Consider the following 61367-nt stretch of genomic DNA (forward strand, 5'->3'; position numbering starts at 1 on the left):
CTCTGTAAATCTTCACCCAAATCCTAATAAAAAAAAAAAAAAAAAGCACTTTAGGGACAGTACCTAGAGCATACTAAGTGCTCATCTGTAGAGCTTTTTATTGTCATTAGCTATTCTCATGGTATTTCAAAATATTCAAGTTCAATAATGAAGCTCATACTTCTGGTCTGAGACTTCAGAATCACCTCAAGTTAAAAACCTGTGAGGAAATTTCTATTTAGATTTTTGCCTTTGATCTTTCTCCAAGTTCTACAGAAAGGCTGAAAACCAAAATCAGAAAGCAGCATAATTTGCTGGCTACCTTCTCCAATTAAAAAGGTAATCAACAGCCTACCAGGTGAACAATTATACCAGGGAGGTACACTCCTTTGATCAACCAGTTAAGATCAAAAGGCAGCATTTACACAGGGAGAAAGCCCAGAGGGTAGGAATGCAAAGAAAAGAAGGACACAGGGAAAAGGGAACCACAGGAAGTGGGAAGAGTGCTGTTAAATTGTGGGGATCATGATCAACATCACAAAACAAAACGTGTATGAACAGCTGAACAGAAAGTGAATTTGCTCTGTAAACTTTCACCCAATAAAAAGAAAAGAGAAAAAGGTAGCCAACAACCAGTTTATGAAATAGCTGCAAGCTTTTCTTGAATATCAAATAACAAAGTGCTTAGCACAGTGCAGGTCATATAGTACACATTCGGTAAATATCATTTGTTACTATCACTCTAACAAATATTATTTCCTTCTCCTCCCCTACCTTAATATTTCTTTCATGTTCATATAATTGATTCTAAAACAAATGTCTCCAGTATTACTAACTGCTTAACCTTTGAACAAGACAGTACTATTTTAAAAGAACCAAATCTCTTTTTAGAACTTATAGCTCTAACTTCTAAAACAGACCAACCCAATTTCCTAAGTCAAGTTTCATATAACTTCCTAATTCAAAAATGACAAGTGGATCACCTATTCAGGAAGAACTACAATCTCTAAGGATATTTCTGTCTAAATTTGCACTTTGAAATATTAAAATGAATCAATTTTGGACAACAGGATTCATTTGCCTTTGTAAAACTATAAGGTGGCAAACTGAAAAGAAGGAAACTACTACTAAGGGAGATGCAGGGAAGAAATCTCGTTCATTTGTAGAGGTAAAAATTCAAGTAAGTCTGGTAGGTCTCATATCTCCCAGGAGGCTAAAAACAGGAAATGAACTGAGACATAAACAACATATACAGGACCACATAAAAGACTTAATTACCTTGACTAGTGAAATCTGAAGGTTAATCGTCTTTCCATTCTTGAGGAGATTCTGCAATTTTCTGCTATGTAGAATGTTATCTATATAGATCCACAGCCTTTCAACTATGTCTTCCCTCAGTTCAAGTTTTCTCTTATAAAATGCAACCAATGACTGTCTTGCCCAATCAAGCAATACCTGAATTTGAAGGAAATATACTCTGGAAATAAAGGAACTTCTTTGGTGAAAGACATTTACACATTCTTAATGACACTCAAGCCATAATCAAATTCAATTGCCAGAAAAAAAAATTCTCCTTGAAAACTTACCTGTAGTAGTATTATATTACATAATATTTTGATATATTAAAATGTGTATTATCAAAGGATCAATATAAAGTGGAGAAAAAGCTTTAATTTTGTCTTTATCTGGGGCCAAGAAACAAATTTCAGCTGAAACTCTAGCACATCTCACTCCTATCTCTCAAGTTATATTACGTTTCAAAAGTCAGAAGCACAACAGCAGTTACTCAGAATGGCCACAGAATGAACCACAGACACAAATTAAAAACAAAACAGTTGCCATTGAGTTGATTCCAACTCATGGCAACCTCCTGTGTGTCAGAGTAGAACGATGCTCCACAGTTTTCAATGGCTAATTTTTAGGAAATAGATCACCAGGCCTTTCTTCCAAGATACTTATGCATGGACTTGAATTTCCAAATTTTCAGTTAACAGCCAAGCTTGCTGAATGATAGCAATAGCCAGGGACAAAAGAGTAAGCCCCCAAAAGCCTAGGACATGTGTCCTGGCTTTTCCACAAAAGAGGTAATTGACATGAAATGATGTACTTTACAAAAAGCAGTGTTGTCTATATATAGTTTGCATTATTGTTTGACAAATTTGTTTATTCATAAAACACTGGGGAAGCCTATATGACTATGAGACCAGAACTAGATGGTGCCCAGTTACCACTGTCAACCACTTGGAGGGGGATCTATGTAGGAGATCCTGGATAGAGTGGCAGAACAATGTGGAACAAAACTCAAAATCATTAAAAAAAAAAAGGACCAGGTTTGCTGGTCTGATAGAGTCTGGTGAAATCCCTGAGACTATGGTCCCTAGCTGCCCTTCAAGTCTGGAACTGAACCCACTCCTGTGGCTTCCAGCCTAACAAAAGACAGGCATATGAGCTGAACATTTACATTAGGCAGATACACTTCTTGGAGAGCTTAATCACAGGAGAATAGAAGGGCTGTGTATGCACGGGCAGATAGCTTGGGGAGCAGGAGTGCATAGCAAGGAAGGACACAGAGAGGAGGTAACTATGGGGAAGAAGTGGGAAGAAAACTATTGCATTGTGGAGAACTGCGGTCGATGTCATGAGACAAAGTATATATATGTGAACTGCTGTATGGCAAATGAATTTGCTCTGTAAACTTTCACCCAAATCACAATAAAAATTAAAAAAAAAAAAAAAAAACACTGGGGAAAAGTGGTGAGGCCTCAACTCACACAATCAGAACTGTAGTAATAGTAGAAATCAGATCCTAGAAAGAAAAACAATAAAACTTTCAGGATAAGCATAGTGGAAGCCTTGATCAAATGGCCTGTCACTAACTTCCTCTTCTGTCTTACTCTTATGAAACACTTACAAGGTGATCGTTACACTGCCAGGATGATTCTCATGTATGCAGCAGGGTTTAGAAAACACTAGATAGGACAGTTGACCATGCTGTACTTCATCATCATTTAACATATACAATCCATCTTTGACACCTGATACATTTTGTGCTGGCTTCTTTTAACATAAGTATGTAGGTATATGTTAATCCAACTTCATGAACTTATTGACCTAGTATCTCTATTGTAATAAGAGTGATCTTTGGCCAAATAAACTTGAGAAATGTTAACTAAGAGCAAGTTATTTCTGGTAGCTTCTCTACTTCCAAACTTTCAACTTACCACATTCCAATGATTTTTAACAAACCACCAATAAACAATCACTTACAGAGCATCACTTTGGATTTATAAACAAATAGAACTACTTACAGATTTTCAGAACTGAACCTCTATAGCCTAATTCATATTCTTCACTAATACATATATTTAATTTGTAATATAAGTAATATTTTCCAACATGAAAGAAATGCCAAATAAGGTTTTATAACAGAAAAACTTTGTTAAAGAAATAGCTGACTCATTGTTTATTTCCACTGACATTATTTTTAACTTCCATAGACGTTTCCTCTCCCAACCTTTTCTTTAATCTTTTTCTTTTTTTCATTAAATGTCAATACAGATTTATACATATAGTAACTCTTTTGGGTTTTAAAAATGTTTAAAAAAGATAAATACATAAGTTTCACTTAAAACTTACTTGTTCTTTATTTGGAAGAAAGCACTGGTGGGAAATCCAAGCAAAGTGAGCTAGTTTTAGTTTATCTTCCCAGGAAGTTGTCTTGCTTTTAAGCTTAAGGGAAATGCCAGAATAAACAGCAGCCATTGCTACACTATACCTATAATTAAAAACAATGGGACCACAGTTACTAGAAGAAAGGAAATAATAAATATCAGAGCAAATATAAATGAAATAGAAAACAGAAAATCAATAGAAAGAATCAACTGGAATCAACTGGAAGTTGGTTCTTTGAGAGGATCAATAAAATTAACAAACCATTGGACAAAACTGACAAAGGAAAACAATGAGAAGATGCAAGTAACCAAAATAAGAAACAAGATGGGTGACATCCCAACAAAACCAACTAAGATAAGAAGAATCATAACAGAATATTATGAAAAACTGTAGTCTAACAGTTTTTCAAACCTGTAATTTCTAGAAACAAGCTACCTGCCAAAACTAATACAAAAAAAGGTGAAAAATCTTAGCAGGACCATAGCAAAAGAAGAAATGGAAGTTGTCATTTAAAAAAAAAAAAAAAAAAAAAGCAATTACCCAGACAGCTTCAATGGAGAATTCTATCAAACAATCAGAGAAAAGCTGGTACCAATTCTACTCAAACTACTGCAGAACATAGAAAAGGAAGGAATACTTCCTAATTCATTTTATGAAGCTAGCATATCCTTGATACCAAAGCCAGGCAAAGACATCACAAAAAAAAAAAGAAAATTACAGACTAACATCCCTTATGAACGGAGACATAAAAATTCCCAACAAAATTCTAGCCAAGAAACATCAACAGCTTATCAAAAAAACAATACTTCATGATCACATGGCACAACAACTATGGAAAATGGTATGACATTTCTTCAAAAAGCTGCAAATAAAAATACTTTATGATCCAGTAATCCTACTCCTAAGTATAGATCCAAGAAATAAAAGAGCAGTCATATGAATAAAACATATGCATATCTATGTTCATTGTACCATTATTCACAACTCAAAAAGATGGAAACAACCTAAGCGCTCATCAGCGGAAGAACAGATAAACAAATTATGTTATATACATACAGTGGAAAACTATTTAACTATAAAAAATAATGAAGAGTCCATGAAACAACGTGGATGAATCTGGAGGACATTATGCTGAGTGAAATAACCAAAACCAAAACCAAACCCACTGCCACCAAGTCAATTCCAACTCATAGCAACCTCCATTGGGTTTCCAAGGTTGTAAATCTTTATGGAAGTAGATTTCCTCATCTTCCTCCCAGAGAGCAGCTGGTGGATTCAAGCCACCTATCTTTTGGTTAGCAGCTCAATGCTATAACTGCAGTGCCAGCAGAGCTTCTTTCAATCACAAAAGGACCAATATTATATGGTCCCACTATTATAAAAAGTGAAGAACAGATATACACAGAGAAAGCAACATTCTTTGATAGCTACCAAGAATGGAAGGGAAAGGAGGAGGAATTACTTTCTAGTGTTGTTGTTGTTGTTGTTATGTGTCATTGAGTCAGATCCGACTCATAACGACCCCTCCTTGGGTTTCCGAGGCAGTAATACGACAGAAGTACATTGTCCAACCTTCCTTCCGAGAAGTGGCTGGTGGGTTTGAACCGCCAGCCTTCTGGTTAGCAGTCAAGTGCCTTAGGCACTACTCCACCAGAGCTCCTAGATAGTAGACACTATTTTTGTGATGGGAAAGGCAATACCAAATGTGAGTGAAGTCAGCACAACTTGACCAAGGTAAATAAAGATACTAAGAAGTGCAAAAGAAAAAGGGCCAATTTTGGTAAATGCTGTAACATATACAATTTTGCAACAATAATAACAACCACCAAAAATATGTGTAATTAAACAGGTAGATACATATGTATATATGTATAAAGGTTTATGTTAGTAAATGCACACACAGGTATAGATGTATCTACAGACATATGTATACACACGCTTACGTGTGCTGCACACATTTCCATTTTTATAACAAAGCACATAGGGGCACGTTACAGAGGCTTCCTAGACACATCCAAACAACTTGAAGGATTGGTTTACTGGGTTAAAGCGCATAGAAACACAGCCTCCGAAGACAACTCAGTCAACTAGCATAACGTAATTCATAAAGATAATATTCTACATCCTAATTTGGTGAGCAGCATCTGGTTTCTTAAAAGCTTACAAGCAGCCACCTAGGACACAACTGCAGTTCTGTACTTGTACAGAGCAATAGAGAAGGAAGAAAATCAAAGCCTCAAAGAAACTAGCTTACAAGGCTAACCAAACCAAACCAAACTCACTGCTGTTAAGTTGAATCCGACTCATAACAACCCCTCCTTGGGTTTCTGAGGAGGTATCACTACAGAAATAGAGTCTAATCTAAGATCAAAAGAACTAGATAGCACTCACCACAGACACTTCAGACCAGGATACAATTGAAAGTCCTGGATAGAATGGAAGGAAAAAATTATTCACATTCCTCTGGTGGCAGAGTGCCTAAGTCATATGACTGCTAACCAGAAGGCTGGCGGTTCAAACGCACCAGCCACTCCTCAGAAGGAAGATTGGGCAATCTACTTCCGTAGTGATACTGCCCCGGAAACCCAAGAAAGGGTGACTATGAGTCAGATCTGACTCGATGGCAGTGAGTTTTGAGTTGAGTTAAAAATTCCAGACCTACTGAGCCAATAGATACTACAGGAATCCCCAGAGTAATGCCTAAGATCCCTTTGAACTTAGAACTGAAGCTATTTCTGGAGGTCACCTTTCAGCCAAATAAGAGACTGGCTTATAAAAGAAACAATATTACCCATCAGTAACATGTTCCCTTGAACAATCAACTATATGATACCAAACAGTCAATATTTACCCAAAAGCAAAGATGAGAAGGCCAAGAGGTGAAGGGAAGCTAGACCATTGGAAACAGAACAAACAGAATGAAAATAATGAGAATGCTGACACATTGTAAAAATTGTAACCAATGTCATAGAGCAATTTGTATAAAAATTGTTAAATGGGAATCTAAACTTTTACCTAAAACACAATTTTTTTAAAAAATGGAAAAAGTGGTATATATGGTCAAACTCAACAGGCATCAGAAAACAAACACTGTGTATCCTACTGTTTACACCATATATATATTAATGAATTAAAGCATATCAACAAAATCGTTGAGCATAAACCTATGCATAAGATACCTGAACCCATAAATTTTCTTGGAAATTTAACTAAAGCAGGCAAAAATAGATTACATACACATGTGTAAGTATTCCTGCTGTCATTAAACTCAAGTTTCCCAAGAGATGAGTATTCAACAATTCAGCTGTGCAAAAATCAGAGTTCCAATTACCTGTGGAAAGAAATCTGTCAATTACAGTTTTACGTTTAAAACAAACATTGTTTCTACACAAATCTTCTAAAATACATTATGTATTAGGAGCTCTGGTAGCACAGCACCTAAGGCATCTGACTGCTAACCATGTGGGTGGTTCAAACCCACCAGACACTCTGCTGAAGCAAGACTTTTACTTCCGTAAAGATTTACCACCTCAGAAACCCAATAGGGGTCACTGTGAGTCAGAATCGACTTGCCATCAGTGTGTTTGGTTGGGTTGGTTTTATTACGTATTAGCACCAAACCAAACACCAAACCCACTGCCACCAAGTAAAAATCTGACTCAAAGTGACCCCATTGGGTTTCCAAGGCTGCAAATCTTCACAGAAGCAGATTGCCTCATCCTTCTCTCATGGAGCAGCTGGGGGGTTTGAACCACCAACTTTCTGATGAGCAGTCAAATGCCTGACCCACCAAGCCACCAGAGTGCCTCGTACATTTCCACTTTTAACTACAAGGAACTTAAAGGAGCTCCAGTGGCAGTGCCTAAGGCATCTGACTGCTAACCAGAAGGTTGGCAGTTCAAACTCCCCCACCACTCTGCAGAAGGAAGATCGGGCAACCTATTTCCATAAAGATTTACTGCCTCAGAAACCCAGAAGGGGTCACTGTGAGTTGGAATCGACTCGATGGCAGTGAGTTTGGTTTGGTTTCAGGGAATTCAAAGCAAAATATGCCTCAGTTTTATGACTGCAGGTAGTTGGTATGTTTGCTTTTATGTTTTATTCATGATTTTGTTGCATTCTATTTTGTCTCCCAATTATTGGTTATTTATCTCCAATCTGAAATAGTTCTCCAGGTGAAAAAGAAATAATATTAACCTAATCCCAATAGAATTTTTTTTTTCAGTTGCAACAGTAACTTTCCAGTATAAACTTATTAATTATGTATACACTTAAAAGCACACACACACACAACATGCACTACTTCCTAAATGACTCGCAAAGATATTTACATTATTAAAAACTGTAAAAAGTATAACGCAACAAAATCATGAATAAAAAGTAAAAGCAAAGATACCAAGCACCTGCACTCAAACCAAACTTTGCTTTGAGTTCCCTGAAAATCGTAGTTAAAATGGAAACATATCAGGTGAAACAATGTTCATTACATAACAGTAAACAAGCCCGTTTAAGAGAGAAAATTTTTCGTGATACCTAATAAAATTATCATAAATAAAAACAAAGTAGGGGGCATCACAAATACCAAAAAAATAGTACAGTCCTATGATCCTAATCTAAGTTATGTCAAACCAAAAGAATTTGGCTGGATCTAGCTAGCATTTTTTTAAAACAACGGGTCCTGAAATCTTAAAGACCTACCTTCAGAACGTATTCTCAGTAAGTAACTATGTAATGAATCAGTGAACACTGGATTGACACTTAGGTTCTACACAGTATATGCTTCACTTACAGAGAACACAAGCAACCCAATCCTGTCAATTTCCCTACTCTGTCAAAATGATCAACACCAATTCAAGAGCTATTTACCTAACCTTTAAGAGCAATACATTAGACTGATACTGCAACGGCTACAAAGTGCCTAATGAATGTTTGCTTCACTGGCTACAAAGATTCCCGAGCTGCACTCCAGGACTCTGAACACTTGGTCAGTTCTGGTGGTAGATCTTTACAAGGTTACGGAGAGAAGACCAGCTCCGACAGCGACCCCTGTTAGCATCCTTGCAAAGGCCGGCAAGACAGAGCCCCAGCGAGCACCCTACGGGACACAATGAAGCGAAACAGCAATACCAGAGGGAATCACCATAAACAGGAGAAAAGTGAGGTGCAGCGAATCTCGCCTGCCCCCCCCCCTCAGCGCTGCGGGATACCGTGTATCAGCACTCACCTGGACGCCGACCCCCCTACCCCCGACTCCCCGGCTCCACCAGCAGCACCACGTGAGGACCCGGCTCCGCGCTTCTTCCGCCCGGACGCCTGCTGGGGCGGCGCGGGGGCGGGACGTCGGGCACGCCAGGCATTGCCAGCCGAGCGCCGAGGTACCTCGCCCATTGGCGGAGATGGTTGCGCGTTGAGGGCCGAGTGGCCCAGCCCTGCTGGCCCGCTCGGTGTCAGTCAGTCATGGAGCGACCGCTCGCAGCCGCCGCGCTGACGGCGCGGAGCGGGGCGCGGGGGCCAGGCTGAGCCAGCGGTCAGAGCGAGGACTTGTCGCAGAGACAACGGAGGCGGAAGCAGCACGATCCCGGAGGCGGCGGCGGCTGGAGGAGCCGAAGCCACCTGGGATGTTCAGTGAGTGCGGGGTGCGCGGGCGGGCGGTGTCCCGGGCCGGAGCCGTGAGGCCTACGCGGGGCGCGCCGCCTGCCGCCCGCCCCGTGGGGGTGGGGAGGCGCGGCCCGGCCGTTCCGCTCGACAACCGGGAGTCTGCACCCTGCCCGCCGCTTTCTGGCCCGGCCGCAGCCGCCTGCATTCTGCTGGAGGTGCTTGGTGTTTTTGCACCAGGGTGGCTCCTGCGGGTTGGCTCTGGGGACCCAGGGGGAGGTGATGGACGCTGGACCGGGTCCCGGCGCTGCGACAGCCTAGCATGCAGCATCGCACATGGGAGTCTAGATTTCTTTTTCTTTTCGGGGAAAACGAAATGTCTTTTGAACAAACTCAAGATGAAACTTAGCACATGGTAATTGCGCGAGATGGATGCGAAACCCACCTCCCGCGTGTGACATGTAGATCTCGAGTTAGACTAGTTTTTGTTAGAGAATACTGACCTGCAGGGCTACCTTTTAGGTTATTTAACGCATGACAGTTAGATAAACTTTGTGCATTTAGAAGAAAATCTTACTTTACCACCCTCTACTCACCAATCTCCAAGACTTTTTAAAATACATTACATAAAACAGTCTGAAATGAGTTGATGGTTAGAAATAGTGGTGACATTTTAGAGTTAGCGGAAGTGGAGTACAGACAAGCTTTATGCAATTCTCCTATCAGTTGTGAAAGTGTAGTTATAATATTGCACAGCTTGCATTGTTCAGAGAGATCAAAAAGTAAATCTGCCAATCTCGTTTAGCGTTTGTTTTAAATTACCTAAGCTCTGACCTTGCAAATTGAAATCTCTGAATGATGTCTCCCGCTAGCAAGCAGTTAGGCGCTGTGTTGAGAGAAACAGGGTGGAGTTTGTTTCCTGTTAGGTGATAAAGTTTGTACCTGAGGGAGGATAGGGGCAGTACACGGTGGCTCGACAGCCTTGGTCACAGATTTGCTTGAAACTGGAGTAGGAAACTGGAGTAGGAAGTTTATGTTTATAGTTAAGTGTATCCGGCCAATCTTTAAATGTGAGAAGGTTGGTGCAGTGAATGCAGCTTGGTTACCAGACTTAGGAGTTGAAACTATGTAGCTATCCTTGTGACCTCTCTGGGTCTTAGTTTGTTGTTGTTAGGTACCTTCAGTAGATTCTACTCACAAGTAGCTCATGTTACAGAATAGAACTGCCTCATAGGGTTTTCTAGACTGTAATCTTTATGGGGGTAGATTGCAGGATGTTTTTTCCCACGGAGCCCCCTGGGGGTTTGAACCACCAACCTTTAAATTAGCAGTTGAATACTTAACCATTGTGCCATGAGGGCTCCTTAAGAGCCTTAGTTTACTCACCTGCAAAATGGATGAATGCCTGATATCTTAAAAGTGGACTTTTTCAAAGGTACCAAAATATATATGTGTGTGTGTGTGTGTGAGTGAGAGAGAGAGAGAGAGAGAGAGAGAGAGAGAGAGAAAGAGAGAGAGAGAAAATGCCTAACATATAAGATACTGTACATGTTTGTTGTTAGGTGCCATCAAGTCAATTCTGACTCATAGCAATCCCATGCACAACAGAACAAAATACTGCCCATGTGTGCTATCCTCACAATTGTAGCTATGTTTGAGCTCACTGTTGCAGCTACTGTGCCAATATATCTCATTGAAAGTCTTCCTCTTTTTCATCAACCCTGTACTTCACCAAACATGAGGGCCTTCTCCAGGGACTGGGCCCTCCTGATAACATGTCCAAAGTATATGAGATAAAGTCTTAACCATCCTCGCTTCTAAGCAGCATTCTTCCAAGACAGATTTGTTCCTTCTTTTGGCAGTCTGTGGTATAGTCAATATTCTTTGCCAACACCATAACTCAAAGGCATCAGTTTTCTTCGGTCTTCCTTATTCATTGTCCAGCTTTCACATGCATATGAGGCAATGGAAAATACCCTGGCTTGAGTCCAGTGCACCTTAGTCCTCAAAGTGACATCTTTGCTTTTTAACATTTTATAGAAGTCTTTTGCATCAGATTTGCTCAGTGCCATACATCTTTGCGTTCTTCACTGCTGCTTTAGTGGGCATTGATTGTGAATCCAAATAAGATCAAATCCTTCACAACTTCAGTATTTTCTCCATTTATCATGATGTTGCTTATTGGTCCAGCTGTGAGGATTTTTGTTTTCTTTATGTTGAGGTGTAATGCATACTGGAGGCTGTAGTCTGATTTTCATCAATAAGTGCTTCAGTTCCTCTTTGCTGTCAGGAAGGAAGATTGTGTCATCTGCATATCGCGGGTTGTTAATGAGTCTTCCTCCAATCCTGATGCCATGTTCTTCATATACTCCAGCTTCTCAGATTACTTGTTGGGCAAAATACCTTCTAGATTTCTTTGTAGACATAAGTTTTTTGTGTTAAATGTGATGCATACTGACTTTGATTTTCTTTATGATTATATATCCTTCCTATTTTGAAAATCAGTGTTAACTAGAAAAAAAGGTGAGTTTGCCTTGAGTGTTCTTCGTTTTCATAACAAATAAATCAGATTAGTGTCTCTGAATACTCTGGTAGCATAGTGGCTAAGGCACTTGACTGCTAACCAGAAGGCTGGTGGTTCAAACCCACCAGCCACTCCTCGGAAGGAAGGTTGGGCAATCCTACTTCCGTAGTGATACTGCCTCGGAAACCCAAGGAGGGGTAGCTATGAGTCGGGGCCGACTCGACGGCACATAACAACAACAACAACAACACCTCTAAATGTAGGGTTTATGTATGTTTCTGTGACTATGAAACTAGGTAAAGGACTCACTTCACTACTCATTAACTTTTTTTTCCTTTTCTCTCTCTCTCTCTCTTTTTTTTTTTTTTTTTTCTTTTTGCAAACAGTATGTTAGCACCTTTAGAGGACATCTCTAGGGACAAGGAGACGTTTGGGGTTGTTAATTTGTTTTAGTTGGAAGGGGATTCGGGGAATCATCTGCATAACCAGTAGTACTTAGTGGACAATACTAGAAATGAAGCGCCCAGCCTCTCTTCCACATACTAGACAGTTTCTCAGATAGTAACTGTTCCAATCATTCTCTCAACAAGCATCTGTTAAACATCTATTGTTGTGCTCTTCCAAGAAGCCCTTGGTCTACAGTAGGATCCTTTGAGCAACAGGATTCTGTGAAGAGTACAAGCTCAAACACTGAAGCCAAATTGCCTGAGTTCCAAAACTGTATAACCTTAGACAAATTTTCTCACTTCTTTAGGCCTCAGCCTTCTCATCTGAATAACAGTATGGACCTCATAGGCTGTTATGAGGATTAAAGGAGATAATCTGTGTAAAGCATTTAAAATGATGTCTTATTCATGGTGTATAAGTAAATATGGGTAGTAGTTGTAGTAGTATAAGAAACAGCAGTATAATGAGCTCTGTGTGAGAGGTTTGTTCCTGGATGCAGTGGGGGATGGGGCCATGATCCAAGAAGGCTTTTGGAAAGGAGAGAGGGCTGAGCTGTGAAGTGTGAGTAGAATTTAACAAAAACAGGTTCAGGTGCCAGTGTGGGTGTTCCTCTACTTAATGGAGGGGCATTAGGGCATTACCAAAGCCCCCAAGGTGAGAAGGTAGCTTGGGACCAACTAGTACAGGGAGGAGAACAAAAAGTTTGGTATTGATAGGTAAGCAAAGGCTGCATTAGAGTAACTCCAAAATGATGCAATGGCGATTGAATTTTGTTCATACTTAATACTAATGGAGGCAATAGAAAGTTTTTGAGCTGAGCACAGAGGATATCAGGTGAGTTTTTTGAACAAGTGCATTTACAGTAGTATGGAGACTGGATTGAAAGTAGGCAAGGCCCATGTACTTGTAATTATGACTTCATGTCTGCCTTGTAACTCCAAAAGGAGAATGATTTCTTATCAGAAACAAGCATTTCAGTCCAAATCTTGGTTAGAGTGGACTTACAGAGGCATGAAGAAATCTTAGATCATTCCAGGTAACCTCTCGTAAAAATTCTCTTCGAGTATATGCTGTATAGGCATGACTACATGGCAAGATTTCTCCCCAAAAGTATCCCTCTGGAAAGAAGGTATCACCTCATATTCAAGTCTCTCATATTGCAGGGCACTCTCTCAACTACTTTATTTTGAGAAAAACATAGTAGGCTGAAACCACCTCAGTCAGAGCTAGTTGAGATAGCTATACAGTCTTACCAAATCAGCTAAATAAACAAGCAAGCAAACAACAGAAAAGATTTGGTAGCTATTCCTCCCCTATGTCTCACAAAGTACAGGTTTTATCTATAATTGTAAACAGCTTTTACACATCACCAATATATATATACAGTAAATGATGAGAGAATTTACTTCTACTTACCTAAATGGGGGTGCTTATGGCACAGGTTGAGATTTTGAATGATACCATCACCTGTGCATCCCAAAAGTATTCTATTTTGGGCTGTTTGGTAGATGTGAAGGTGATGTACTCTAGAAAATGCCACTTGATGATACATAGTGGCTTCAGTGACTACAAAGACACTGAAATATCAGACAGAGGTGTGTGGACTTGAATAATATAGACATAATGGAACAAAAATTGGATTTTGTGGTCCTTGGTTTTTTGTTCCTGATCCAGCATCACTTGTGCTCAAGGCCCCCAGTGCAGGGGCATGGCTGATGAAACCAGCTGGAAGAGGGCCAGAGGTGAAGTGTGTTTGGGTAAGGGGACTGGTGAGTTATTTGGAATAAGTGACATCTGAAGCTATAGGGAAAGTAGTTGATGAGACTATCCCTGAGGTCCCAGACAATTTTGAAGAAAGTAAATTTCCAATGGCATCTGGCTGGCTGGTTGTGTGACTACTACTCCCCCTAAAATTCCAGGTTCTACAATGAATCCTGAGGCCAAGCTATGTGCCTTACACATGTGCTGTTTAGTTCTTAGGACAACATGGGGGAAAGTACAACTTCTAATTCAAATAAATGTATTAGTGTCAATCTGTGCCTGAGTAAAGATTGAATATGAAAGGCCTTATTATTTTAAATTTGTGTGACTGAAACTATGTCACAGTAGTATAGCTCATTTATAGTTTAGCTATGGTTTCTATTTTTTCAAAGCTAATTCAGTACACTTTATTGTGATGATTATGGCAAAAGCTAGATTTCTAGGTCCTACTTTGAATGACCTTTTAATAAATATTGCAACCATTTAGACTACTGCAAGTAAAGAGAATAATAATTGAGTAGGCACTTTGTATAAAATCTCATTTAACAAAAAATACAGAATAATTTTTTCATCTGTTCTTAAGCATAAGTTGACAATTGGAAAAAATACATTTACTTTAAAAAAAAAAAAAAAAAGGCCAACTATCAGTAGTTCCATTGAGTACTTCCATTGAGGAGCTGATTTGAGAGTAACAGGGGTGAGTTTGCCTAGATATATTTTAAACTCCCTCATACTCAAACCTGCCACCTATTCCTATAGTACTATTCATACTCTACTGACATTTTGTGGAATTGGGTAGTACACAAACTGAGATGTGATTTTGTGGAGGTGCCTCCTCAAATGCCCCTCTAACCAGCCATATACATTTGAATATAACGGGGTGAGGTTGGGATGCAGTCGTAACCACTGAACAGATATAGTTGGCTATAATCCAGTATTATCCTGTTCATCTTAAGACTGTACCTGGATTCTCTGTACCTTTGCATCCCCATATTTTTATAGTTAAACATTAAGAGTATGGCTGAGACTTTTTTGGCACAGTTGTTACTTTGAGACACCAAGATGGTCATGTTCTGATTTTATATAGCAATTTCATTGGCATAGTAGTTGAACAGTAGGCAACTATTGATTTATGAGAAATAGATGTCCATTGTGTCTCAATCTTCATTTTAATTTCTAGAAATGATAATTATGTGCTGTAAGGAGAAGGGTCTATATGCTCACTTGTTTTTAAGATTTAAAGTATCTTACATAATTTGAAAAGTATGTGAAATGTCATCATGGAGAATAACTATATCACATATCACATATTAAAGATTATATAATTATATCCAAGCCTAATTTAAATGTAAAAGATTTTATAATTATGGGAAAAGCTAAGCTGATAACTTTAAATTGCAATGTTAGTCTCATGGCTTAGCGTTAGAAGACTGAGGTCTATTTTAAGGAGTGTGTGTGTGTGTGTGAACCATTTATGGCTATTGGTACCACAGAGCAAAACTGATTTCTCTGGAGAACTTTCATTAATTATTAATTTCCCTTGAAATATGTGTACATTGGAATAAACTCAAGTTAAGTTGATTGGATCATGGCTTTGGTATGTCGGTTCAGAGTAGTTAGAAAAGGGTTCCTGCCCTTAAGATCCTTGACCCTACAACTTGATAACTCTGTAACCTCAGAGAAGGTCTGTTATCATAAAATGGTAGTTTTGATCTAGAGAAATTTATTTGGGGCAGCTAATTTAGGCAAATTCATTGAAATCGGTATTTATAAATTAGTTTTTGGCAATCCTAAGTATGGCCAGACTTTACTATGCTGTTCGTTCTCACTCCTTTCTGCTTACTCCTCTGTATCTCCCCTACACACAGACACATGCATGTATACTATTGCACCTTGGGGACACCATCATTACAGAATATCTTCTCCTTGTAACGTATTTCCCTGTCAGGCACTCATGTATCTTTTGCATACAGAGTATTTTCCTGTCAGAGAGATTATCTCTTACTCTTATCTAATTTTGAATGCTAATTAATTCATATTGATACATGCATGTATTTCCATGTCAAGCAAGAAATTGGAGGTAGGAAATCTGGAAGAGGTTTAGCCTCAGCTATAATTTGAGGAATTGTAGACTGGTTTGGAAGAGCTTTGGGACAAGGAGCCCTTGAAATTAGATTAAAAGCAGCTTTAGCAAACTGGGGGATGGGGGTGGGATATTGTGGTACAGATAGTTGGATTGACCAATCTTAACTTTGGGCCAAACTGGGAAAAGGCAGTACTGTCACAGCTTCTGTGTGCATTTAAATTTTTTTTCTCTAAGTATGATGGTGAATCAATCTCCAAGGCTGAAATTATTTATACACAGACATGTATACTCCAATATTTGTGGACAGATTGGAGTACCATAGAGAACCACTGATCCAGTCAAACTGATAGAGTAATACTAGTAGCTACAAAAAAAGACTTATTTGTCCTTATTGATAGACAGATGAATGCAGGATTCCCTACTCTCAAAGTATGAAAATCCTATAATGGCTATTTAAAAGTAAATAAATAAATAAGTCATCTGAGGAGCCCTGGTTATGCAGTGGTAAAGTGCTTGGCTGCTAACCCAAAGGTCAGCAGTTCAAACCTACGAGCTGCTCTATAGGAAAAAGATGTGGCGGTCTGCTTCTGTAAAGATTTACAGCCCTAGAAACCCTATGAGGTTGACACATTGGGAGAATAATACAGGCATTCACCAGGTTACGAATAGCTGACTTAGGTACAATGAACTAATCCCTGTAAAGCCTATTATATTAAAAACCCAGAATACACACAGTGGTTCATAGTAACAACCAGGAGCTCTTTTGTGAGATGCATTACAATGTCATTATTATTATTGTATTACTATGTTAAAAATGTTTTACTATATCTGGAAGGGTTTCTTTAATATTCTTTGTGCCTAGAAAGGAACACTATATATTAAGACAAATGTTTGACTGACATTAGATACAAACCTTACCTACCTATTCCAACTTATGTACAAATTCGACTGAAAGGCAGATAGGAATGGAGTTCATTCGTGTCCAGGGACTGCCTATACACTATAATGAGTGAGGCAAATTACAAAGCAAAAAGATGGAAAATTTATTATGTTTCATTATGTCACTGAATCGCAACTGTATCAGACCCAGTACCCCTCTTTTTTTTAACAAATGGTTTACTCTTTGCTAATCTAGAAATTGAATCCATAGATAATATAATCTTTCTGTACACATAGATTAAAATAACATATATACATTTAAAATATATATATTGTCCTAACACTTTGTATCATATATATATAAATATGTATATTTGTGTATGTATGTGTGCATCTCCTTCACTATTTGTTCTGTTGTATGATTTTTAGAGAATTGAATTGAAAAGTATGTCTTCCAAGTATATTTTAAAGAGGGTACCACAGATCAGTTCAAAAGGAAAGGATTATTTACAAATTATTTTGGGACATTTTGTTTGTTACTGTATCTGAGATCAAACATACATTTAGTTATGCACCACACGTCATACTCTAACAGAAATTGCAGATGCATAAATATTAGATATATATAAACATTCAACAATATTTAAAGAAAAAAGTCATTACCAGATTTCTGGAAAAGGGCAACTTTAAATCTTAAAAAAGAAAAGAAAGAAATCACAATTAGGGTTTAATAATGGTTACCAGAGGTGGGAGGCAAAGGGTAAGGGGGGAATCATTGTTTAGGTGGCATAGAGTTTTTGTTTATGGAAAATTGGGCAATGAATGCTGGTGATGGTTGTACAACATGATTGATGTAATTGGTTCTATTGAATCGAACCACTTATAAAATGTTGAATTGGCAAATGTGTTCTCTGTATTTTTACAATTTAAAATAGAAAAGGAAACATAGCTATACCATACAAAACAACTGGGAATCCTTGATTTAGACGTTTAGAGAACATTATTTTGATGAGGGCAATCACATGTACATGGGTAACATTGCATACATTCCAAACTGGACACTGTATTTTAATCTTGAAGGGGAAAATATTTTTTACATGACAGAACCTAGAAAATTAATCCAACTATCATTGCTTCATCTGGAGTGCAGGCAAAATGGTGTTTTCAGCTCATGCCAATACTAGAGATTCCTATCATTCTTAATAATAAGTTTAGTTTTCAAGGAAAATAATCCTTTCTTTTGTGAACCCTCAAATTCACTTGAATTTTCAAAAGTAATTTACCACAGTTTAACTCACTTCCTACTGTTTTCCTTTTTTTCTTACAAGAAGTTACCAGACATATTCCAACACATATCCTCTTACTCTTTTGATCTTTTTCTACACCTGCAGTTACAAATAAAAAGTGGAAGAAGTAAATACGATGATGAAAATGAAAACACATTACTCAAATCTTTGACTTAGTCCTGGTAACATTTTCCTATTAAAGAAGAAAAACTACAATATTCCCCTTTCCTATTACTGATTTCTCATCTTCTCAATCTCTAATTATGAAGTTTCTGAATTGTTTAGATCTTTGATTTTGTACTGCCTCCTGCCTTCTTTTTTGGCTTTTTCACTGCTAATTAACACCTTTCTCACCAAGCAAAGCAAGGGAAATTAAAGGCCCCAAAATTCAAACTGCTCATGTTTATTTGTTGTTAGCCTCTGTATGAAAAATTTCACAGAGCTAATAGAAGTTGTGGTATTAAATGTTTGGTGTTTGAGGTTCTGTGGCATTTTGTTATCCATGCTATTCCTATTTTCCATATTGGACTTGGCTGTGTTACTGGAAATGTTGATAAAATGGAAGTGAATCCTAGGTTAGTAGTTAGGGAACTTAGTTTTGTTCCTTAACTAGACCACTGAACTAGCCATGTAACTAATCTTTCTCTACTACTTGTTTTACCCTTCTGTGATATTATGGGTAGGTTTTAATGATCTTTAAAACCTCTTGTGTGTGTTGTTGTTCTTTCTCTATAGTATTTGTCTCTCTCTTTGGAGGTCATGAAACGAGTACGTACAGAGCAGATTCAGATGGCAGTGTCCTGCTACCTCAAACGCCGACAATACGTGGATTCAGAAGGTCCCCTAAAACAAGGATTGCGACTGTCACAGACTGCTGAAGAGATGGCAGCTAATCTCACAGGTAATGGGGGCTCTCCTCCTGTGGTATGAGAAGAACCCAAGTAATGTCTCTGCAGGACAACTGCTTTTCTTCTTGAGATAGCACTGAAAAAGCAGAATACCCAAATCTGAATGAACAGCGTCCAGTGCATGCTGCCGGCTCAGAGAAGAGAGCTGTCCTTCAAACCCATGTTCAAATGCCACTTCTAAAAACCTGTTTTCATTCTACTGGCTAACAGTGAAATTTCCTGATGTTATGTGCAACTTTTTCCTTCTGTAAACTATTATCCTGTAAAACCCTTGGGGACAAGGTCTCACCAAGATCTCATCTCTTGTGCAACCTCACCATGGAAATCAGTTGTTAGGTGAATGAGTATTTGGGGACCAATAGTTGGAAATAGATATCTTAGATAATGTTCCTGAGGTTCTTAACATTTACCATTTTTGTATGCTTTGAAGTTGGATTTTCTTTTAGAAAAACTTGTTTTGAATCCATCTGGAATAACAATTCTCAATTACTTTTTGAATTCAGGCTTTTATTTGATATCATTTTCTTTTATTGAATTCATGTGCTGGAGATTTTGAACTAAAATTGCTGCAGTGCTTTAGGGTGATTGTGAACAACTTGAATGGCTATAATGTGGAGTTAGAGTTAGCGTTATGTTCTCTAACTGAGCCTTGGCTCCTTTCCTTAGCTGCTCAGACTACATCCTTCACTCTTCTTTGTTCCTGGACTTCCTTCATGTCTTAAAAGGATCTGTCACCACCTGCTTCATCACTTAATGGCTTCAACCTTCATACTGATAGCAACAATTAACTCAGCTGCCTCTTTTCTTACTACCTTCAAAATCAAGGAGCTTGGCTCTTTTTGCCTTAAGATTTTATTTTAGTTTGCTAATGCTGCTGTAAGTTGATGGTTTTAAAGAATGTAGATTTATTTTCTCATTGTTTAAGAGGCTAGAAGTCCAAGTTCGGGGAAGGCTTTCTATAGGCTCTCAAGGAACATCCCTGTCTAAGCTTCTGTAACCTCAGCATTCCTCAGTTCCTTGACAATCTTCACATGGCATCTTTCTTTCCCCCATTTTGCTTGCATCTCTCTTTGTGTAATCTGCTCTTTATGTACCTCAAATGTCCTCAGGTTTAAGACACTCCCTACTCTGATATGACCTCATTTATAGAACAAAGAAAATCCTATTCCCAAGTGGAATTACTCCAAAGTATAGTGGTTAGGATCCTAATGCACATGGTGGGGGGGCAGGGTAAGAATTTAATTCATAATAAAGTTTATTGTAGTTGCTATAGGAAAAGAGTGCAAATCTGAGAATGTCTTCAAAAAAAGTGGTTCCTTACTCCCTCTGACACAATAGAAGCAGCATAGTTGCACATCTGCCTTCTTGTTCATTAAGATCAAATTCACACATTCTTTTCTTTCCTTCAAACTGCATTTGGTTACCTTTCACAAAACAGGGCCAGATGATGGGCTAGCAGAAATTAATAGGTGCCTTATTGTTTCTAATAAGGTATCCAATTTATAGGACCTCTGTCTCACCCTACAGTAATTTCTTCTAAACTTGCTCTCACAACTTTTAATGCATATTGATAATCTCCTGCTGCCCTGTGTGCATATGCTGTTGTTGATAGCAAGTAGGAGTGAACATGACTAAACAATCTTCCAAAAACTTTACTCTTCTTAGTTGTCTTATACTGATAGTTTGTTAGGAGATCCATTGCTTTTTTTGGAAAACCACCAGGAAAAGTGAGGAACACAAAGTATGATTATCATAAGAGTTGGTCCTAGGTCTTTCAGTTAAATGAATGATCTGAATAATCATGTATTGATTAAGCAGTTTATTGAACAGCTGTTGTAGGCCAGGTGCTCATAAATCCTAGAGATAATGAAGTTTTGATCCTAGCTCCTTAGTGACTGAGGGTCTTAATTGCATCTAGTAAGGCAAGTGAACCAGTGATTATAGAAGAATAGGATGTAATAAGTTCTGTGAAGAAAATATGCCTCAGGCTCTATAGGAGCAAAGAAGATGTTCATCTAAATTAGACTACCAGGTAGTGAAAATTCCAAAAGGTCTTACGGTTCCTAGCAGTAGTAGGGGGTCAGTAAATAGAAGGAATGAGCTGAAATTCAAAGGAGCCACTAGAAATTTACCAGGGGATGGAGTGACATGAAAGAGAGTATCCAAATTATCCAATGTGAATTTTAGAAAGATCTCTCTGGTGGCAATGTTGATTGATGAGGGCCCAGATTAGAATCAGGGAAGCTAGTTAGAATAGTGACAATCTACATGAAAAGTGAGGAAAGACTGAGTTAAGGAATTAGTAATAGAAATGGAAAGAATAGATTTTAGGCATTCGTAGGACTTAGTAAGGAGCCCTGGTGGCACAATGGGTAAGTTTCAGCTGCTAACCAAAAAAGATTGGTGGTTCAAAGCCACCAACCACTCCATGGGAGAAAGATGTGACAGTCTGCTTCTGTAAAGATTATTGCCTTGGAACCCTGTTGGGTAGTTCTGCTCTGTACTATAGGGTCGCTGTGAGTTGGAATAGACTTGATGGTAGTGGGTTCTGGTTTTTATGGGACTTAGTGACTGATTAAATGAGAAGAATTCCACTCTTCCATGTGCAAACGTCCAGCAAATACCCCTTCTTCTGGCTACCTCCCCTCTGCTTTCTGCCATGTATGGACCTCTCTGAGTTCTACTAGGGTTAATTTACTCTCATCCATGTCCCTTTTTATATACACTCTATGTTTTGTCTTCCTCAGTCCTTCTGCATTAATTACCATTTCTCTGTCCATATTCCACCTTGTAAAAATATGTTCATATTTTATCCAGTTTGCTGTTAAAAGATGGCTTCTCTCAGTCTCTAGCTACTTTTCCTCAGCCCCCACCCCCAACTCCACCCCCACCCATGAAAGAATAAGGGAATTTTTTTTTTTTCTTTAAAAGCACAAACTCACATAATAGAGATTAAGTGTATGTTTACATACTGAATGTTGAGACTCTGGTCTTCTCCAACTTCAGCTACCCAGAACACCAGCAGTCGGGCATGTATCCTTCAGACAGAGGATTAAAAGATTCTTCCCTGGAAAGCCTAACCGGCCCAGGAGAAAAGACTGACAGATACTGACATTGGAAAATACTGACCCATGAAAAACATAGGTCATCATAATTGATTAACTGCATCCACATGCACAGAGTTCGCCATCAACTCTTTAATACTTTACTTTTAAATATGAACCGATAGCTAGGGATTATCAGACACTGAAAGAAGTGTACCTAATACAAAAGATAGAGACAGAAAAACATCAGAAGCATACAAACAGAGCTATGCGCACCTATGTTCATTGCAGCACTATTCACAATAGCAAGAAGATGGAAGCAACCTAAGTGCTCATCAACAGATGAATGGATAAGTAAAATGTGGTACATACATACAATGGAATACTACTCAGCAGTAAAGAAAAATAAGTTCCCAAAACAGCTTGTAATATGGATGAACCTGGAGGACATTTGTTGAATGAAATAAGTTAATCACACACGATAAAAAACAAGTATGTTCTCATTTTCATGAAATGACATGAGCACGTAAATATATAGAAGCTAATGTTCACTACTAGTTACCAGAGATGGGAGGAGGGGTTCACTTATTTTTATTTTCAGACACTTACTTTAGTGATTGGAAAAGTAACACTGAATGAGGGTGCAGTGTACACAGTTTAACAAAGGTAAACAATATCACTGAAAGGGCCTATTGATAATTGCTATGGCATATATTATTTTGAAACAACCAAAAAATATATGTGAAGTTATATATGTATGTTTGTAGGCATATATATGTTTAGGGGTGTGTGTGTGTGTGTGTATAGGCTTATGTGTAAATATATACATCTATATGACTATGTACATATGTGCATATATATAATAAAGTCCATGGGGGCACAGTTACAGATACTTCTTAGACATAACCAAATACCTTTTGTTGTTGTTATGTGCCGTCGAGTCAGCCCTGACTCATAGCGACCCCTCCTTGGGTTTCTGAGGCAGTATCACTACGGAAGTAGGATTGCCCAACCTTCCTTCCGAGGAGTGGCTGGTGGGTTTGAACCGCCAGCCTTCTGGTTAGCAGTCAAGTGCCTTAGCCACTATGCTACCAGAGCTCCTTAACCAAATACCTAGTGGGATTAAATTTCTGGATTTGAAGGATTAAGACCATAGTCTCCTGGAACATCTCAGTCAATTACATAATGTTCTGGTTACCTAGTGCTGCTCTGACAAGAATATACCACAAATGGGATGGCCTTAACAAACAGGAGTTTATTCTCTTACAGTTTGGAGGCTTTAAGTCTAAGTTCAAAGTGCCAGGCTCTAGGGGCTGGATGAAAGCCCCTCAGCCCTGGGCTTCAGCTCTGCCTCCATCTCCCAGCCAACTGAAGCTAGAGGCTTACTGAAGCTAGAGGCTTTTCTTCACTCAGACAGCTGCTGGCTGCTGAGGCTGCCAAGCCCAAGGTTGACAAGTAAAAAAAAAGGCACAGTCCCAATATTACCAAATCACACAGCAGGCCATGAATTCAAGTCCATTGTGAGTCCCAAGGTCAGCAGAGCATGGCAGTCTGCTGAACAACGACATGGCTACATGCAGGGTTCAAGGTGCCATAAGCTAGAGACCATTCCCAAGGGTTCTCCTTATATACACGAAGCAGACCACATACCCAAAGCAATTACTCAGCTACTTGTGGTAGATCCCACCATGGAGTTGATTGCCAGAATCAGAATCATCATGGGGAATAACTACCACTAGCTGCCCAGCCACTCAACTAGGCCCAGCCAAGTTGACACACAAACATAACCACCACACTTAATATAGTTTATAATGTATGTTCTGCATCCTAGTTTGATGAGTAGTGTCTGGGTTCTTAAAAACTTGAGTGGCCAACTAACATACAACTATTGGTCTCACTTCATCTGAAGCAAAAGTGAAAGAGGAAACCAAAGATTCAAAGAAGAAACTAGTCTACAGGACAAATAACCTATGTGAACTACAGCCTCATCTACTCTGAGACCAGAACTAGATGGTGCCTGGCTACCAATACCGACCATTCTAATCAGGGCCACAGTAGATGGACCCTGATAGAACAGGAGAAAAATATGGAACAGAGAATGTCAAATACCTAGTTAAAAAAAAAAAAAACATACCTATTGGACTGGTTGAGACTGGAGGACTCCCTGAGACTATTGGCCTGATACACTCTTCAAATGTTAAACTAAAACTAGCCCCTGAGGTCACCTTGTAGCTAAATAACAAATTGGCTCAAAATGCAATGAGCCAATAGTCTACATGATTACAGATTAAAGGGCCCACTGAGTGCCTAGCCCAGTGGATGAAAATGGACTCACCCCACGTGCATTTTATGAAATTCAGAACGCTAAGGTCAAAGGTTTCTCTTGTCAACTGTTGGTCTCCTCTCATCTGAATCAAAGAAGAGTGAAGAAAATCAAAGGCATCTGGAAACAATTAGTCCAAGGATAAGATGGACCACGAGGACCTCAGCCTTCATGACTCTGAGACCAGAAGAACTAGATGGTGCCCAGCTACCTGTGCCAACACTCTGAAAAGGATCACAACTGGAGATCCTGGATAAAGTGGGAGGGAAAATGTGCAACAAAATTCAAAACACAAAAATGACCACAATTACTGGTTGGATAGAGACTGTTGGAACCCCTGAGACTATGGCCCTGGGTTACCCTTTGGCCCTAGAGGTGAACTCACTCCCATGGATGGGCTCTCAGTCCAACAGTAGAAAGACCTACATGCAGAACACCTTCTCCAGGGTGATGCACCCACCTACTCTAAGGAGATGTACCCCTTAGAGCAATCGGCCATGAGACACCAGAGGGGCAACATTCACATGGAAAGCTGGACAGACAAGGGCACAGGGAAGGGGTAGTCACAGGGACAGGAGGGAAGGAGAGTTTTTAATGGTTGGAGATGGTAATCAGGGCATGAAATCAAATGTGCATGAACTGTTGAATGTAAAACAAACAAAAAATGTAAGGAAATCACCTGTGAATGCTATACTCCTTTAAAAAATCATCTATATGAGACCAAAGGAGCTCTGGTAGCATAGTGCCTAAGGCACTTGACTGCTAACCAGAAGGATGGTGGTTCAAACCCACCAGCCACTCCTTAGAAGGAAGATGAGGCAATCTACTTCGGTAGTGATACTGCCTTGGAAACCCAAGGAGGGGTCACTATGAGTCTGGTCCAACTCGACGGCACATAACAACAACAGCAACAAACATATGAAACCAAACAGTCAAACCACCAACCACCACTGCTATCAAGTCAATTCCAACTTCATGGCAACCCTATAGGACAGAAGAGAACTGCCCCATAGAGTTTCCAAGGCTATAAATGTTCACAGAAGCAGACTGCTCATCTGTCTTCTGCAACTGGTCGGTTCAACTGCTGACCTTTTAGTTAGTAGCCAAATGCCTTAACCACTGTACCACCACAGCTTCTTAAACAATCAACAATTACTTTGAAACAAAGATGAGAAACTAGATCAATGGGAATGGAACCAGAACAGAAATAATGAAAGTGTTCATGCATTGTGAATAATGTAACTAATGTCATTGAACAACTTGTGTAGAAATTGTTGATTGGAGATCTAAATTGCTGTGTAAACCTTCACTGAGAATACAATATAATAATATTAAAAAAAAAAACTGGGAGGAAACAAACAGTAGAGAAGAAAAATTCAAAAATACTGTCAGTAATATCCTTGAAACAAAAATAGAGTACTATTAAAAAAAAAAAAAAAAAAAAAAAAAAAAAAATTTAGCAAATTAAATCCATGAAAGGAAAAAAGAAAAAAAAAAAAACAGTTGTTATGTGCCGTCAAGTTGGACCCAACTCATAGTGACCCCTCCTTGGGTTTCCAAAGCAGTATCACAATGAAAGTAGATTGCCCCATCTTCCTCCTGAGGAGTGGCTGGTGGGTTTGAACCGCCAGCCTTCTGGTTAGCAGTTAAGTGCCTTAGCCACTATGCTACCAGAGCTCCCAAAAAAAACAGTAGAAGGGTTGAAAATTGAGGAAGCCTTTAAGAAAGAGCAAAAAGGAAAAGAAATGGAAGCTAAGAGAGGAAATTAAAGGGTCAGTTCAAGAGGTCCTCCCTTGAAATAGAGTACCAGAAAGAAAATAAGAAGCAATCAACAAAATGAGTCAGGAAAAGTCTCAGAACAGAAAGATAACAATTTCCAGATTAAAGGGCCAAGTGGGTACCTAGCCCAGTGGATGAAGATGAATTCACACCCAGGCACATTTTGTGAACTTCAGAACACTAAGGTCAAAGGTTTCTCTTGTCAATGTTTGTACCTACCTGCCTTCATTTAGTATATTTATCCTTGTAGTTTATACCTTTCTTTCCTCCACAGTCATGTTATTGAATATCAGGAGGGAGAAAATAATAAACATGTGTCCTCAGTCTGTCATAATTAACCAGAAACCCCAGCATACTTTGAAAATCTACTGAAATATCAGTTGCTTTTGAGGGGTACTTAACACCCTCCTTCACCCCACCCCATCCTGCCATATTTTGGGTTAATAACTGTTTCTCCCCTTCTCTACTCTTACATATCTTTCTCCCCCTAGTCCAATCAGAATCTGGTTGTGCCAACATTGTGTCTGCAGCCCCTTGCCAGGCAGAACCCCAACAATATGAAGTACAGTTTGGACGACTACGGAATTTTCTCACTGGTAAGTACTCAGTACTAGGAACCTTTCCTTATTAAGAAAGATTAATTCAAATTTCTCTCAGAACCTACATTGTGCCAAGCATGGTGCTAGATTCTAGGGACTCAAAGGCAATTTAGCACAATCCTTGCATTAAGAACTTAAAATTCTAGAGAGAGTTAAATCACAGGGTTAAAATTTACAAGAGCTCTGGTGTGTTTCATTCACTGTTTTATAGATAGCCTCCAACACATATAGACTGGCATGTAGATACTCAGTAAACGCGCACTAAGTAAGTGAGTGTTAAATCAGGTAGATAGAGAAACATCCTTAAATGCGGCACTTTTGAAATATGCATTGATATTTCGATTGATAATAAAAACAAACAAAAAAAAAGAAAATGCCACCAGAGCTCCTTACTGATAACACAGTAGTAACATCTTAAAATAGTCTTTTCTCCTTATTCCAAAAATGCAAGGTAATAGTCCTTACAAATCAGCAAGATAAAACTTCTAAGGTAAAAATATTAGAAATTGTGGTTTACACTAGTGTGTGGGTGGTAGAATGAACACTAAAACACGAAATCAGTATATATGAGTTCTCCTCAGTTTTTCTAACTCACTGTGTAACTTTTTAAATGAGCTACTTAAAAAAAGGTGAGTCACTTAACCTGGCCGGGGGGGTTGCTTAGTTTCCTCACGTGTGAAGTAAAAAGGCAGTTAGTAGGCTAAACCAACTGATCTCTTTTAGTCGTAAGGGAACTGATTATAATTTTAATGTTGGAAAAACTATTGCACTAAAGGAAACCATGCTGATTCAGATTATTAATGAATACTTTTTGCTGAGCACTTTCTATATTTTACCTTGTGTTTTGCCTTGAGGTGTAGGAAATATACTGAGCTTTAGTCACATACAATTAAAATTGTCTTAATTTTACTTATTTGTAACTAATCACCATGTTGGTTATATTTTAAAGAAAAGAATCTGTATTTACTAAAGTCTAAAGTCAGGAGCTCTAGTAGCATAGTGCCAAGGCTCTTGACTGCTAACCAGAAGGCTGGCGGTTCAAACCCACCAGCCACTCCTTGGAAGGAAGGTTGGGCAACCCTACTTCTGTAGTGATACTGCCTCGGAAACCCAAGGAGGGGTCGCTATGAGTCGGGGCCGACTCAACGGCAAATAACAACAACAACAACAAAGTTGGGAAAAATCAAAAAATCTTATAGGAAATAAACATTAAAAAATAAAACTCAAGAGGAATTTATCAGTTTTCACAGTTGTTGAATGATAAGTAGAGAATATTCTGTTAAATAGTTAGAAAAATGAAAAATCATATAGATTAAAGATTTAGCCAAAAGAAGTCTAAACTGTTTAAACTGGAAAAAAAAAGTAACTCTATTAAGATTCTCATATCATATGAACATTAAGTATCTCAGAATAGTGATCATTTGCTTTCCATTTCCACTAAAGATAGAGGAAAAAATAAAAACATGAATTTATAATAAGAAGGATTTTATCCAGAAGTAAACAAGAACTTGGAGAGAATGAGTTATTTTTAATCACTAGGATTGGTTTTAATTTTCTAAGTCAGTTTTTATTTATTTGGTTTTTTAAATTTATTTTTTATTGTGCTTTAGGTGCAAGTTTACAGAATAGTTTGTTTTACATTCAACATTCCATGTACATTTAGTTTAACTTCCCATTTACCATCCCCAACCCTAACCCAGTCTCCTCCCCTCCCTGCCCAGTAGACCCCCGCCCTGTGCCCCTCATAGTTAAGCACTCCTGTGTGTCCTGCATTTCCTTCATGCGAATGTTGCCCCTCTGATGCCCCGTGGTTGATTGCTCCAAGGGATGCATTTCCATGGAGTATGTGGGTGTGTCACCCTGGGTTGAGTGGTCTGAGTGTACATCTTGTTTACTATTTGGCTAAGAGCAGCCCCTGAGAGTGAGTTTTATTCCAGGCCCAGAATGTATGCTGAGCCATAGTATTGGGGGTCTCATCAGACTCCATTCAACCAGTAATCTGGTCATTATTGAGTTTTTGGTTTTTGTTCCATTTTTTTCTTCCCACTCTATCCAGGATCTCCAGATTTGATCCTTTCCTGAGTTGTTGGCATTGGTAGCCAGGCACCATCTAGTTCTTCTGGTCTCAAGGGCCTTCATGTCCTAGGGCCTGTTGCTTCCAAATGCCCTTGTTTTTTGTTTTGTTTTGTTTTGTTTGCACTCTACTTCACTTCTGACGATAGGAGACCATTAGCTGCATCTTAGATGGTCGCTTGAAAGCTTTTAAGACCCCAGTCACTACTCACCAATGTAGGATGAGGAACAAGACTTTTATGTATTTTTTTGTGCCAGTTGAGTCTGGTGTCCCCTGTACTATGGTCCTGAGTCGGTAGATCTGTTGGATCCATTGGATCTACCAACGGATCTAAGTTAGGTTTTAGAAATTATTCTGTTCGCTTAAAATGGGATTATATTTATCCCTTTGTGATAGATTACCTCACCATTCTAGTTGTAGAGAACCTGTCTTTCATTCATTCAACCTGTATGTTATATAAGCACTTACTGTGTGCCAGGCTCAATATTCCAATAGGGTTTATTGATAGGTTCCCTACCCTTATAGAGCATACTGTGTGATAAGGGAAACAGACAAAAAAGTTACCCAAATATATAACTATATTAGTGATTTACTTGGTCTTCTCATGCCTGTGAGATGGCTCGTGAGCATAACTTATTTCCATTATGAAAAATGCTAAGATGACCCTAGTGACATTATGTAGATTTTTGCTTATATATCTTTATATATCATAGGCATATAATAAAATAGACAGTGAAATAATTCTGTTGTTATTAAACTGCTACATATTTCTTGCAGAACAGAATTACTATATTTAGTTGAAAACTAATGTGATTTAAGGAGACCCTGGGTAGTACAAACGATAAAGCGCTAGACTGCTAACCAATAGGTTGACAGTTCAAACTCACCCAGAGGTACCTCAGAAGTGAGGCCTAGTGATCTGCAGCCTTGAAAACCCTATGGACTGCTCTTCTCTGCACACATGGGGTTGTCACATGTCAGAATCAACTCAGCAGCATCTGACAACAAAGTGATTTACCCTAGTGCAAATGTTTCTGTTCAAATCCCTTTCCCAATTATTCCTTGGGGGCCTTGACTTTTTCTGAAATATTTGACAGGCTCTTAACTTAGAATCACAGCCTTGAAAACCCTGTAGAGTGCAGCTCTATTCTGCACACATTGGGTGTATGTGAGTCAGAATTAACTCAAAAGTACCTGTTTGGGTGAGTGTGTGTGTGTATGTGTGTATTTAAACATAGACTAGCTGTTCGCTTCTTTTATTTATAGTACTGGTTTTTTTCTCCCTAATACGTGTTATTTTGTTCATTTTCATTTCATGTTTTCCTTTGCCCAAACTTTACATTTTCATTTTCCTTTGTGATTTTTTTTTATCTTGGTCCAAAACTGATACAGTTGTCTGTTACATTGTATATAGTTTGGTTGTTTATTCCATCTGTTACAAATTATCTGGAGAAAGGTTGAAATACATTCTTTTCACTTAAGGACTGGTTTCCCTGGAAGATTTTTTTCTATTCTTAGGTCTCTCAGGAACAGTCAGCCAAACCAAATGGACAAGTATTGCCTGAGCACCAAAATAAAGTATAAAATACAATCATTAATCTAATTTAGAAGCTAATACTAACATAAAAGGTTAAAAGTAAAAATTTTTAGTTAAAATTTGAGTACAGTAGAAATGTCTTCACAGACCAGTATGAGATCAGTTGACAAATTGTGTATTTATAGGAATTGTATTTGAAACTGAAAGAAGAAAGTGATTTAGACTGGAGTAGTCAGATAAAATTTTAAATTAGCACTTAAAGGATAGGGTAGATTTTAGTAGGAAAGCAGAAACAGGAGTATTCCAAATAAGGGTGACTCAGGTTTTGAGACTGGGACAATTAACGTGTATTAAACTGAAATAACAAGTCAGAAGGGTTATATGATTGAAATTGTGGCAACTTGCTATACAGCTTACAATAGAAATTTGGAATTTAAGAGAAAAGTACAGACTTGTGATAAAGAGTTCTGCAACACCTACATCTGGAGGTACAAAATAAAGCCTTAAGAAATAAAAAAATCTCAAAGGAAGAGAATAAGGAAAGATAAGCATATCTAAGGCTTTACCATCCTGAATGCATTTTTTCCTCCAAAGGTTAAACTATCTATAGATGTGAGCTTCTATGATGTTCTCACCTGTGGCTGTCAGCCCTTTTCTTCAGGAGGTGTAGTGGAAAGCTGTGACTCTTAAACAAGACTGCAGATATTCAGCACACAGGCAGCATACACCTAATGTTAACTCTTAAGTGAAATGAGCGTTTGAGGAATGAACAGAGGAAAAGGAGCCAAAAACAGAGGGATGGGAGCCAGGTCAAGTGTTATTTCAGAGGAAATGACAGTATGTAACAGTCAGTGGGGTCAGACACTATAGGAAGGTAGAGGAGAATGAGTACTAACAAGGTCAGTTTTTGGTTAGTGTCTTTTTTACTACTAATTGCTAAGAACTCCATTAAAAACTCCTTTTTACTCTTGTTTACTCTTAGCAGAGAGTGGCTCAAGTAGGTACTCATTACATATTCAGTAAGCACATTTTCTGGAGGATATGTTACTTTTCTAATTGTTTGTTGTTGTTATGTGCCCTCAAGTCGGACCCAACTCATAGCAACCCCTCCTTGGGTTTCCAAGGCAGCATCACTAGGGAAGTAGAAAAAAATGCTTTAAGTGAATATACAAAAACAAAACCAAAGTCACTGCCATCAAGTCAATTCTGACTCATAGCAACCACTATTGGCTTTCCAAGGCAGTAAATCTTCACAAAAATAGGTTGCCCCATCTTCCTTCTGTGGAGTGGCTGGTGGATTTGAACCACCAACCTTCTGGTTAGCAGTCGAATACCTTATATGCTGTGCCACCAGAGCCCCTATTAAGTGAGTATACTTTCTGTAAAATATAAAGTGTAAGTCATAATTATAAGAGAACAGGATAAAAAAAAAAAAAAAAAAAGATGTATAAAGAGTAAAGACTTCTGTGAATTTCACCTTCTTCTACATGTAGAATATTTTTATAAAAATTGTGTTTTATTCCTAGCATTTTGTTCTCTTCAGTCAAAAAAGAACAAATAAAACAATTTGGAAACTATGACCTATAGCCAACACTAAATTTCAGTAATTTTTAAAGTGGTGCTTTCCTGTGCCTTGGTGGCCAGATTTTTTTCTAGACTTAAAAAATGCTTCTCTTTTGGAAAATAAACCTAAAACTAAGATTTAAAGAATTGAAAACAATCTCTTGTCCCAGTAGAGTATATTGAAAGTCTAATAGATAAGGTTTGAGTTTTATTTTCTATAATGGACATAGCTGCCTTTTAATTTACAGAGTACTCTGGTGGCACTGTGGTTAAAGCACTGGGCTGGTAACCAAAAGTTCAGTGATTAAAACTCATTAGCTACTCTGCAGGAGGAAGATGAGGCAGTCTGCCTCCATAAAGATGTACAGCGTTGGAAACCCTATGGGCAGTTCTACTCTGTCCTATAGGGTCTCAAAAAAGTCAGAATCAACTCAGTAGCAGTGAGTTTGGTTTCAGTTTATAATTTATCTTTTACATATGAGTAAGAATAATGAGTAGAATGAGTATTTGAGTAGAGAAAAGTTTATTCTAAAATACAATGTTATGCATATTTATTTTGTAATGAAGTAAAATAGAGAATTGGACAGAGATAGTATGCTATCATTTATCGTAAAATTAGAGAGGCAGGATTATATAATGCAGAGTTGCAGAATCTTGAGCCCTCTGTGAATTACTTTTAATGAAAAACATGCTAGTAGAACCTAAGCACTGACTTAAAGCATTTTCTATTTATTTATATGAATTAAAGCAGATGTAAAATCTTTATTCTCATATTTCTGTATGAATCCTAAATTTGTTTATAGATAAAGTACAAACAAAATCATGAAAGGAATAAAATTCAAATTAACAGCAATTTAGTGTAATGATGAATTTTGCCACAACTAAACTGCTGCACAAAATGGAAGTATAGATAACATGCACTGATGGCTGTCACACAGGTTACTTTGAGTTCATCTTGTCTACAGTGTTTGTCCCCACAAATCAGAATCAACTTGGTGGCAACTAGAAACAACTTAATGTTTGTGTCCTGTGATGATTCTGTTCTCTTAATGCTTTTCTATATTCAAATGACTACAAAACCTTTGTTCCTGTAGCATGCCATCCATCGTGTTATTTGGCCTTCACTTGTCATGAACAGTTATTTAGGCATTAGATGCAACATCTGTTCTTTTCTCATTAGCCCATGACAATTAAAGCTGTGCTCTTTTTTGAAAATTCTTTGTCACGTCATTTCATGGTGTTAAAGTCTCAAATTAGTAAATAGTCTTAATGACATGAAAATGCCTTGTTGGTAAATTATCACTGCAAAAGAAGTTTTGCTTTTAACCAACAAAATCCAAATGAGTACATTGACAGTTATGGGACAATTATGGGTGAATGTTGTATCTTAATGTTAGAATATGCCAGTGTGGGTAACCCATTGACTCATTGCCATTGAGTTGATTGTGACTCATACCAACCCTATAAGACAGAGTAGAAGCGCCTCATAGGGTTTTCCAAGGCTGTAATCTTTGTGGAAGCAGACTGCCATACCTTTCTCCTGTGGAACAGCTGTTAGGTTCAGACTGCTAACTTTTTAGTAGCCAAGTGCTTAACTACTGTGCCACCAGATCTCCTTCTGGATAACCATTCATGTTAATGAGCCCATTAAAATAAGTACTTTGATTTTACTTTAGGGATAGGTGTCAAAAATAATCACAAAATGAATCAGAGCACTAAAATCACAAGTCAGTACTTACTTGCCAAGTGGTCATCCAGGTAATTCTGAATATATTTGAAATCATTGTTTTATAGATATTATGAAGTTAATTTTGTGTGTGTGTGAAGAACGCACAGACTCCCAAGATTATGTCTGATGACTCAGATGATGAAGGTCCCAGTTTGAGAAACACTAAATTGTTAGAAAAAAATAGTAAATCCTGAAGACCTGAGTACAAGATAAGACCCTGCTACTGAACTGTTGTAAGAACTTATGCAAGTGATTTAACTTTTCTGGGCATCAGATTCCTGATTTGTGGTAGAAATCGGGGCCAGGTTTGCTTTACTTCATAGTTAATGCTCTTCCTTCTTCCATTAAAAGGTGTGGGCTTTGAAATTCTGAAAATCTATATTGGACTTATTTTAATCATTAGTCTCAAAAAATTCAGTCCTGACAAGCAAATGTTATATAGCAGTAGATTTCCCATGAGGAGTCACATTATTCTATGAGATTATACTGATTATAAAGCTGCCCGGTTTGGTTTTGTTTCCATTATAGATTCTGATTCCCAGCACAGCCACGAAGTGATGCCTCTCCTCTATCCTCTCTTTGTCTACCTCCATCTCAGCCTGGTCCAGAACAGTCCGAAGAGCACAGTGGAAAGTTTTTATAGCCGCTTCCATGGAATGTTTTTACAGAACGCTAGCCAGAAGGATGTCATTGAGCAGCTACAGACCACTCAAACCATCCAGGACATCCTGTCTAACTTCACGCTTCGTGCATTCCTAGATAACAAGTATGTGATCCGTCTCCAAGAAGACAGCTACAACTACCTTATCCGCTACCTCCAAAGTGACAACAATACTGCCCTGTGCAAAATCCTCTCCTTGCATATTCATCTTGATGTGCAGCCCACCAAGAGAACAGACTACCAACTCTATGCCAGTGGCAGCTCCTCACGTAGTGAGAGCAGCGGCTTAGAGCCCACTGACATGCCCACCCCTATTCTGCAGAATGAGGCTGCCCTGGAGATCTTACAGGAGAGCATTAAGCGAGTCAAGGATGGGCCTCCTTCACTTACCACCATCTGTTTCTATGCCTTCTATAATACAGAGCAGCTGCTGAACACTGCAGAAATTTCCCCAGATAGTAAGCTGCTTGCTGCTGGGTTTGACAACTCCTGTGTAAAACTTTGGAGTTTACGATCCAAGAAATTAAAGTCCGAGCCTCACCAAGTAGACGTGTCCCGCATCCACTTGGCTTGTGATATTCTCGAGGAAGAGGTATGAGTATCATTTTTTCTTCCCTACATTTGCCCTACTAATTTGCTTAGAACATCCCCACCAAGCATGACTGATCTCACAGAGAATGGACTTATTTCCCTCATTGTATAATTAAAACCAAATTAATGTCATGTAACCCTTGGCCATTGAATTCCTGTTAATGCCTAATCTTGGAAAACTCAACTCATTGCCATCGAGTCAAATCTGACTCATAGCGACCCCTCCTTGGGTTTCCAAGGCAATATCACTATGAAAGTAGATTGCCCAACCTTCCTTCCAAGGAATGACTGGAGGGTTTGAACCGCCAGCCTTCTGGTTAGCAGTCACATGCCTTAGGCACTATGCCATCAGAGCTCCTAATCTTGGAAGAGATAAAAACTATTTTTAAAAACATTAATTAATAGTGTAATTGGGTAGTCACCGTTGTTTAGTGTGTGAAATGTGGATAACATCACTAAGCCTAACTAAAGACCTTCAGTTAATTTTGACTTTGATTGAGATTTACAGTAACTACCCTTATATATCTATATCTGCACATTTGTGCAAGTATAAATATTAGAAGTAGTATTACTGAGCCAAAGGGTCTGTGTGTTTTAAAACAAATTGTGGTTCTCAAATTATTACTTCTCACACAAAAACTGGTTGTGCCATTTTATAGTCTCAACAAAAGCAAGTGAGGTTTTCCTGCTCCTCATGAACACTGGTGTTACCATCTTTCTGAGGTACACATCCTCCTCCTTTGTGTACCCCAGGATGTTCCCAGACCCCAATTTGAAAAGCACCCAGGAAGTATGGTTGAAATGTAATCTGTCATCAGGTCTTATTTTGTCTGTTTTACACTGGTTATTGAAAAGGGAAAGCCCAGTGGCCTGAGTTTCTTGTCATACAGAATCACTACCTTGGAAAACATGTGGGCAAAGGGAAGGAGAGATTAAACTTCACAGAGTTAACTTTCCTGAGAGTGGTCCAGCAAGAGCTGTGGGCCACAATAAATTTGTCATATTACCATCAAAGTTCAAGCATGTGCTTTAAGTGATTAATGGAAAATTCTTTGTACTAGATTGAAAACTGAAGGAGTGAAGGATCACTCTAGTTGAATTATAGTTGCTGATAAGAATATCAAGAACATTGAGTGCACTAAGTTAAGACCTTTCTTTCTTACTCCTATTTTCTCAAGGACCTTCCAGTAATATGGCTTTGAAATTTTGATTCTTACAACTGAGACCATATCACTACAGAATTTGTTATGAGGAGTAGAAAGTCTAGCATCCCATGTACAAATTTGATTTCTAGAAGTTTATAGTACCTTCCAAAGTAATTTTCAGTGTACTTTTATTTGAATTATCACACTTCTCTTGTTCTTAGAGCTTATTCTAACTGGGGATACTTCACATACAGTGAGGGATACTGCCCTAACTTACTTCAATTTTCTATACATGCAAAAAAGAAGAGATTATTCCTCCTGACCTTATTAGCTTTGGGATACCAAATTTGGAGACTATTCTAGGCATTGAAAATTAATATAAAGGAAGATGGCAATATGGTATCTTAGAACATTAGACTAAAAGTAAAAATGTTAAGATTTTAGCCTGGTCACCACTGAAAACTAGCTCTGTCCTTTGAAGGTTTCTTGGCATTGGCAGCAGTGCATTTAAAGATCTACAAGTAAAGAATACCATGAGTAATTCTAAGATTTGAAAGACATTCGATATTTGCTGGGCTAGGAAGGGAGTAAGACTATTTTTATGTATGTTTTATAATTATAGTTTATTATTACATGTATATGCTTTACAAATTACAAATTCTGACTTAGGATGCATGCTTATTTACCATGGGATATTCAGTCAAAAATCCAGGGAATTCCTGGGTGTTATGCTGTTAGCCTGAGAGCAGGAAAGTGTCTGTATGAATGAACAGATGTAAAGAAACTGCTCTTTCAAGGTGTCAGCTCTATAGCAGGTCCTTGTAGAACTGGACTAAGCGACCCATGAAAATATGGCTGGATTATTTTAGGTTTTGGTCCTGGCAAAAAGCTGATAGTGATAGCCAGCAGGAAAGTCCTAGTTTACCCATTTCTTGATCTACAGAGGTAACCAGGCACTTTCCCATAGAATTGGGACAAGTATCTACATCCCTGAAAGACCCACTTGAGTTCCAGTTCAAGTGGCATCGTCTTCCATCCAACCCTTTGCAGCATCTCTGGGCACCAAAGTTTAGGTCCCACTTCCTAACTCCATAACTTCATACTCCAGATGAAGAACACTTGAGCCATAAAGATAATAAGATGACCTTTAATTCACAGTTAACTTTCAAAGGATTTTTGCATAATTCATCCTGGATCTTTTTTTTTTTTTTTTTTTTTTTGCCCCCACAGTTCTTATATAAACTTTCTGGTGTAGAGCAATGAGTTATCCTTGAAATTTTAAAGTATTATAATCTCTTTGAGAAGGAAAATGACTAATGTTCTTATTAGCACTCAGTCAAACCTTAAGCTCCAAAATGCTTATGTATTTTTAATGTTGAGTGTCTGAGATAGCCATTTTGAATACTGTAGGACATGAATGTTTATTTTCTCTTAACTTTTTCTCAAATATGTACACATTAGAAATATCCATTTAATTTTTAATGTAGTGGGTTTTCAAATTGATGTTAAAAGGGTACCCTCCCATGGTGTTTATTTCTAAGACAACTAAGTGAATTGCTGCAAGAACCTTTATCTTGCCTGTCTTACTTCTAGAGTTTAATTAAAATCCATTTTAATTTATAAATTCCAGGCTAAAGACAGCTATAGTTTTGAGGAGCTTGTCTGTGAGAGAATAAAGGGAAATGAATTTTGAAACCAGTTAGTACACTTGTGGGGAAAGAAGAGAGGAAGGGGCCTTTCTTTCGGAGTACCATTGATGGCTTTCTTCTTTCTGACCCCCATCCAAGGAAATAATTTCCAAGAATCACATGAGTTACTTGGTTTCCTTAAAACAATTCTCAATCCATGCCCTTTTTTGTTACTTTGGAGAAATATTTAAGACCTTTCAGAAAGTCACTATTTTAAAATGTCATCTTTATTTCTTTGTGTCCACCAGCAGTTTATGGCTGGTGACAATGTATGTGTTTAATTTATTAAATACTATACCTTTCTAGCTTACTATTAATTCTAGTGTTTCCGGGTTGTATTTTGTCTAAACTCACATAACAGTTCTGTATTAATCTCTAAGTAACACCACTTTGTTTCATGTATTGCCACCTTCTTCGTTAACCCCAGTCATGGGAGTAATAAACTTGTCAGTATTGTTTCAAATGGAATGGACATGGAAGTGAGTCATAGCTTATAAAGCAACTGGAAACTTCAGATAAAGATATACCCATGGAATAAAAGAATCTAAGTTGTTGTTACGTGCCATTGAGTCGGCCCCGACTCATAGTGACCCCTCTTTGGGTTTCAGAGGCAGTATCACTATGGAAGTAGATTGCCCAACCTTCCTTCCAAGGCGTGGCTGGTGGGTTTGAACCGCCAGCCTTCTGGTTAGCAGTCAAGTGCCTTAGGCACTATGCTACCAAAGAATCTAAGATGGTAACATAAATTCTGAAGTAAATCTTTTCAAATGACTTGTATCAGAATTAACAAAGAAAACAACCAGAGGCTACATTTTAATCAACTTTTAAAATACATGTTATCCTTAACCTAAGAGTAAGATCCATAGTTTTTACTCTATAATAACAACTTTGCATCTCTGTATCTTTTGATCTGATACAGCTTTAGCTGCAAGGTGAATTTAAAGAAAACCATTTGTAAGTTCCAAAAGACTTCCTGTTCCTTTCAATTATGAGTTATTTTCCTGGGGTCACCTTAAGGGTAAGGCCGCTGTCCTTTACTAGGTAGATGCTACTTCCTAAGCAATCCCCCTTCCTTTCCCTCTCCCCACCCTCTCATTTTCCGTGTCAGTCCACTAAACTTTTTCTTTCTTGTCTGTTTCCCGTCCACCCTTATCTTCACTCCCGATGTTCTTCTAGGATGATGAGGATGATGGCACAGGCACAGAAATGAAGATACTGCGAGGACATTGTGGGCCTGTATACAGAACAAAATTCCTGTCAGACAGCTCAGGGTTACTCTCTTGTTCTGAAGACATGTCCATTAGATATTGGGACCTTGGAAGTTTCACCAACACTGTGTTGTACCAAGGACATGCCTACCCTGTATGGGACTTGGACATTAGCCCCTATAGTCTGTACTTTGCCAGTGGCTCCCACGACCGCACTGCAAGGCTGTGGTCATTTGACCGGACTTACCCACTGAGAATATATGCAGGGCACCTGGCAGATGTGGATTGTGTCAGATTCCACCCTAATTCTAACTACTTAGCCACTGGTTCAACTGACAAGACCGTTCGGCTGTGGAGTGCTCAACAGGGGAACTCTGTGAGGCTCTTCACAGGCCACCGAGGTCCTGTGCTTTCTCTTGCATTTTCTCCCAACGGTAAGTACTTGGCATCTGCTGGCGAGGACCAGAGGTTGAAGCTCTGGGACTTGGCATCTGGAACCCTTTATAAAGAGTTGAGAGGCCACACGGACAACATCACTAGCCTTACATTCAGCCCGGACAGCAGCTTGATTGCCTCTGCCTCCATGGACAACTCTGTTCGTGTTTGGGACATCAGGAACACTTACTGCAGTGCTCCTGCTGATGGCTCCTCCAGTGAACTTGTGGGTGTATACACCGGGCAGATGAGTAATGTGCTGAGTGTACAGTTTATGGCCTGTAACCTTCTTTTAGTGACGGGGATTACACAAGAAAATCAGGAACATTAATTTTTTATTTTTATGTTAATGGATTGAGGCAATGGTAGAAGGCCTCAGGATTACAAGTCTTACTACAAACTGAGATTAAATCACTGACTGACTGTGAAAAACACTTCCCTACTCTTCCTTTTTTCCTGTTGACGGACATCCTTACTGTACCACACCTTCATTGAGCTCCCCCACATGTTGAAGGACTGAAGTGGGAGAAGAGAGGTGATGATAAGTGCACATTAGAACAAGAATTAAGGTACTTGGAAGGTCAGATGGCAAGTTCTTAACAAAGACCCCACTATGACCTTGTGCAAGTATCTTAGTGTCTCTATCTCATCTTTCCTGTCTGTAAAACTGAGATAATACTTACCTCATCTGGGTGCTGGATTTGATTAGAGGATGATTGCAAAGCACTTTCAAGATAAGCAGTGCTACAAATGTTAAGTATTATCGATCACTTTGGTTGAAGGGATATCCTTATTGATTTAGGAATGCAGGGGATGGAATGAGGAAAAGGGAAGGGGGATAATCCTGGCAAAAAAGTCTTTCCTTTTCCATAATTACAAAGAAACAGGATTTTTTTTTATTATTGCTATTATAATAATTATTATTATTATTATTGAGAAGAGGAAATCTAGCACTGGCAGAGGCTACTTTCTCTCCTTTTATCTTTCAGGTTTGACTCCTGGCACTGGCTGTGATACTTGGAATTTTGAGGTTCAGGGAAATTAAAAAATTTGGTAGCACAGTGTTTTGGGAGAAAAGGAAAATTTCTGGGTGACAGATTAATAACTGTGGCAGACTTGTTTCTAAAAGCAGGTGAGTGGATTTGATGGAGAAAATGTTGGGGATCTTGCAGTGACCGTGAAAAAGAAAGATTCTTTTCATGGCTGCACTTCTGTTAGTAATTATCTCCCCTGAAAAGAATGATTATGGTAATGAAATGAGAATAATTTGAAATTATAAGTCACAAGACAGAATTAGAAAATATCAAACTTCCAAATGACTGTTTATTCAGAGATGTAACTTTTCCACACCCCTTTTGCCCCTGAGAGTACCCTGACCCCCCTCCTCCACTGCAGTACCGGTAATGAACAGTTTGTGAAGCAAATCCTAAGTACACACACATATGAAACTGCTCTGAGACTAGAGCAAGTGCTAATTTGTGGAAAGTGGATTAAATACTTGTTTTCTGAAAAGAGTTATTTTGTATTTTATTTTCTATTAAAGTGTATTTAGTTTTCAAAGCAAAACAAAACAAAAAAATGTTGGCATCTTTTGTCAGCTTTGAAGAAAGGAGGGTATTTGGTTTGTCCTAAGTAATATGCATCTCATCTCTCTTCAGAATAGCCAATTGGGTAGATTAGCCCAAACGAAGTTACGTTTTTTTCTTTTCTTATTTTCTGTTCAGCTTACTTTGATTCCCCTTGGCATTCATTTGGATTTTTGATAGCATAAAATACCATTTATAAATCCCAAGATTGCCAGTTGCTGACGGAAGATATTATACATTTTACTATCTAGAGTTCTTTGGTAAGGCTCTACTTCCAGCTGCCTTTAGAGATCCATTATAACATCTCTAAGGGCTATAAGAACTGTGTTAATTAATTAACACAAACTGTTTACTGAAAAATTCAAGATAAAGAATTTGATCAAAGATTATATAATACCAAACTTAAAATATTGACTTTGATGTCTTATGGATAGATGAGAAATTAGTTAGAGGTCATATTTACTGAAATTAAGGTATTGTTCAAATTAATGGATGCATTTGGTAGAAAAATAATAGGAGCTATATTTCTGTGTTCCAAGCAATGTGATGTCTACATTTAAATCCTCACATGTACTTAAAAAAAATAATGCAGAGTAAGTGAAACTGGAAGATGGGATTTTATTCTCAATTATTTAAAAAAAAAAAAAATCTACTTACTTCCAAACAATTTTCTAGTGAAGACATCAGGAAATTAAGTAAGAAAACCCCAGAATTCTATGCCAATTTTCTTTTTCACTTGTGTCTAAGATGCTAATTATATTGGAAATGTTTGTTATTCATAAACACACATATTTGAGACATTGTAAGAAGGGTCCTTTGGCAACTTAGCAAGACAATGTCATCTTCCACATGTTCTGCAGATAAAGCCAAGATTTAAATGTGTTCTTACCTGTAATAATTGAACTTTTAAGTTTGAATATGGTATATTACTAGAAATAATGAAATTCCTAAATTGGGCTGAATCATTCTCAAAAGTGAAAGTATCACTGGCCTTAGGATGATTGCAAAGGTTTTTGTTTGCTTGTTTGTTTTTAATTCAGAGCTTCCTTGATTAAAAATGTGTTAGATTTGTCAGTCTTCACATTACCAAATCATGCCCATGTTTTGTGATTTCAGTTCACATTGTTAAAGACCATGATATTTGGCCTTTATTTTCATTTGTAAACTAATCTTAATGTAGACTAATTTAACTTTTTGTACAGTGCCCTTCATAACTTCCCCAAATCCTTGAAAGTATTAAGAAGGATCTGTTTGCATGTTGATGTACACATGGGTGCATAAGAAAACAGTTAGACTCTTCAGATGCTCTCCAGCATTATTTCACTTTATTCTTGGAACAATCCTGTGAGGTAGACAGGAATGGTGATATTACCATTTTATAGATGAAATGTCTAAAGTCCAGAAACTTATTTTATTTATTGACGTATTGACACCCAGTGTGAAATATTCACATGTCTTGAATGTGTTATATAGATTCAGAATCCTCAAGTTCTAGCTGGAAGGTATAGCACTGAAGGTAGAAGCACTTTTTTTAAAAATCCTCCAAAAAGGAACTATGAATTACTTTATTTAACAAGCATGTATGTAGTGTTTAATATGTGCCAGAAACTGCTCCAAAGGCTTTATGAAAATTAACTTATTTAAATCCCTTAACAATCCTATGAGATAAGTGCCATTATTACCCCCATTTTACAGTGAGGCAGTTGAGGCATGGATGGATTAAATCACTTGCCAAAGCTCATGCAGCTGGTAATTGGTGAAGCCAGAATTTGAACCTGGGCAGTCTGGCTCCAGAGTTCATGCTATTAATCATGCTGTTTTGTCTCCCTTCATTCCCTCAGTATCAAATAAAAGTGGACTGCGTTTAGTAGTAACTATAACTATTCCTAGCAGTAGTTGCAAGACTCATGTTTTCCTTTGCTAAGTAAGTTAGCAGCAACAAGTAGGATCAGAACTTGGCAGTAAGAACAAACCTAAACAATATATGGCTAATAGAAACATCAGAATAGTTAAGAATTTTAGACCACAATGATAAATCTCTGCAATGCTAGCCTACCGGCACACATGGCCACTGAAAGGGTCATTGTTACGAGGTGTAGAAGTGTTGAAAAGACAAGCTGTAATTTCTTAGGCTGACAGGCTTGGAAAATCTAATTCTAATTTAGTAGGAGACTGGCCAAAAGGAAGAGACAAAATTGGCATAATGGAATGTGATTAATAGAGAGGAAATAATCTAAAGTTTTTATGTCCAAGATCCTTCTAAAGATAATCATGTTTACTAGATTTTCATTTGTTCTGTCCATATGTTAAAAATGCTTTGGTTGTATAAAAAGTCTATTGAATATGTAGGTTTCTAATTTTGCTATTGCCCAGATTGATACTTAAGTATATGGAGTAAAAGATTATACTTCAAATTGTCTTTCAGTTTCATGTTTTAGAAATGTGTTCGTTATATCTGTACCTGCACCAAAATTCATATTGCTGACACCTACATAGCAGCCGAATGACTCAGAAACTGCCCTATGGTAGACAGAAAATCCCATTATAGAATATCAGTAATGCAAATGTTCCTTGCTAGTTTGACTCATTGAAGGACAACTTAGTTACTTAGCTATGACTGACTGATTCCTAAAATAATTATTTTTATATTGATTAAGTATGTCAGTACTTACTATAAGCAGACATGTTACCTAATGGAAATACAGTGATAAAACAGATATAGTCCCTGACTTGACTAGCCTAGAGAGGGAGACAGATATTAATCAGATAATACCATAAATATAGTAAGTGTTATATACTAAGTGCTATGGAAGAATATACTACAGGTACTAATTTAGATTAAGCATTCAAGGAAGACCTCTCTGAGGAGGTAACAATTAAAATGTAAATTGGATTACATTACTTCCCTGTTCTGAACTCTTCAGTGGCTTCTGTTCCACCTAGGATAAAAGCCAAATTCCTGGCAGTGCTGAAGTCCTGTCAGCTGTCCAACTTCATGTCATGCTGCTCTGCTCCCTGCTCACATTGTCTCAGTCACAGTGGTCTTAGAGAGCTCCAAGTTCTTTCCCATTTGAAAGTCTGTACCATTCTGTCTTGAACTCTGCCTAGCTATTATTGTTAGCTGCCATTGAGTCTGTCTTTGACTCGTGATGATCCCAATATACAACAATACGAAATGCTTCCTAGCCCTGCACCATCCTCATAATGGGTTTTGGATCAGATGCTTATGATCCAGAGGGTTTTCATTGACTGATTTTTGGAAGTAGATCACCAGGCCTTTGTTCCTAGTCTATCTCAATCTCAAAGCTCCACTGAAACCTGTTCAGCATCATAGCAACAAATGAGCTTCCACCTTAGACAGGTAGTATCTGTACATGAGGTGCATTGGCCAGGAATCAAACATAGGTCTCCTGCATGGAAGGCTACCACTGAACCATGAATGTTCTCATAGCTCCTACTTATCCTCCAGGCCTCTGCTTAATTGTTCACTGGCTGCTACATAGAACATGGATTGGAGGATGGGAAGGTGAAAGCCAAGAGGTCAATGGCATAGTCCATGGGAGAGGTGAGAGTAGCATTGACTATGGTGGCCATAGTGGAAATTAAGAAAAAAAAGATCCAATAAGTATTTTAGAGGTTGATATGGCTGAACTTGTGTTGGATTGGGTGGAGAGAGAAGAGAGGAAAGGCACGGGTGACCCACATATTTCTGGTATAAGCAACTTGGTACTGAAGGTTGCCATTTATTGTGCTGCAAATACTGGAGAAAGAGGAAGTTTGGATCAATACAGGCATACCTGAGAGAGAGTGCAGATTCAGTTACAGACCAATGCAATAAAACAAGGCACATAATTTTTTTGGTTTCCCAGTGCATATGAAAGTTATACTATATTATGTGTACAATAGCATTAAAAATGTTTGAAATATTGTGAGAATTAACAAAATGTGACAGACATGAAGTGAGCACATGCTATTGAAAAATAGCACCAGTAGACTTGCTTGATGCAAGGTTGCCATAAATCTTCAGTTTGTGAAAAAACAGTGTCTGTGAAGCGCATAAAATGAAACAATAAAACAAGGTATACCTGTAGCTCAACTGTGTACCTCTTATTTTGAATTATTTATGAGAGAACCAAGTGAAGATAGCAAGTAGGCATGTAGATAGATATGCCCAGAGTTCAGAAGAGAGGTCTGAGTTTGAGATGTTAATTTGGGAATTGTATACACTGAGTGCTTTCTGCTATAAGGAACAGAAATACAATTCAAAGTGATCTCAAAACTATAGGATTTTATTTGTTCATATAACTGAAAATCTAGAGATCAGGTGGGTTTCATATGCAACTCAAGGGCCCCCACCTCTGTTCTATAACTCAGCTCTACCCTCCTGTGTTGTTGGCTTTATCCCAGGCTGGCTTTTGCCATGGTTTTGAGAGGGCTACCAATGGCAACTTGGACCAGAAACCCTCTCACTAATTCCTAGTGGAATGTGAGCTCACTTTCCATTCTTTGCCCTTAAGAGCAAGGCAGAATTTTTCTAGGAGCTCTCTCAAACCTCTCCAATTTGGATTAGGCTTGCCAATCCAGGAACCAGTCTCTGACGAGGGTTAGCCATGTTGGCTTATGCTAATCATTACCTCTGGAGTTAAGGTCAATTCCCCAAACTTGACATTGCTTCTGCATAATAAGATATAAGCACAATATCCTCTGTTAGAGTCTACAAGAGGCATATAGTTGGAATTTGAAATCTTGTAAATAGATGTGATTACCAAGGATAAGTGTATAGAGTGAGAGGATAGGAAGGTTTACGACTGAGCCTTGAAGTTCACTAACATTCAGAGGTCAGGAAGGAGTGATCAACAAAGGAAGAAAAGCATAAGAGGTCAGTGACCCAGGAGCCGAGAGAAGAAAGCATCTAAAAATAGGAGTTGTCAGCTACACCGAATACTACTGAAAAGTCAAATAAGGTAAGTATTAGAAAGCGTCCATTATATTTGGGTAAGGGAAGGAAATGGCTGATAATCCTTAGCATTAACAGTTATGGCTGACTAATGGAAATGAAAAGAGAATGGAAATGGATTAAAAGTTGGAAAGGTTATGGAACCACAAATATGGATACAATTTATGATAGGTCACAGAGTGGGGAAAGGACAACAGGTGCTAAGAAATATCTCAGCCTCCAGCAGATCAAGAACTTTTCAATGTCCTGAACCTTTGCTACAAACACTTTCCAGAACCAGACAATGCAGTGTAAGAGATGGCAGAAAAACAACTGGTCAAAGAATAGCAACAGTGTGACTCAGTTTCAGTCTCAGCACCTACAGTATACCTGGACCTCTATTCTTCCTATCACCAGAGTTACCTGCCTTTTACAAACTTTCCAATGTGGAGCTACCAGGCCTGGAAGAGTCAGGCTTCATGCACCCAAGCCTGGAAAAACCAGGACTGGAACAACCAGGTCTGGAACAATCACTTCCAGAAATATGAAGAGGAATTTCTGCTGTCTCAGATCTAGTTCCAGCAAAATTTTGCCAGTGGTTTGGAGGCCTCAGAAGCCATGAACAGACAACCAAAAGATGTGTGAAGATGGGTATATAATTCAATATCAATCGGAACAGTGGCTGCATTGTTTGAGAGCTATATATCTCTGTCTTGATATCCTGGTTTTCACTGTGCCTATTTCAAACCCACAAGCCACTCCTCAAAGGAAGACTGGGCAATCTACCTCCATGGTGATACTGCCTCAGAAAATAAGTGGGATCTTCTTTGACAGCAGTGAGTTTGGTTTTTGGATTATGTAGATTGGGGGGAAGGAGACATGAGGCATTTGATCAAAAAGGTTTTAGTAATAGTCTCCTGACAGATTACCGAGGTTGTTCTAGACATCAAGATAAAAGATGTCTCTGGCTACAGGTAACTAGTTATAATCCTAGCCTGGATACTTTTAGGATCTAGCCTCAAGAATAGGAAGTAAAGGTGTAAAATATTTGATGAAGGATTATTTCTATTTTATAGAAATGAGAGGCTTTACTTGGTAATTTGAAATCTTGTAAATAGATGTGATTACCAAGGATAAGTGTATAGAGTGAGAGGATAGGAAGGTTTACGACTGAGCCTTGAAGTTCACTAACATTCAGAGGTCAGGAAGGAGAGATCAACAAAGGAAGAAAAGCATAAGAGGTCAGTGATAATGCCAAGTGTTATGGAAGATACAGAGCATCAGGAACTCTAATACACTACTAAACCAAACCAAACCTGCTACCGTCAAGTCGGTTCCAACTCACAGGGACCCCTCCTTGGGTTTCCAACAGTATCACTATGGAAGTAGATAGCCCAGACTTCCTTCTGAGGAGTGGCTGGTGGGTTTGAACTGCCAGCCTTCTGGTTAGCAGTCAAATGCTTTGTAGGGAGACTAAATTTTAACCTCTTTGGCAAACACTAGTGTCATAGCAAAATTGAAGAAAAGCACTCTATTATAGCCAGCAATTCCACCACCAGGTCTAGAAATGCTAACATTCACCAAGATATATTTACAATAATGTCCATGACACTGTTGCTCATAATTCCCCCAAAAGGGAAACAAGCTAAATGTCCATCAGTGAAAAGAGTAAATTACTGAATGTTCACATAATGGTAAACTTCACAACAAAAGTGAACAGATTAGAGCTACAAGCAACTACAAGGATGTATCCTACGTTGATGGGGGGGGGGATTAATTTCTACAGAATTATTTCATTTACATGGAATTCAAAATCAGGCAAAAGTACATACAGATAGATGATAGATAGATAGATAGATATAGGTAGGTAGGTAGGTAGGTAGGTAGATATAAGGATGCAACAAACATGATAAGGCTGTAAAGAAAAGGGGACAGCAAAGGGCTTGCTCAGGTTATTTCTGGGCTACCAATAATGTTCTATTGAGTTAGATGGTGGTTATACCAGTGTTTATTTTAGAACTGTTAGGTGGTACTATATGAAAATAAAATAAAATTTAAACAATAAAAAGGAGATAAAGTGGAGAGTGAAAATAGGAAGTACAGATAGTTCTTTGAGAGCTTGGTCATAAGCAGAGAGATTGAGGAGTTGTTGAAGGTGCTATGAAATCAAAATGTTTTTTTGCTAGAGTTGTTGTTTTAATGAAAGCTACTAGAGCAGTGGCTTTCACACTTCTTCACCCCAATCCACAGTAGGAAATATATTTTAATATAACACATTAAGTAGCCATGAGTCAGAATCCTTTTGACAACCAACAACATGCACATATACTGCCTTTTATTAAATCTAAGACTCCACTGACTGTAAGATGCACCGTTATTTTTTAATGCCATTTAAAAAAAAAACCTGATAATCAAAAGATAAACAAGGATTTCTTATCTCCTAGAAAGTTTATATTTATTTAAAGCTCTTTTAGACTTTACAGAGATATTTTATAAGTGAAATATTTTAGTATTGGTATTCCTAAAACTTCTTCACATTGAGTCTGACTTTCCGACTCAGAGTCATCAGTATCTAAGATTCCCTCCTCTGTGCCACCAAAAACATGTCTGATTGGAGTGTCTTAAAAGAGTGTGCAACTCCCGGGGATAAAAAGACAGAAAGGGATAGGAAAGAAGTACGCATGGAAACAGTAAGCACAGGGAGAAAGTGGAAAGAGTGCTGTTACATTGTAGAGATTGTAATCAATGTCACAAAGCAAAATGTGTATGAATTGCTGAATGTAAAACCAATTTGCTCGGTAAACTTTCACCCAGATCACAATAAAAAGTTTAAAAAATAAATAAATAAAAAGAGTGCACAACTTTCTCTGCAGGATTTTCTTCCAAAGCACTAACATCTACTCTGCAAGTTTTAATACTAGCACGTTCTTGATCTTAGCAGAAAGGGTAAACAGATGGCTCTCAGAGAACAACCAGGTTTCATACTATTTCTTTAAATTGTTCTTAAATATTTTGCCAACAGAACTGTTAAGTGATTGCAGTTATGTAGCCATACCACCCATACTAACACCCCACCTCATACATCACAACTACTCCCTAGCCAAAAGCAATTGTAACATACCAAAAAAAAAAAAAAAAAAAACTCACTGCTGTCGAGTTGAGCCCGACTCACAGTGACCCCTTCTTGGGTTTCTGAGATGGTATCTGTATGGAAATAGATTGTCTTCCTTCCGAGGAGTGGCTGGTGGATTTGAACCATCAGCCTTCTGGTTAGCAGTCAAATGCCTTAGGCTTAACACCATCAGAGCTCCCAACTGTAACATAACTCACTGCCGTCGAGTCGGATCCAACTCATAGCAACCCCTCTTTGGGTTTCCGAGGCAGTATCACTACAGAAGTAGATTGTTCAACCTTCTTTCTGAGGAGTGGCTGGTGGATTTGAACCGCCAGCCTTCTGGTTAGCAGTCAAATGCCTTAGGCATACGTCATCAGAGCTCCCAGTCTTATCATGTGCTCAAACATGTTCAAAAGGTTTTCTGTTTTCTTTTTTAAAAAACTACATGTTAGACTTAATAAAGTGTGGCATACAAAACAAACATTTCAGTGAAAAATAACCTTGTTATGTGTGATGTCACAACACATAAAATTAATTTCTTGGCTTACTAATGGCTCAATCTTGGCTCAATCTGCAAATTGAGAAGTACTTCACTAGAGCCTGTTTGAATGCTGGTCAGAAGAATCCAGAAGAGTGGGGAAGGAAGTGGTTGCCAGTGGAACATGAGAAGGTAGGAAGGGATAGGATCAGAAGTCCTGGTGGCAGGCCTGGCCTTGGATTGTAGTGGTCCTTCCTCAGTGGTTATAGGTGGGAAGAAGGAAAAGAAGGAGCAGAGGAAGAGAGGTTGTAAATAATATGATTGAGCCAGTTAGGCCAACACTGACTTACTAACCAATGTGATTTATTTTGGATCAGATGGATTGATACTTGTTCATTAGGCTTTATTTGCAACACTTATTTTGAACAACAGATACACTGACTGAAGGAAGCTATTTAATCTCTCTGAACTTGAGATTTTCCAAAATAAGAGAGAGAGTTCAACTAATGCCAGCCATTTTGCCTGGGCAGAATGACTGTGCTCCTGACCCCTTTAGCCTGGACTTCACAGTACCGTAGCCCACTAGTCTTCTCTTTCAATCTGGTGTTCAAGAGTAGCAATAGGAAGTGCAATGTTCTCCCCATGGTAATGCAGACATTATGAAATGCACTTACTAAAATGTCTTTTTTGTGTGTGGTGAGAGGGTATTTCAGTGGCTTGAATTTGCTTTGGCCAATACACGATGTTATGGATTGACTTGTATACCCTCCCCCCAAAAAAAGTATATATATATATGTTGTTGTTGTTGTTAGGTGCCATCAAGTTGGCTCCAACTCATAGCCACCCTATGTACAAAAGAACGAAACAGTGCCTGGTCCTATGCCAGCCTCACAGTCCTATGCTGTAACCTTAACCCCTTTAACTGTGGATATAATCCCCTTTGGGAACAGAATTTTCTTTGTTATGTTAATAAGGGCATAGCAACATAGGCTATGTCTTAAACCAAATCATTTAGAGTTATAGTTAGATACAGAAGCAAGCACAAACAGGGTGAAGATAAAAATGCACATGAAGATTGCCAAGAAACCAAGGAATACCATGGCTACAGAAGCTGAGACAAGGCTCTTCCCCAAGAGCTGACAGAGAGAGCATTCCCCTAGAGCCAGTGCCCTGAATTTGGACTTCTAGCCTCCTTAACTGTGAGAAAACAAACTTCTGTTCTTTAACACCATCCGCTTGTGGTATTTCTGTCATAGCTGCTTTATCAAACTAAGACATGGGGAGAGCTCCAGTTTTTATTTGCAGATTATGGGATGCTGAAGCATGAAGTGATAAAATGTCCTATTGAATCCTAACTCCAATGAAGTGTGCCATGGCCTGTGGTAAGTTACTTAATTTTTCTGAACCTGTTTGCTTGTCTATAAATGTGTATATGTTTCTACCTAATGAGTTTGTTAGGGAGCTCTGGTAGCATAGTGGCTAAGGCACTTGACTGCTAACCAGAAGGCTGGCGGTTCAAACCCACCAGCCGCTCCTCGGAAGGCAGATCGGGCAATCTACTTCCATAGCGATACCACTTGGATGGAATAAAGTCTATAAAGTGCCCAGCCCATAAAAGGTACTTAATATTTTCCCTTCTTCACAGTGATTAATCACTTGGAGTAGTGTTTTCAAAATGTAATTGCCAAACTCCTTCCACCCAACTATCCCAGTGTGGCCCAGGAGGAGAGCCTACCTATTTTGAATAAGCTTTCTATAGGATTGTGATATCCCTTCATGACTTTCCACACTACTAGATGAAATCCACTGCTATATTCATCCATTTATTCATCAAATGTTTGGGCAGCAGTGTGTGTCAGGTATCATACTAGGCAGTGGGGACAGAGTGGAAAGCAGAATCAGGCATGGTCCCTGCCCTCATATAGCCTGCAATCTGCTTCATTCTTGGCTTTGGTCCTTTGTTTTATTCTTAGCTGTGTATGAAGATGTTCAGTCAGAATTGACAGTGGATTTGGGGAGCAAAGAGGAGTGCTGTAACTGTGAGAAATCAAGTGAAAAAAATGAAAACTACAACACTTTTAAAATGATGCCTCATTGCCATCAAATCCTTTCCAACTCATTAGTGACCTTCACTGAGTTTCCAAGGTAGTAAATCTTTACAGAAGTAGATTGCCCATCTTCCTTCTGTGGAGCAGCTGGTGGGTTTGAACCATCAACCTTCTGATTAGCAGTCAAATGCCTTAGGCACTGCACCACCAGAGCTCCTTTTTTAAAAGTATACAGAACCCCTCTAATGTACATATGTAGTAATGATATAAAGCACTCTATTCTTTCTTCCTTCCTTCCTAAATAATTTAGCCCACAAGCCATTAGTTGGGTTTTGAACAAGATAGGCATCTATGTGCCAGGAGCTATTGGGGTAGAGTAGTGATGACAAAGGAGTGTGATTACATACAGGCAGAAATAAGTAAATATATTGACAATAATAGAGGCCAGGTTTACCACTGTTGGAAAAAAGAATTACAAATATGCACACGGGAAAAGCTAGAATGAACTCTGATGTTGAACTGAAACAGTAAGTGTGAAATCATAGTTTCATGCAAACACATGTGTGTGTATTATGTAAATAGGTGGATGGATGAGTGAATGAATAAATTTAGATCATGTGTGTACACATACATCCATATATTTCCTAGCATAATTGGCTAAGAGGGTTGGGATCAGCAACAGCCCATAGCTATGTGCAACCTGGTGTTCCGATCTTGATTGCTAAATACAATGTCCACAAATAAAGAAAATTAAAAAAATCTCCTTGGATAAATGGCTAATTCCAGGCCTAAGGCAAGGAGTGTGTAAAATTGGCCTAAAACATTTTGTGCCAACAAGACAGGAAGTGCATAAAGAATAATGGGGATATGTCAGAAGGACACAGAATCCAGCATGAAGGGGCTTGCAACAGCTGAATCTAAGACAATTTGAGCATCAAAATAAATATCAAATATAGTAGATTATAATGTTTTAAATAAAATAGAAACTCAGGAAGTCATGCCTTTTCTTTCTTAACTAACAGAGAAGAGAAAATTCTTCCTTACAGTAAAATGACTACTAATAAATGGTTGGAGTTAGAAAACCATTTGGCAGCCATTATAGTAATAATTCATCCAAGAAACATCAGTAGATGCTAAAACTAGTGGGTGAAATTTTTATAAGAAACTCAAAGTACCTCCTCACAAAATATGTATTAATCATGAAAGGGAAAAGTAATGTTACAGTAGAGAAATCTGTCAGGCATCATCTTACTCAAGTAATCAAGTATGGGACAAATAGAAATCATGTACCACCTAGTAGGAAGCAATAAGATGAACACAGCATCGCTTCTGTGACATTCTTGCCATATACTCATGGCCAGAATCCAATCATGAGGAAAGACCACACTAGCCCAAATTTGGAAAATAATTGGTCCATAATCTTCAAAAGCATCAAGGACATGAAGGTCAAGGAAAGACTGAGGAACTGTTCCAGACTCTACGTGACTAACTAGACTTGAAAATGAAGCATAATACATGATCCTGGGTTGGATAATTTTCCTATAAAGAGTATCTCATAGTCTGTGTTCTATAGCAGAGCAAAACCAGTGAGGCATATATAAATATACGTAAAGAGATTTACTTCAAGGAAATGGCTCGCACAATTGTGGAAGTTGGCAAGTCCCAAATCTGTGGGTCAGGTTTCAGGCTGGAGGCATCTTTTGGCTGAAGGGGTTGTGATAGCTGGTGAATCCAGAGTTTACATGTCAGACAACAGACAGAAGACATCTGCAGGCTTACATCCCAAGAACTGGAGGTCTCCCTTCACCCAACAACAGCACAATATATGTTATTTTCTAGTGCACATGGGACATTCTCCAGAATAGACCATGTGTTAGGCCACAAAGCAAGCCTCAACAAACTTAAAAATATTGAAATACTGCAAAGTATCTTCTCCAATCACAATGCTGTAAAATTAGAAATCAACAATAAGATCAAGAGGAAAAAAGAAAACACATGGAAACTGAATAACACCTTGTTTAAAAACTACTGGTTAACAGAAGAAATAAGAAAATCCCTTGAATCAAATGAGAATGAAAACACAACATACCAAAATATTTGGGACACAGAAAAAGCAGTGATCCAAGGGCAATTTATAGCAATAAATGCACACATCAAAAAAGAAGAAACAGCCAAAATCAACACCTTAAGCCAATATCTCCAACAATTAGAAGGAAAAAAAAAAAAAAAGGCCTGTAGTCACCAAAAGTAAAGAAATAAAGATTTAAGCAGAAATAAATGAAGTAAAAAGAATACAAAGAATAAACAAGACTAAAGTTGGCACTTTCAGAAGATTAATAAATTGACAAACCACTGGTAAATTTAACAAAGGAAAAGAAGGAGAAGATGCAAATAACATGAATAAGAAATGAAATGGAGAACATGATAGCAGAACCAACCAAAGAAGAAAGGATAATATCAAGACGCTATGAGGAACTGTACTCCAACAAATTTGAAAACCTAGAAGAAATGGGTAGGAGCTCTGGTAGCATAAGGCCTAAGGCACTTGACTGCTAACCAGAAGGCTGGTGGTTCAAACCCACCAGCCACTCCTCGGAAGGAAGTTGGGGCAATCTACTTCTGTAGTGATAATACCTCAAAAACCTAAGGAGGGGTTGCTATGAGTCGGGGCCGACTTGACGGCACATAACAACAACAACAAAAGAAGAAATGGGCAGGTTTCTAGAAACACGTGACCTAATCTAAACTAATGCAGACTGAGATAAAAAATTTGAACAGACCCATAACAAAAAAAGAAATCAAATAGGTCATTAAAAAAAAAACTAACAAACGTCTTAGCTCAGATGGCCTCACTGGAGAATTCTACCAAATATTCAGAGAAGAGCTGACACCAGTTCTTCTCAAACAATTCCAGAATATAGAAAAGAATGGAGTCCTCCCAAATTCATTTTATGAAGCAAGCATAACCTTGATACCAAAGCCACAAAAAGACATCACATTTTTAAATAAAAAATGCTGATAAGGTTGCTGAAAAATTGAAACTCTCATACACTGCTGGTGGGACTGCAAAATGGTACAACCATTATGGAAAATAGTATGGTGTTTCCTTAAAAAACTGAAAATAGAAATACCATTTGATCCAGCAATTCCACTGTTAGGAATATGTCTTAAAGAGATGAGAGACAGAACACGAACAGACATATGCACACCCATGTTCATCGTAGCACAATTCACTATAGCAAAGAGATGGAAACAACCTAAATGCCCATCGACAGATGAGTGGATTACCAAACTATGGTACCAAACAATGAAATACTATGCAATATTAAAAAATAATAAAGAATACATGAGTCATTTCACAATATGGATGAATTTGGAGGACACTATGCTGAGTGAGGGAGCTCTGGTAGCATAGTGCCTAAGGCATTTGACTGCTAACCAGAAGTCTGGCAATTCAAACCCACCAGCCAACTCCCTGGAAGGAAGGTTGGGCAATCTACTTCCATAGTGATACTGCCTCAGAAACCCAAGGAGGGGTCACTATGAGTCAGATCTGACTCTACAGCAATGAGTTTGAGTTTTATGCTGAGTGAAATAAGTCAATCACAGAAGGACAAATATTATATAGCCCATTTTTGTAAAAAGTCAAGGAAAAGTTTACTCAGGGAAGGAAATTCACTTTGTAGGTTACCAGGGATGGGAGGGAAGGGTGGGGATAATTTTGGACTAGTTGGGGGTCACATGTTGATTTGGGGGAGGTGAGGTATGGTATGGAAAGAGTCTGTGACCAGCATGATGACATTGGGGAAAGGAAGGATGCTGAAAAGTGCACATAAGATATAGACAACAGACGCAAATACTAGTGCATGGTCAATATAATACTGCGTTACCACTAACACGAAACACCAGCCTATGGATAAATGTAGTTACCAGGATTTTGAAAGCTTTCAAGCAGCCATCTAAAATGCAACTATTGGTCTCCTCTCATCTGAAGCAAAGAAGAGTGAGAAAAATCAAAGTTATCTGGAAACAATTAGTCCAAGGATAAGATGGACCATGAGAATCTCTGCCTTCATGACCCCAAGACCAGAAGAACTAGATGGTGCCAGGTTACTAATGCCAACCACTGAGAAAGGATTCAAAAGTGGATATCCTGGACACAGTGGGAGGAAAAATGTGGGAGAAAATACAAAAACACAAAAATGACCAGAATTACTGGTCTGATAGAGTCTGGTGGAATCCCCAAAACTATGGCCCCAGCTTACCCTTAAGGCCTAGAAATGGACTCACTCTCATGGATTGGCTGTCAGCATGTAGAAAGATCTACATGCAGAATACCTACCGCAGGGTGACACACCCACCTCCACTAGGGAGATGCACTCCTTGCAGCAATTAGCCATGAGACAACAGAGGGGCAGCATTCACATAGAGGGAAAGCTGAACAGACAGGAATGCGTAGTTAAGGGCACAGGGAGGGGGTAATCACAGGGACAGGAGGGGAGGAGAGTTTGTTATGGTTAGGGATGGTAGCTGGGGTATGAAGTCAAATGTGCACAAGCTGTTGAATGTAAAAAAAAAAAAAAATTGTTTTGCAAATTTGCACCCAAAACACAATAACATTAAAAAAAAAAAAAAAAAATTACAGCCTAGAAAACCCTATAGTGCAGTTCTCTGTCACATCAGGTCACTATGAGTCAAAATGAAGTTGATGCCACCCCCCCCCAAAAAAAAAGACATCACATTTTTAAAAAATTATAGACCAATATCCCTTATGAACATGTTGTTGTTATGTGCCGTTGAGTCGACCTGACTCATAGTGACCCCTACTTGGGTTTCCAAGGCAGTATCACTACAGAAGTAGATTGCCCCATCTTCCTTCCAAAGAGTGGTGGGTGGGTTTGAACCGCCAGCCTTCTGGTTAGCAGTCAAGTGCCTTAGGCACTATGCTACCAGAGCTCCTACATTGTTGTTGTTGTTGTTGTTTGCCATCGAGTCGACCCCGACTCATAGCGACCCCTCCTTGGGTTTCCGAGGCAGTATCACTACGGAAGTAGGAATGCCCAACCTTCCTTCCAGGAGTGGCATAGATGCCAAAATTCTCAACAAAATCCTAGCCAATAGACTCTGTAATAATAATAATAATACATCATGACCAAATGGGATTCATACCAGCTATAAAAGGATGGTTCAACATTAGAATAACAATCAATATAATTCAACAATGGAAAAGAATCACATAATCATATCAATCAATGCAGAAAAGGTAAAATCCAACACCCATTCCTGATAAAGATACTGAACAAAATAGGAATAGAAGGGAAATTCCTCAACATAATTAAGGGCATATATACAAAACCAATAGTCAATATTATTTGCAATGGAGAGAGACTGAAAGCATTCTGCTTACAAACAGGTATAAGACAATGATACTTTTTATCACTACTCTTCTATATTGCTTGAGAAGTTCTTGCCAAAGCACTAAGGCAAGAAAGACACATAAAAGGCATACAAATTGGCAAAGAAAAAAAATTATCTTTATTTTCAGTTTATATCTTATATGTAGAAAATACCAAAGACTCAGTAACAAAATTACTGGGACTGAGTTTTAGCAAAGCAGCAGGATGCAAGATCAGCATGCAAAAATCAGTCTGATTCCTTTACAATAATGAATAGAATGCTGAAAAGGAAATCAGGAAAGTAATATCATTTACAATAACCACCCAAACGATGAAAGACTTAGGAATAAATCTAACCAGCGACACAAAAGAATTGTATAAGAAAATTACAAAATGCTAATAAAGGAAACCTGCATAAATGGAAGTATATACCATGCTCGGGGATAGGAAGAGTTAGCATCAATTTGAAAATAATATGAAAATGTCAATACTACTCAAAGTGATCTACAGATAAAATGCAATCCAGATCCAGAGTCCATCCCTTTAGTGAACCAAAAAACAGAACACACTGAATCAGATCCGACCAGCCATCTAATCAGATCCGACCATAGTGACCCCTCCTTTGATTTCCAAGGCAATATCACTACGGAAGTAGATTGCCCCATCTTCCTCCCAAGGAGTGGCTGGTGGGTTTGAACCGCCAGCCTTCTGATTAGCAGTCAAATGCCTTTACAGCCACAATAGTTAAAACAGCCTGGTACTGGTACATTGACAGACACATAGACCAATGGAACAGAATTGAGAACCCAGGAGTAAATCCATCCACCTGTAGACAGCTAACTGATCTTTGGCAAAGAGCTAAAATTCATTAATTAGGAAAGAATAGTACTTTAAATAAATGCTGGCAAAACTGAATACTTATTTGCAGAAAAATTAAACAGAACTCATATCTAACACCATATACAAAAATGAACTCAAGTTGGATCAAAGACCTGAATGTAAAACATAAAGTTCATCAAAGAAAATATAGGGACAAACTCATGGGCCCTGATTCAGGGTAAAAACATGTTATCAAACATAATTAAAAATTCATAAACACCAGAAGACAAAATAGATGACTGGGACCTCCTAAAAACCAAATACTTAATGTTCATCAAAATATTTTACCAAAAAACTAAGAAGAGAACCCACAGACTGGGAATCCAGCTCATGATGAGCAGCTCAAGTAGCTTGGTAACTTGGTAGCTCATGGTTAAGCATTCAATCTCTACTAAGGCCAAGTAACAACTCAAAAGCTGTTTGTCAGAAGAATAGTAGTTATGTGAAGAGAATGACAAGGCTTTGCCCCAAATCCCTAAAAGTCTGTGCTAAGATTCACCAATAGGAGCCTGCTAAAGACATCAAACAGTGTCTTTATCTGTCACTGAAATTTAAGCACCATGGAATCAGCTAGACCATATGGTCCAAGTGGCAAAGCAGCTTGAACAGCAGCCTCGATCTATTGCAGAGCCTTTTCTTGTTCTAGACTCCACTCAAAACTAGCAGCTTTTTTAATTACTTGGTTAATAGGCACATCCAAATAAGGGATATCTTGACTTCAAAAATCCAAAGAGATACACCAGGTGTTGTGGTTTCTTCTTAGTTGTAGGAGGGGCCAAATGCAACAACTTACCCTTCACCTCAGGAGGAATCTCTCGATATGGCCCACACTTCTGACCCCTAGAAATTACACAGGGGGGAAGGTGCCTGAATTTTTGTTGAGTTAATATACCATCCTCTACTATGCAAATTTCTTACCTGTAAATCTAGAGTTGTTGATAGTTCTTCCGTACTAAGTGCAATCAACATAATGTCATTAATGTAATGGACCAGTGTGACATCTTGTGAAAGGGAAAGGAGATGAAAGTCCCTGTAGACTAAATTATGACATACACCTGGTGAGTTGAAGTAAAGGTGTATTCCTAACCTTGCCAGCTGAAGGCAAACTGCTTCTGATGGTCTTCAGAAACAGATATGGAGAAAAAGGAATTTGCCAGATCAAAGCTGCATACCACATATCAGGAGATACATTAATTTGCTCAAGCAATGAAACCATATCTGGATCAGCAGCTGCAATTGGAGTAACCATCTGTTAAGTTTAAGATAATCAACTGCCATTCTACAAGATTCATCTGTTTTCTGCGCAGGACAAATACGCACGTTCAATGGGGATGTGGAAGGAATCGCCATGATGGTAGCATCAATCTCTGAAATCCCTCCAGGAATATGCTATTGCTTTTGGTTGATAATTTTCTTAGGTAGGGGCTGTTCTAATGGCTTCCACTTGGCCTTTCATAGTATTATAACTTTCATTCCATGTGTCAGGAATCCAGTGTGGGGGTCTGCCAGTTGCTGAGTATGTCTATTCCAGTTATGCATTCTAGAACTGAAAATTCACTGCAGAATGGGTTCAGGGACCCACTGGAACCACTGTGAGAATGATGAGAGCTAAGATTCCTTATCTCCATATACCTCTAGTCTAAATGTTGGGCCACAGTGAAGTTTGGGTCACCTGGAATTAGTATCAGTTCAGAGCCAGTGTCCTATGATGTCCGAAAAGTCTAATTGATTTTTTCCTTTTCCTCAATGAATAGTCACTCTCAGGAAAGGCAACAGAACCCTTTGGGGAAGGCTAGGAGAAAGTTTAACAGTATAAATTTTGGGCAGTGTATTGGAGTCCTTCCTCAAGGACATCTAATCTCCCCTTCATTGAAGGGATTGTGTGTCTGTAAACTGGCTCAAGTCTGGAAATTGACTGATGGTCCAGGACTCTATTTTGGTGATTCAAGTTAGACCACCACTCACTTGACCTAGAATTCTCCTGCTTGTACAGATCAAGTAAATATTTAGTAGGCTACCCATATATTTCACTCCTAGGGACATGAAGACCAAGTAGCCAGCTACATAAATCCATGTGAGTCAAACTATTCTGATTATTGCTTTGACTCTGCTGTGCCTTGTTGTAACCATGGCCACTTTGTATTTGGTGATTAAGTGCTGCTATTTGGTCCCTGCTACCCTAGGATCCAATCAACCCCATTGTAGTTAGGTTTCCCAATTCAGTGAGGGCAGTTCCCACTGTAAAATCTAACCTACATAGAAAACCAATCACAGCAGTATTCAAGGATGCCAGAGCTCCCTTCACAAAATTATTCCTTATGGTTTTGGGGAAAGTGTGTCCTCTGGACACCCTCTGGGTGGATCAGTGAGCCTGACATGATAAATGATCTCTAACATTCTAATTTCCTTAAGCCTTTGGATATTTTCTTCTATAATATACCAAGGCAGTTCTGGCATTTCAACTTCATTTAATGTAATGTACACACATGCGTGCACTGGCATCAAATTGGGTCGACTCATAGCAACCCCTCCTTGGGTTTCCAAGGCGGTATCACTACAGAAGTAGATTGCCAACCTTCCTTCTGAGGAGTGGCTGGTGGGTTTGAACCGCCAGCCTTCTGGTTAGCAGTCAAATGCCTCATTTAATGTAGGCCACTTTTTAGTCCACATTTCAAGGAACAAAATCAACTTTAGATCCTTTTCTAACCCTTTGAGTCGAAACACTGAATGAAGAATCTCTGCTTAGTGGACCCATATCAATAAACTCAGAAAAGTTCAACAATTAAAAAACAGTGGCAGCAGTATATAGACAGGTAACTGCCAGAAATTCAAGCCAGATTCAGAAGATGTGGCACAAGGGATGTCATTGCTGATGTCAGATGGATCTTGGCTGAAAGCAAAGAAAACAACAAAAATATTTTCCTGTGTTTTATTGACGATGCAAAGGCATTTGACTGTGTGGATCATAACAAATTATAGATAACATTACAAAGAATAGGAATTCCAGAAAACTTAATTATGCTCATAAGGAGCTCTGGTGGTGTAGTGCCTAAGGCATTTGCCTGCTAAGCAGAAGGCTGGAAGTTCAAACCCACCAGCCACTCTGCAGAAGGAAGAGCAGGCAATCTACTTCAGAAAAGATTTACTGCCTTGGAAACCCAATGGGGGTTGCTATGAGTTGGAATTGACTCAATGGCAGTGAGTTTGGTTTGGTTTTTGGTGATTGTACTCATGAGTAACCTGTATGTAGACCAAGAGGCAGTTGTTAGAACAGAACAAAGGAATACTGAGTTGTTTAAAATCAGGGAAATTATGTGACAGAGTTGTACCTTTTCACTGTCCTTATTCAGTCTGTATGCTATAGGAGCTTTGGTAGCATAGTGCCTAAAGCACTTGGCTGCTAACCAGAAGGCTGG

The 61367-nt window shown here is 38.5% G+C and overlaps 2 protein-coding genes across 2 annotated transcripts in view; one reads left to right on the top strand and one right to left on the bottom strand.

Annotated features, from left to right (window-relative positions):
* URB2 (URB2 ribosome biogenesis homolog) overlaps positions 1-3741 on the bottom strand; it is a 72751-nt gene extending 69010 nt beyond the window's left edge. Inside the window, exons 1-2 of the mRNA XM_007938518.2 lie at positions 3616-3741; positions 1258-1434 (exon numbers count right to left, since the gene is read on the bottom strand). Coding sequence (XP_007936709.1) covers positions 1258-1434; positions 3616-3741 — 303 coding nt within the window. The remainder of the gene's footprint in view (positions 1-1257; positions 1435-3615) is intronic.
* Positions 3742-18988: 15247 nt separating this feature from the next.
* TAF5L (TATA-box binding protein associated factor 5 like) lies at positions 18989-39844 on the top strand. The gene is made up of 4 exons (XM_007938500.1): positions 18989-19130; positions 26775-26879; positions 34314-35038; positions 39047-39844. The coding sequence occupies exons 1-4, from the start codon at positions 18989-18991 to the stop codon at positions 39842-39844; spliced, it is 1770 nt and encodes a 589-aa protein (XP_007936691.1).
* Positions 39845-61367: the final 21523 nt, after the last annotated feature.

This window comes from Orycteropus afer, unplaced genomic scaffold (genome assembly GCF_000298275.1).
Source record: "Orycteropus afer afer isolate SDZICR_OR568_19922 unplaced genomic scaffold, OryAfe1.0 scaffold00050, whole genome shotgun sequence".
Lineage (NCBI taxonomy): Eukaryota > Metazoa > Chordata > Mammalia > Tubulidentata > Orycteropodidae > Orycteropus > Orycteropus afer.

What these genes read in the sequence shown, in the direction of transcription:
- TAF5L (XM_007938500.1), top strand. Translation starts at nt 18,989, where the DNA reads ATGAAACGAGTACGTACAGAGCAGATTCAGATGGCAGTGTCCTGCTAC. An exon ending in ACTACGGAATTTTCTCACTG is followed by an intron (nt 26,880 to 34,313) that starts GTAAGTACTCAG and finishes TTTCCATTATAG; the next exon opens with ATTCTGATTCCCAGCACAGC. An exon ending in GTGATATTCTCGAGGAAGAG is followed by an intron (nt 35,039 to 39,046) that starts GTATGAGTATCA and finishes ATGTTCTTCTAG; the next exon opens with GATGATGAGGATGATGGCAC.